At 39.5% G+C, this 66060-nt stretch overlaps 1 protein-coding gene and 1 long non-coding RNA gene across 4 annotated transcripts; both read right to left on the bottom strand.

Annotated features, from left to right (window-relative positions):
• Nucleotides 1-10187: 10187 nt before the first annotated feature.
• Nucleotides 10188-28307, bottom strand: MED6 (mediator complex subunit 6). Of its 3 annotated transcripts, none has more exons than XM_021679539.1 (8): nucleotides 28140-28307; nucleotides 23149-23308; nucleotides 21991-22082; nucleotides 20177-20259; nucleotides 19752-19860; nucleotides 17859-17974; nucleotides 11211-11238; nucleotides 10188-10603 (listed from the first exon to the last, which is right to left on the bottom strand). In XM_021679539.1, exons 1-8 carry the CDS (start codon nucleotides 28159-28161, stop codon nucleotides 10473-10475), a joined length of 741 nt encoding a protein of 246 aa, XP_021535214.1. In that variant the 5' UTR covers nucleotides 28162-28307; the 3' UTR covers nucleotides 10188-10472. The 3 variants fall into 3 exon arrangements, with proteins under 3 accessions (XP_021535214.1, XP_044773740.1, XP_021535215.1); XM_044917805.1 differs by having other exon boundaries at nucleotides 19752-19881; nucleotides 28140-28293; XM_021679540.2 differs by lacking the exon at nucleotides 17859-17974 and having other exon boundaries at nucleotides 10469-10603; nucleotides 28140-28293.
• A 30777-nt stretch (nucleotides 28308-59084) lies between these two features.
• LOC110571619 lies at nucleotides 59085-65904 on the bottom strand. Its single transcript, XR_002479798.2, has 3 exons — nucleotides 65856-65904; nucleotides 60237-60348; nucleotides 59085-59239 (listed from the first exon to the last, which is right to left on the bottom strand). It is a non-coding gene; the product is annotated as an uncharacterized LOC110571619 (long non-coding RNA).
• Between the last annotated feature and the right edge of the window lie 156 nt (nucleotides 65905-66060).

Here is a 66060-nt window from a genome sequence, read left to right as displayed (position 1 = left end):
GAAGGAAGGAAGGAAGGAAGGAAGGAAGGAAGGAAGGAAGGAAGGAAATTATGATGCTGCAGAAAGCAAGGGCAGAAAATGTTCCTAGGAAATTGAAGGCAAGGCAATCTGTGCTTCAGGTAACCTATGACTACCAAGAGAGATGGGGAAATTATCACACCCAGAAGACTTAGTACCTAAATTACATCCTGTCCCACCCCCAAATTACCAGAGAAAAAACCTCATTCACTGACACACACGTATTAAACAGAAGTTTAATCTGAGTAAATATATTTTTGATATAGATCTGCAATTACAAATATGAACAACAAAGATTCACTGAGTAAAAAAAAAAAACACAACAGAGAGATCAACAAAACCATGAAGTCATCTATAGTAGTCTTTAAAGTTTAGCAAATACCCTTAGCCCAAGTGATTAACTAAACTTTCGTTGTATATCTATAGATCATGCATCCTTTCCCAGAAAAAACAGAGCACTTCTGTACTCACAAAACAGAAACCAGACCCCCTTGCATGACCCCCCTGCACAATCTCCAAGCACCAAGATAACGTCTGTAGCTGGCACCATTGAATCTGCACGTGATCAAGAAATGTTACGGACCACTGCACTTCCCTTACTGATTAACTGCCCTAAACCCCTTTAATAATCCTTGGGCTAGGCAGAAACCCTGGAGCGGGCCTTTGGACAAGAGTCCACCTTCTCCACTGGTGGCCAGTCTCCTGAATAAAGCTCATATTCCTTTCCAATCAAAACTCATCTCTTGAGTATTGGACTTTCCAGCACCAGGCAGCCGAATTTGGGTTTTGGTAACAATGATTCTTTGAAAAGGTCAATAAAATGAATGGAATGTTAGCAACACTGTCAAGAAAAAGAGAAAAGATAAATGGTAACTATCAAGAATGGAAAAATGGGGACCTAACTACAGATCCTGCAGACATTAAAAAAATCACAGAATATGGGCAGTATAAAACTATAAACTCTAAAATTCACATGGAATCTCAAGAGATTCCAAATAACCAAAACAATCTTGGAAGAACAGTTTTGAGGCCTCATACTTCTGATTTTGAAATTGTGCCCCATAGGGTTAATGAGGTAAAAATTAGTAGAAAACTTGAAGCTTGTTTTTCAGAGAAATGCTTCTCCCTAATCAGCTAGCTACTCTTTCTTTTCAGACCCCACTAACAAATACACCAGCCTTTTCTGCAGTAGCCTGGACTCAAGGTCAAATGATATGGTTCCAGCTTATGAACAAGCAAGGCCTAAATTCCTTACCCTAAATGGTCTTAGACCACAGAAGAGACTGCCTACTAGCAGACCAAGAACTATGTAGCCTAAACCATCCTAAACCAGCTTAAGCTCGGCCATCAAGTCAATGCCTGCCCCCATGAGCCAAGAAGTGTTCCAGTGACCTCTGCTTCATTATGTTAAAAGTCTCCACCCTAAGAGGAACGCAAGCTTCATCAACATAACATATGATGTGTGTACAGGCATGTTTTCTAAGTAAGTCTACGCAACCTTACACCTGCCTTTACATGGCATTACAAAGTTCCCCTTTCTGAATATTCATCCTAAGCCCTAAATTAAAAAAAAAAAACCTGCTTACCCCCTGCTTGGGGAGTCACAGCTTTGGAAATTATTCCCCATGATCTCATTTGCTGCAAATAAAGATTACTTTATGTGACAACTCCACCTGGTGTAGTATCTATCTGTAACTCACCAAGGAGCGAACTCTTGTTAGTCCCGTTACAAATTCAAAACTTACTACAAAGCTACAGTAATCAAGTGTGTGACTGGCATAAAAATAAACATATAGATCAATGGAATAGGGAGCCCAGACCTTCACGTAAGCCTTCATATATGTAGTTACGTGATTTTCAACAAAAGTGCCACGACTATTCAATGGGGAAATGAGTCTTTTCAACAAATGGTATTGGGAAAACTGTATATCCACATGCAAATGAAGTTGTACACCCTTATCTAACATCAAAAATAAAAATTAACTCAAAATGGATCACAGACCTAAATTTAAGAACTTAAACTATGAAATACTTAGAAGAAAATGCAGGGGAAAATACTTAATGAAACTGGATTTGACAATGATTTCTTCGAAATGACATCAAAATTAGAACGGTGCCCTATAGGGTTAATGAGGTTAAAACTTGTCACCAGCAAGACCCCTACTGACACCCCTTTTTCTTCACAGGAATGTTAACCTTATCTTTTAGAGGCAAACAACTGGAAGAGCTCCACAGGCCTAACCAGTTTGAGACTGACCACACCAGAGCAGGTAGACCATAGAGTGTCTGACGGTTACCTCTACCTCATTATATCATTAAAGTCTCCACCCAAGGAGGAGAACAAGCTTCATTAACATAACACAGGATACATGTATAAGCATGTCTTTGAAGCAGCCTATACAACCTATGTCCACCTCTCCATGCAATAACAAAGCTCCGCTTCCTATTCATTCTAACCCTAAATAAAAGAAACCCACTCACCCCATGCGAAGTTATTCCCTGTGATCTCATTTGTTGCAAATAAAGTTTCCTTTATGTGACAACTCCACCCAGTGTAATCTTTATTTGTAACTCACCAAAGACCAAACTCAGAGTTTACAAAATCACAGGTAATGAAAAATAAATTAGACCATCAAAATTAAAAACTTTTGTACATCAAAGAATACTATCAACAGAGTGAAAAGCAACCCACAGAATAGAAAATATTTACAAATCATGTATCTGTCAAAGGATTAATATCCAGAATATATAAAGAACTCCTAAAACTCAACAAAAAAACCCAATTAAAAAATGTACAAATAATGTGAGACATTTCCTGGAAAATATACAGTTTCCCTATCATTTTGTGAGATTATTTTTAATAAAATACTTCAATTAAAAAAAAAAATACACAAATGGTACATGAAAAGAAGCTCAACATCCCTAATCATTAGATAGGCAGGATATTGTGATTCTTAATAAGAAATATATATTTGAGGGCGTCTGGGTGGCTCCATTGGTTGAGCGACTGCCTTAGGCTCAGGTCATGATCCTGGAGTCCCTAGATTGAGTCCCGCATCGGGCTCCCTGGTCAGCAGGGAGTCTGCTTCATCCTCTGACCCTATCCCCTCTCATGTGTTCTCTCTCATTCTCTCTCTCTCAAATAAATAAATAAAATCTTTAAAAAAAAAAAAAAGAAATATATATTTGATTTTCATCCCCTTCCTGGCACAGGGCTCCTAAAAACCTTGGGATTTCCTAAGTGAGGAGAGCCATAAAGGTGACTTTTGTGTTATGAGGTGAGTTCTGGAATGCCCTGAGGTCACCTGAGGATGGGGGCTGGTCACCTGAAGAACCAACCATGTGACTAGAGGGTTGGGATTTTCAGTCCCACCCCAAGCACAAAAGGGATGGAGATGAAGTTTAATCACTAATGGCCAATGACTTAACCAATCATCTCTATATAATGAAGCCTTCATAAAAGCCCAAAAGGACAGGGTTCAAGGAGCTTCTGAGTTGGTGAACATGGGATGATTTGGGAAGAGTAGCACACCCAGGCAGGTCACAGAAGCTCTGTACCCCTTCCTACATACCTTGCCCTACACATCTCTTCCAACTGGCTGTTCCTGAATTATATTATCACCTTTCATAACAAACTGGTAATCTAGTAAGTAAATTGTTTCTCTGAGTTCTGTGAGCCACTCTAGCAAATTAATCTAACTGGAAGAGGAGGTCGTGGGCACCTCTTATAGCCAAGCAGAGGCCCAGGAGACAACCTGGACTTGTAACTGGCATCTGAAGTGGGTAGTCCTGTAGACTGAACCTTTAACCTGTGGGATCTGATGCTGTTTCCAGGTAGACGGTGTCAGAATTGAGTTGAATTGTAGGACACCCAGCTGGGGTCTCAAGAGAATTGCTTGGTGGTGTGGAAAAAATACACACACTGGAATTGATGTCAGAACTGTATGAGGTAAATGCAAACCAAACCCACAATGAGATACCACTTCACATCTATTAGCATGGCTAATTTCAAAACAAAAACAAAAACAACAAATCAAAACAATAACCAACAAGTGTTGGTGAGGATGTGGAGAAAACGGAACCCTTGTACATGGTTGGCTGGAATGTAAAATGATGCAGCTGCCATGGAAAACAGTATGGCAGTTCCTCAAAAAACCACAATTGTCATTTTTGGGTGCACATCCCAAAGAACTGAAAGCAGGGACTCAAACCTATCTGTACATAAATGTTTATAGCAGCATTATTCACAATAGTCAAAATGTGGAAACTCAAAGGTCCACTGACTGAATGAATAAACAGAATGTGTGTGAATACACACACACATACATACAATGGAGTATTATTTAGCCTTAAAAAGAAAATTGACACTTACTCGAACACAGATGAACCCTGAACACCTTATGTTAACTAAAATAAACCAGACACAAATAGATAAATATTGTGTGATTCCATTTATATGAGGTACCTAGAGTAGCCAAATTCATAGTGACATACAGTATTCTGGTTACCAGGGTCTGGGGGAAGGGGAAAAGAGGAGTTACTGTTTAATGAGTATGGAGTTTCAGTTTGGGATGATGAAAAAGTTCCGGAAATGGATGGCATTGGTTGCATAACATGAATGTACTTAATGCCATTCAACTATTTACTTAAAAATGGTTAAAATGAGAAATTTTATGTTATTTATATTTTACCACAATTTTTAAAAAAGGTGTTAGACTGAAAAGAAATAAAACTTTTTTTATTCCCAGGTGACATCATGGATGTCGAAAATCCTAAGCAATGTACAAAAAAACCCACCAGAACTAATAACTGAATTTAGCAAAGTAACAGGCTACAAGATCAAACATACAAAAAAACACTACTATATGTCTATATACTAAGACAGACAAAATGTAAATTAAAACTTTAAAACATCTTTTATAATAGTATCAAAAAAACATGTCTCGGAATAAATTTTTTTTATTTTTTTTTAAAGATTTTCTTTGTCAGAGAGAGAGCATGCGCACAAGCAGGGGAAGCAGCAGGCTTCCCCAGGGAGCCCGATGCGGGACTCAATCCCAGGACCCTGGGATCATGACCTAAGCCGAAGGCAGATGCTTAACCAACTGAGCCACCCAGGCATCCCTTGGAATAAATTTAACAAAACATGTACAAGACCTGTATTCTCAAAACTCTGCTGAGAGAAATTAAAGAAAACCTAAATAAATGAAGAAATATGGCATGTCTGTGGTTCTGAAGATGTGATATTGCTAAAATGTCAGTTCTCCCCAAATTGTTCGGTCAATCCCCACCAAATGGACCACATTCCTGAATGTGAAACGTATAATAATAGAGCTTCTAAATAGACATAGGAGGAGCACATCTCCATAAACTCAATGAAGAGAAAAACCTCAAATAAGACACAAAAAGGAAAAGATTGATAAACTGAGCTACATTAAAATTAAGAACTTCTATTCATTTTTAGGTTACCATCAATAGAGTAAAAAGGCAAGCCAGAATAGAAAAGATACATTAAAAGACAGTACATATAAGAGACAAAAGCCTCTTCTCCAAAACATACCAAGAACTGTAATTACGACTCTATACGACAAAGGAAAAAAACAAAAACAAAAGAACACCCAGAAAAATGTGCAAAAGACACACTTCACAAAAATATTCAAATCGCCAATAATCATGAAAGGATGCTTAATGTCACCAATACCAGGAAATATAAATTTCAGCCTCAATAAGGTATCACTGTACACCCATTAGAATAACCAAATTGGGCGCCTGGGTGGCTCAGTTGGTTAAGCGACTGCCTTCGGCTCAGGTCATGATCCTGGAGTCCCAGGATCGAGTCCCGCATTGGGCTCCTTGCTCAGCAGGGAGTCTGCTTCTCCCTCTGACCCTCCCCCCTCTCATGTGCTCTCTCTCTCTCTCATTCTCTCTCTCAAATAAATAAATAAAATCTTTAAAAAAAAAAAAAAAAAAAGAATAACCAAATTTTTCTTTGACAGTATCAAAGGTCAACAAAGATGGTGAACAAGAGGAATTTTCATAAACAGATGAGAATATAAACTGATACAGCAACTCTGAAAAATAGTTTAGCACTGTCAATGGAAGTAGTATAAAGTCATACTTGTGACCCAGCAATTTGAATAAAATAATAACACGAACACATGTACATTGTTAGTTTCCTAGTGCTCCCAAAACAAAGTACCACAAACTGGTGGTTTAAAGCAAAGGAAATTTATTGTCTCAAAGTTCTGAAGGTTAGAAGTCCAAAATCAAGGTGTCAGCAGGGCCATGCTCCTCCTGAAACCTACAGGGGAATTTTTCCTAGCTTCTGGTGATTTGCTGGTAATCTCTGGAATTCCCAGGCTTATAGATGGATCACTCCAGTCTTTCATCTTCGCATGGTGTTCTGCTGTCTCTTCACAAGGCCTTCTTTTTTATAAGGACATCAGTCATACTGGATTAGGGGCCCAGCCTAATTAAGATTAGCATGACCTCATCTTGACTAATTACATATGCAATGACCCTATTCCCCAATAAGGTCACATTCCGAAGTACTGGGGGATGGACATAGAATTCAGCCTATGATACACAAAAGTACAAGAATATTCATAAAAGCAGTTTTTCATAATAGCCAAAAACTGTAACAATCCAAATGTCCACCACCATTAAAACACATTTTTTTAAAAAAGATTTTATTTATTTATTTGACAGAGAGAAAGAGACCGCAAGAGAGGGAACACAAGCAGGGGGAGTTGGAGAGGGAGAAGCAGGCTTCCCACTGAGCAGGGAGCCCGATGTGGGTCTCGATCCTGGGACTCCAGGATCATAACCTGAGCCGAAGGCAGACGCTTAATGACTGAGCCACCCAGGCGCCCCTAAAACACATTTTAAAAGCTGTAATATATTTATGTAAAGGAATGCTACACAGAAATGAAAATATAAAAACCACAACATGAAACAACTTTGATGAACCTCATAAACATATTAAACAAAAGAAGACATACATGAAACACTAAATCCATTTATATCAAAAATAAACAGGCAATCAAAACTATACACTTATTTAGAGGTGCATGGTTACATAGTAAAAATTTAAAGAAAACAAGTGATTAACCATAAAACTAGGATAACGGTGATCTATGATCAGAAGGGCAAGTGTTGTGATTAGGAGAGGACATAATGGAGATTCTGGGGTATTGGCAATGTTCAACTTCTTTACCTGCATGGTGATTTACATAGGTATAATCAGTTATACTCTTATTATTTTGTTTACTTTTCTATAAGTGATATTTATTTTATAATGTAGTTGAAAGCAAATGAGCTTTGCTGAAAAAAATTGGAAAAATACTTGAAGCAAATATGACAAAAAGTATCTTTATGTCTCAAGTTCATGCTTAAATAAATGGAAAATAAGCAAAGTGCAAAATTTTATAAAATATGTTGCCCTTTGTATAAGAGGAGAAATGAGAAAATATCTATTCCTTTGTAGAAAAGAAATCTAGTAAAGGTAAACTAGAAAGTAACTGGTTATTTTGGGGGAGTAGGAATGAGGTGGAAAAGACAGAAGAAATGAATGGGGGTGAGGAGGAAGGGGTGTGGTACTGAGAATCTTTTTTGGACAGCTCTGACATTTAGAGCCACGTTAGTATTTCACACACCTCAAAACAATATTACAACAAAGCAGAAAGAGTCAGTAAGATGAAGTGGAAAACTAAACTGGAATTAAAAACAGAACCAAATGTCATGAACCATTTAGTAAGTGAGTAGTATAACCACAATGAAGAGGAAAAAAAATTAATCCAAATAATTTTTAAACATAGTATATGAATTATATATATATAATCCTTGAGCTAAAGACAAAAAGAACCCTAAGCAAACAGGTTTCTTTTTTGCAGTAGTATAGGTTAGTAATTCTAAAACTTTATTATTCTAGGATTAAGCAAATAAATAACATTACAGAGAACAGAAACCAGAATTCTCATCAATGTGGAAGAGTGTTACAAATATGGAAGAGAACCCAGTGGTCATGGACTACAATTGACAGTATCAATGTGAATTGATGGCTTTTTATACGCACAATAGACAGATACTGATGTGTGTGGATGTACTGCATATTCATTCACCCACATATGTATGTATCTATTTCTTAATTGTCAAGTGAGAAGGCCTAGAAGCAGTGACACCCCAGTAGCAAATGAGCACATATAGCACACACCCCTTGGATTTCCAAATGCATTTTCCACCAAAAGGTACCAGGGATCCTTACAGAAATGGCTGACTCCAAGGTTTGGATAAGTCTGAAATATGTTATTGTGCTAACACGTAAAGAAAATGCTCAATAAATGAGGGGGTCATTTCAAAAGGACCCAGGAATCAGCTTGAAGGGACCCCCATTGGCCCAATCTGAGACAATGTGAGCATCAACGTAAATAATGATAGTAAAGAAATATAATTTGCTGAATACATTAAGAATCCAGGAGTCCACAAGGCCACAATGATATAAATAAGCAGGGAAGAAAGGAAAGCTATTCTTTATAACAACAACAACAATAAAACAATAAATATAGACGAACTGATGGAATTAGAAAATGGACACTGGGCAACCATCATAGGAATAAATGATTCAGAGAAAAATGATCTATGGATGCTAACCACTGGGTAAAAGGTTGAGGAATAATAGGATATTTACAGAGCCTTACACTATTTCCCCCACAAGATACTTATAAATTACAAAAGGAAAAACAGTAACTTTACAGTGGAGTAACCTAACAAACACTACTTACCCAAGTGATCAAAGTTAACATCACCAGAAATGGGGCAAACTGACAGCATGTGCCTCCATAAGCACCTTTTCGTGGTATTCCTGACAAAAGTGCGTGAAGTGAATTTAATCATGAAAATATATCATACAAACCCAAATTGAAAGACAGTCAACAAAATAACTGGCCTAAACCCTTTAAATATCAAGTCATGAAAAATAAGGAAGATTAAAGAATTGTTCCAGACCAAAGCAGACTAAACACACAGGGCAACTAAATCCAATGCATAATTCAAGATATTCTTTTGCTGTGAATTTATTATTTTGCTGTAATCTCTTCGCACCACTGGCAAGATCTAAATAAGATCTACAGATTAGATAGTAGTATCACGCCAGCTTAATTTTGATAATTGTACTGTGGCTATGTAAGTGAGTGTCCTTGATTTTAGGATATGCAACACATTCTCAATCTGAAATTAAAGGTATAAGTATGTGTATTATATATATATATATACACAGAGAAAGAGAGAGAAAGCAATTGACAGTAAGTGTTAGAAGTAAGACACTAAAGAACAAGTATGGAAAAATGTTAATATCTGAGGAATTTGGGCAAAAGGTATACATGTAGGAATTTTTTATACTATTCCTGCAAATTTTCTATAAGCTTGAAATCATGTCAAAATAAAAAGCTAAAAATCTTACCATACAAAAAACAGACATTTCATAAAAGCAAAATCAAAGATGAGAAATTATTCAACCCCTTAAAACATTTTTTTTTTTGCTACTTAACTGGCACTAAAACCAAAAATGACAGTGGTATCCAGATTCTGGAGAAGTTGGTACTTTCATATTTACTGTTTGAATAACTGGATCCAAACCTTTTGAGAAAAACAACTTGACAATACGAACTTAGAGTTAAAAAAAAGAGAGAGACAGATTCCAGTGATTCTACTGGTGGGACTCTAGCCTAAAGAAAAAAACACGAAAGAAAAACCATTATACACAAATGTAATCACTACAGCCTTAAGTAGAATACAGGGAGAGTTTAAAGAAAACAGAATCACTCATGGGAATTATTCAGTCACTAAAACAGTCTATAAAAACTAAGTAAACATGGAGAAGTACTTACAAAAGACACAGTAATATGATAAAAGTAAAACTGCATGAAGAGAATAATTACAAGCTACAGTTTTAAAAATAACTATGCACAAAGAAACTTCACAGCACTGTTAACAGTATTTGTAGGAGATTTTTCCCTTTTCTTTATCTTTCAAATTATAACTTTATTATTTTAATACTGAGAAATACACAAAAGAAAATGAGCTTAGTTACTACTTTCACATTAATCCTTTATGTTTACAAGGTGCACCTGGAAACATTTCAGCGAGAGAAATAAGGGAAAAAAGTCATGAGAAAGTGATTTACACAAATACCTTTATTTTGTTTTTAGATGTATATAGCAGTATACATTTGAGTAAGGAGGTTGCTCAAGTCCAATAGGGGAAAGGTTACAAAACATACATAAAAAATATTCATATCAAAAGCATGAGGATCCATACAACCTTTTTTTAAAGAACAAGCACATTCATACAAATGGAAGGGTTGTGACAAAGAATTTTAAAGTTCAAGAGCCTGTCACAATAATGAGGTATCAATAATGGGCAAGAGGAGTCTTGCAAGCTTCTCTCCTATCCATTGCTCACTGAAGTCTCATTCGTTTTTCAGGGGGGCCTTTGGTGCTCACTATCTGTTGGACGTTCTTTGTGGTCTCCTTCTCCTCAGATTTTACAGTTTCTGGTATAGGTTCTGCCTCTTTCTTTGTCTGATCCACTAGACGTCAAAAGCAGGTATTTTTTTGGACGGAGAGGAAGGCAGAGGGATGAGATCAATTTAGACAACAGTAATGTGAATAGTTTAGGCTCAAGTTCATTTAAAACTGCCTATCTCAAGTTCTAAATTTAGCTGTTTTATCAGGCAGATATGTAAGAACCTATTTACAAACCTAAAAACCTGATAACCCAGGCAAATTTGTGATCATAGACAAAAACACATGTCATTTAAATAAGACGATATGCATAAACAAGATACATGATCTCTCCCAGGCTGAACAGATAGTTCAATACCTATTTTCAATGATGAAACAGAACACCTTTTTTCACACTGAGATCTGAACTAAAAACAAGCTCAAATCACCTTGGCTTCTCCACCCCTCCTCAATACTTACTCTTCCCACTCCAATTAATCTTTTAAATACTCATATCAACTACCACAAAAGCACCATCTTTTGGCAGTTCAGCAGATCTCAAAAATTAGGAGTAACAAACTACCATGAGAGTCTAGGACAAAAGGACCACAGCTCATCTTATGTGCTATACCTGTTACTGAGTTAACCAGACTGGTTTTATTTCAAGTTTAATAAGAATATCAGGAACCATACCTGGGACAGGCTTTTCTCCAGACTTTTGCTATAATTTAAAAAAAAGGGGGGGGGGCAGGTGGGGAGGAGAAAACAGGGCAGGTTAGCAAAGTTTTCTTCTTCCTGACTTCATAATTCTTATTAAAATTACACCTTCATTCAAATTATACTAAAAATGACTCCATAAAGAGGAACCACTATTCACGTACCATAAAAAGTAAATTTACCATTTTCTACTTCTTATCCCCTTGCTCCAGAAAAGACACAAAACTAAAACTAGAACAAAAGAGTCAAACATAAACAATCCCCCCTTGAATATCTACCTACATAGCCCTCTGCCTCTGCACCCAGGCTAAAATGCTTCACAAAAAGTAGCTAAGTAGAATCCAGTGGGAGAGAATAATGGAGTCTTTCAAGACTCCAGAGGCTTATTTGTTTCGGCGATATGAGCTTGAAGAAAGCAGAATAAAATACAGATGAACACTCCAACTTACAAAGATGGCAGGTATGGGAAGCAAAGAGGAAAAAGGTATTTTTCTATGAACATAAGTCTTCTGACAACAGTACTATTAATAATCAAATTACAGGGGTGCCTGGGTGGCTCGGTTGATTAAGCATCTGTCATGGCTCAGGTCATGCCACCTGCTCAGCGGGTAGTCTGCTTCTCCTCCTTCTGCCCAACCCACCAGCTCGTGCTCTCTCTCAAATAAATAAAATCTTAAAAAAAAAAAAATTTTTTTTTTTTAAATCAAACTACAGTAAAAAAAAAATGATGGGGACATCATGAGTCAGGAACAAGGTCGGATCCTCCATTCTGTATAGCAGTTCTTTTATTTGATTATGCTGTCATCTCCCTTTTCCTATTACCCACCTTAAATGCTTTAAAACAGTTTCCCCCTCCTCAAGGCTTACAACCCACCCTTCACTTGCAGCCAATAATTCTATATTCTACATTTTTAAAAAAAGGATGCCAACATCTGAAGTTCCCTCCCAGCTATCTCCTTCAAGCTTATTATTCCTTTTCCTATAAACACACACATACACACACACACGTAACTTTATAGACTTCCCCATCATCTCAAAAGAAAAATGTTCTCTTCATTTTTAAGGTTAATGTTTCCAGACATTTTCTGAATTTCTTTCTGAATTTACATGCCCTCCCTAAGCTTTCTCATCTATTCCTATGACTAAAGACTACAAAATTTCCTGATATCACATGTTCCAGATTCATGCTGACAACTGCCTACTAGCCCATTCCAACTGCAAGCTCTGGGAAGTTACACTTAATAAGGCCAAAACTGAGCTCCACATTATTATCCAATGTGCAGAAAATATTAACATAGCCAAAGGAATGTTGAAAAAGAAAACCAAAGCTGGTGGCATCACAATTCCAAACTTCAAGCTCTATTACAAAGCTGTAATCATCAAGACAGTATAGTGCTGACACAAAACAGACACATAGATAATGGAACTGAATACAGAACCCAGAAATGGACCCTCAGCTCTATGGTCAACTAATCTTTGACAAAGCAGGAAAGAATATCCAATGGCAAAGACAGTCTCTTAAACAAATGATGTTGGGAAACCTGGACAGCCACATGCAGAAGAATGAAACTGGACCACTTTCTTACACCATACACAAAAATAAACTCAAAATGGATGGAAGACTTAAATGTGAGACAGGAATCCATCAAAATCCTTGAGGAGAACACAGCAACCTCTTTGACCTAGGCTTCAATAAATGGTGTTGGGAAGACAGGGCAGCCACATGCAAAAGAATAAAACTAGACCACTATCTTACACCATACATAAAGATTAACTCAAAATGGATTGAAAACATGAACATGAGACCTGAAACCATAAAACTCTAGAAGAAAACATAGGCCATAAGCTCCTTGACATCAGTCTCGGAGATAATTTTTTGGATTTTACACCAAAAGCAAACACATCAAAACCAAAAATAAACAAGTGGAACTACATCAAACTAAAAAGCTTCTGCACAGCAAAGGAAACCATCAACAAAATGAAGAGGCAGCCTACAGAATGGGAGAAAATATTTGCAAATCCTGTATCTGATAAGGGGTTAACATCCAAAATAAAGAACTCATACAACTCAAAAGCAAAATAAAACAAAAACCCCAAACAACCGAATTTAAAAATGGGCAGAGGAGGGACACCTGGGTGGCTCAGTCCGTTAAGCATCTGCCTTCGGCTCAGGTCATGATCCCAGGGTCCTGGGATCGAGTCCCACATCAGGCTTCCTGCTCAGGGGAGTCTGCTTCTCCCTCTGCCTGCCGCTCCCCCTGCTTGTGCTCTCTCTCTGACAAATAAATAAATAAAATCTTTAAAAAAAAAAATGGGCAGAGGAACCAAGTACTTTCCCAAAGAAGACATACAATTGGCTAACAAGTACATTAAAAGGTGCTCAACATTCTAATCATCAGGGAAATGCAAATCAAAACCAGAATGAGATATCCCTTCACACCTATCAGCATGACTATCATCAAAAAGACAAGAGATTACAAGTGTTGGCGAGGATGTGAAGAGGGAACTCTGATACATTGTTGGTAGGAATGTAAACTGGTACAGACAGTATGGAAAACAATACAGAGGGTTCCCAAAAAATTAAAAATAGAAATACATAATCCAGCAAGCCCACTTATGAGTATATATCCAAAGGAAATGAAAACAGGATATTGGAGATAACTGCATTCCCATGTTTACTGCAACATTACTCACAATAGCTAAGATATAGAAACAACCTACAATCTGTCAAAAGATGAATGGATAAAGAAAATGTGGTATGAAACTGAATATTATTCAGCCATCAGAAAGCAGGAAATACTGCCATTTGCAGAAAAAAAGATGAACCTTGACAGCATTATGCGAAGTGAAATAAGCCAGAAAGAGAAGTTGAAATAGTCTATGTATCACTTATATGTGGAATCTAAAAAGACCAAATTGATAAAGAGAGTGAAGTGATGGTTATCAGTGGCTTGAGTGGTTGGCAGGGGAAACGGGAAGATTTTGGTCAAAGGGTACAAACTTCCACTGATAACATGAGTAAGTTCTGGGGATCCAATTACAGTATGGTGGTTATAGTTACTACTACTGTATTATACACTCAGAAGTTGCTAAGAGAGTGAATCTTAAATGATCTCACCACAAAAAAGAAATGGTAATTATGTGACATGATGGAGGTGTTAGCTAATGCTACAGTGGTCATTTTGCAATATACATAAGTGTATCAAGTCAATGCACTGTATACCTTAAATGTACATAATGCTATACATCAGTTATATCTCAATAAAGCTGAAAACAAACAAAAAGTTTATTACTAAGTATTCTTTAATGCTATTGTTAATGGAATTGTTTTCTTAATTTCCTTCTCAGATAGTTCGTTAGTGTATAGAAATGCAACTGATTTTTGAGTGATTTTGCATCCTGCAACTTTAATGAATTTGTTGATTAGTTCTAACAGCTTTTTGGTGCAATCTTTAGGGTTTAGTATGTGTAAGATCAAGTCAGGAATTATGTAAAGAGACAATTTTACTTCTTTTCCCATTTGAATGCCTTTTATTTCTTTTTCTTGCCTAAATTCTCTGGTAGAACTTCCAGTACTATGTTGAATAGAACTGTGCAAAGTGGGTATCCTTGTCTTGTTTCTGATCTTAAAGGAAAAACTCTGAGAATGTTAGCTGTGGGTTTATCACATATGGCCTTTACTATGTTGAGGCACATTCTTTTCTTACCGAGTTTGTTGAATGTTTTTATCATAAAACGGTGTTGAATTTTGTCACATGCTTATTCTGCATCTATTGAGATGACTGTATGATTTTTAACCTTTGTTCTGATAATGCAGTATACCATCAAGATTGATTTCAGTATATTGTACCATCCTTGCATTCCAGGGATAAATCCCACTTGATCATGGTGTATGATTCTCTTAACATGCCGTTTAATTTGGTCTGCCAGTATTTCGTCGAGGATTCTTACATCTGTGTTCATCATGGATACTGAACGTAGTTTTCTTGTAGTGTCTTGGTCATCTTTGGTATCAGATTAATGCTGCCCTCATACAATGAATTTGGAAATGTTCCCTTCCTCTTCAATTTTTGAAAGAGTTTGAGAAGGATTGGTGTTAATTCTCTTTAAATGTTTCGTAGAATTCACCTATGAAGTCCTCTGGTCCTAGACTTCTCTTTGTGGAGAGGTTTTGATTACTAATTTAATCTCTCTACTCATTGTTGGTCTGTTCAGATTTTCTATTTCTTCATGCCTCAGAGTTAGTAGGTTGTACGTTTCTTGGAAATTCTTATACATTTTCCAATTTTTTTAAGGTTTTCCAATTTGTTGGCATATAATTCTTTATATATAGTACCTCTTTTTTTAAGCTAAACTCATTTTTTTTTAAATTTTTTTATTAACATATAATGTATTATTTGTTTCAGGGGTACAGGTCTGTGATTCATTAGTCTTACACAATTCACAGCGCTCACCATAGCATATACCCTCCCCAATGTCCATCACCCAGCCACCCCATCCCTCCCATGCCCCTCCACTCCAGCAACCCTCAGTTTGTTTCCTGAGATTAAGAGTCTCTTATAAACGGTTTGTCTCCCTCTCTGGTTTCGTCTTGTTTCATTTTTCCCTCCCTCCCCCTATGATCCTGTCTTGTTTCTCAAATTCCTTATTATATATAGTCTCTTAATGATCCTTTGTTTCTGTCTCCTCTTTCATTTCTAATTTGATTTGAGTCTCCTCTGTTAGTCTAGTTAAAAGTTTGTCAATTTTATCTTTACAAAACACCAACTCTTAGTTTCATTTTTTTCTAGAGTTTTTCCTGTCTCTATTTCATTTGTTTTTGCTCTTATCTTTTTCACTTCTTTCCTTTTGCTAACTTATATGTGAAAATTAAACAACACACTCCTGAACAACCAGTGGTTCAAAGAAGAAATCAAAAAGGAAATCAGAAATTATCTGAAAAGAAATAAAAATGAAAACATACCAAAATTTATGGGGTGCAACAAAAGCAGTACTAAGAGTAAAGTTTATAGTAATAAATGCCTACATTAAAAAGGAAGAAAGTTCTCAAATAAGCAATTAAGCTTACCGCTCAAGGAATTAGAAAAAGAACAACAAACTAAAGATTTCTGGTTTCCAGTGCTCGCTTCAGCAGCACATATACTAAAGATTTCTGGTTTCCAAGAAATCTGTCCATTATTATCAGTATGTCCATTAATTAATATGAACATTAACATGTCCATTAATAGTCTTTCATATTTCTGGTTTTGTGTGTTCTGTTCCCATTTTCTACATCAGAACTGTCCAAAAGAAATATGTGAGCCACAAATGCAAGCTGGCAGTTACATCTTTTTACTCCGTACCCCACCCAAGTCTTTGAACCCAGTATGCATTTTATACTTACATCACAGCTCAGTTTACACGGGCTGTGTTTCAAATGTTCAACAGTCACATGTGCCTAATGGCTACTGTACTGTGCAGGTCTAGGTGTTCTTCCCCCACCCTCCCTCATACATACTATGTACTCGCTGAATGGTCAACCACAGCTAACCTCCTCCACTATCATGGTTACCCATATCCCTACACACACTATAATTTACTTATTCAACAGACACTATTTTATCTTCAAATGGAATTCATGAGAGTTCTCTAAATTGACTTTCCTGTCCTACATTCCATTCTGTCCTCCGCTCCCTTCACCACTACATCACCATTCCAATAGCACATAACTCTCACACAGTGAAGTCAGGGAAAGGGGAAGGGGAGGCCTGTTCTAAAGTCATCTCAAAGTGTGAAAAATCTCACTTAATCTAAAACAAACCTGAAAATTTTATCTCCCCATCAAGAAAAACAGTATACATGACATTGTGTGTACAAAGCCCTGTAGGTGTCTCTGTGAACTGAGACTAACCAGGAGAATAACATATTCACATATTCCATCTCATACCTACTTCACTTCAAAAGTTCATTTAGTAGAATGGCAGGTGGATTTGTTATTGCTATTATGCTAAATAACATAAGAGAATTTATATAACTTAAGCATCAATATGATGTAACTCTATTTATTACTCCTCCATTTATTATGCCAAACCCTCTACTTCAACTGTTCTTTTTGTTACAAGTTTTTTGTTTCTTAAGTTTACTTATAATCTCTACACTCAACGTGGGGCTCAAACTCACTACACCGAGATCAAGAGTCACGTGCTCTACCAACTGAGCCAGCCAAGCGCCACTTGTTACAAGTTTTAACTAGTCTATCATTTAAGGACTTCGATATCTACTACATCAGGATGAAAGGCAGCATACAGAATAAAGACAGCATGAGTTTCAGATTCTAGTTTAGTTACCATCTATGACACTTTCAGCAACTTTGGAATGAGAATGTTATGTATAAGCAGTCCTTAGTTTGTGAAGATTTAAAGAGAAAATAAACTTAAGAGCACAGAACAGTGTTAATTCCATTCCCTTTACCCACTATCTCTATTAAGTCTTTAAAAACCTTTCCTTTGATTCAGAGGCCCCTTTTTTTCCACCGGAGACCATTTTTAACTAATGAGGAAAGTCACTACTAAAACAGTTCTCAATTAAAAATAAATAATCCAGGAAAAAGCATCAAATCAAATTAACCACATGTGTTCTAATTACCTGCACAAATTTGGGTGGAAATTTCTGTCTAAGGTCTAGGAGTAAAGCATCCACACGTTGTCTCTGAAAAATAGAGCTTGGTTCTTCTTTCCTTTTGGCTTTAGGTTTGACTTTATCTATTAAAATATGAAGTCCAAATCAAAACACTGCCTAATTAGTTTGGTGTCTTACATTTTACAAATCTTTGTCCACCACGAATATACTCAAACATCATTATTTTTAATGGCTACTATTCCAAAGATTATCCCCCCCAAATAAATTAAACACAACATATAGAAACAAGTGTTCTTAACACTTCCCTCTTAAATGAAGTTAACATTTTAACATTTAAAAAGCTGATTAAGTCTTTTAAAGATATTTCAGTTTTAGTATGTAAGCATAGATAGACATTAAGAATTTTAAGGCTAACATTTTCCATAATTACCTAAATCACAATCCAGATTATGGATTTGAAATTATCTTGTGTATATTTTAAGTGTATTAAATGGTCTTCCCACGAACCTAACAGGTACAAATGGAAATGCAAAGTTCACAAGCTCAAGTTATCATACTTGATTATGATTCACTGAAAAGAACAGACAAACCAAACAACAGCAGATCATAAAGACAAGAAAGAAAAGAACTTGCAAGAGAAATTCTGAAATTAATCACGTACGGAACTTTCCCCAGGAGGGAGCTGTATTGGGGGACTATCTATAAATGAAGAGTTCCAGGTAAGTTTTATTCCAAACATTTCATTAGGATGGGGGGGCAAATAGCTCTTGAGAGAATTGTATTCAACAGATGCAAACTTTCCTATGTCAAATGTTGCTGCCTGCACCTACTATTTTTTTTTTTTTTTTAAGATTTTGTTTATTTATTTATTTGACAGAGAGAGAGAAACAGCATGAGAGGGGATAGGGTCAGAGGGAGAAGCAGGCTCCCCGCTGAGCCAGGAGCCCGATGTGGGACTCGATCCCAAGACTCCGGGATCATGACCTGAGCCGAAGGCAGTCGCTTAACCAACTGAGCCACCCAGGTGCCCGACCTGCACCTACTATTAAGAATAAATATAACTAGGGGCACCTGGGTGGCTCAGTTGTTAAGCATCTGCCTTTGGCTCAGGTCATGATCCCAGGGTCCTGGGATCGAGCCCCGCATGGGGTTCCCTGCTCACTGGGAAGCCTGCTTCTCCCTCTCCCACTCACCCTGCTTGTGTTCCCTCTCTCGCTATGTCTCTGTCAAATAAATAAATAAAATCTTTAAAAAATAAATAAATAACTATATCTGAAAGACCATTCATTCCACAGGTCTGAATTCTATTTAAAGGCTACTTTCCCTCAGTAATTTATTCTGAGTTGCTATTTCCCAGAGAAGGAAATTCAGAATATAGGTATATTGCCATAGACACATTTCCAGAGCACTTTTATTGTAAAATATGGTGCAGAACCATTAGGAGACTAGCAGCTATGGAAACTAAGGGGTCTCGCATCATAACAGGTAATAACATGGAAAGATCAGAAAACAGACTGGTCATCTGGAGACAAGGCTATAAAAGCATCTCCCCTACTCTGAACATGGGAGATTCAGGTTCCAGATTTCAAGATGACTCAACAGTTAGGTAAGCAGGATACATCATCATGACCCATTCCTCATCACCGATACCCTCTATATGTTCCAAGTATTTTAAAACCTTGAATCAACTTACCAAAGATTACCAGTTACCTACAGATTAAAATTTCTATCTGTTCCTATGGGAAAGCTTGTATTACCACATCTAGTTACATGAATCGCAGCTATGAAAATGTCATCATCCTATGAAGTCTTTCTATCTAAAACACACCTTGAAATCAATAGCTGTTTTCTTATAGAAAACAGCTTTATTCTCAGAATACCAAAAAGTGTTCTACCCACCTTGCTCTTCATGATCTTTGAAGTGCCACCAATACCCTTTGGAAGGATGATATCTACAGTATGAGAGAGCTTCATCAAAAGCTGATTGAATGCCATGCACTGCAGTAAGCTTGTAAAAAGAAAACAAATTCTGAATTTCTCATTAGATCAACTAAAATCTCCAAAGTGAATACCCACAATATTACATATGCAAAGAAAGTAATTTTCTGTTTTGTTTTTTTCAGAACTTCAATCACTATAGAGCTGGGGCTGTAATATATACTTTTAACATGAACTTGGCCCATAGAAAGCCATGTTTAAGACATTCTAGTAGTCAACACTTTGTGCCAACATACACAAGGGAGAGAAACTTCTGTTTGATTCTTGGAAACAAGGTAGCTCGATTAAAAGTTTTCTTTAGTGTTTCAAGAATGTGAAATACTTACCACCCTAGAGTTTATAACTGACCCCAAGTCTGGCGCTTGATAGATCACTCCAGCAATGATATAGTAATCAGCCAGTGGGATAACTAAAGGAGTGAAAATAAAAACATTCATGAATATAGCTATGCACACAAACTGCTAAATAGATTTTCATAAAAAGAACAACTAAAATTTGATATTTTCTCATATTAAAGCTTAAGACAGGATTTGGCAATTCCTATTTTTGTAAATAAATTTATACTGGAAAACAACCATACTCATTTATTTACATTATTATCTAAGGCTGCTATGACACTATCTGAGTAGCTGTTACAGACACCCTGAGGCCCAGAAAGCCTAAAATATTTACTCTCTGAACCATCACAGAAACAGTTTGCCAACTGGAGCAATGCTTCTCAAATTGGAATGTGCATCTGAATCACCTAAATATCTTGTTAAAGTTAGATTCTTACTCAATAGGGACAGTGCATTTCTAACAAGTTCCCAAGTGATCCAGTGCTGCTATTAGTCACCTACACTTTGGGGAGTAAGACCTCAGAGCGAGAGATTTAGGGCCTAGGGTGAAGATATCAGATGCACTGAACTTGCCAATGTGTCCCATTCCTGTGTCCTAAGGAATAAAACAGCTGCTAGTGAAGCTGGTACCACCTCATGTCACTTCCATACCTTGAACCCTCTAATCATGGAAATCTTGTTCCTGGTCTTGCCTTTGTTCTAAGGTTCTTTTTTTCCACTGGGCAGGGACTCTAGATCATTAGATTTTGAAATTAAATGTGGATTCTTAACTCTGGAACCACAACTTCTTTAGCAAGTCATTGTCTGAAATCATTATCAGGGTGAAGGTTTTTCCTAAATGTCTTGATGAGGTTATCTAATGAGGAGATGTAGCTGGTCATCTCTGGAATAGTAACTAGCTCTTTGATTCAAAGTCAAATCTGAATTCTATACTCTTCAGTTTGATTTCTAAAGCAAGTTTATGTTTGGTAATATAAGCCAGATAAGTATTTTGGGTGAATGTGTCAATGAGGATTTTCAATTGATCCTCTATGAATTTGGTGTAACTGCATCTACCATGTATGTTTTTAAAATAATTAGACTCAGTGGACTGAGAGGAGTTGTTACTTAGGATGCTTGAGGTTCCCAACAACTATCCTCACAGAAGAGGTGGCTTCAATGTAGTGAGTTACTTTGTTAGTGCCTGGAGAGTTGTCCTTGAGCATGCTGGAAGACTTCTGGTGTCTAAGCATGTGACTAGTGGAACTTGGCTTTTGAAATATTTCCTAAGTGGTAAATTTATACCTGCTGAACTAGTGTGCCTAGACATTTCTAAAAATAATACTATTATAGTGGAAACCTCATTTCCTTCTGAGAGTTTGGAATTTTGGCAGGCAGAGGATGTCCACAGAAAAAAATTCTGGACTCTGAGTATCAAAAGGACTTCCCTAGGCAGACATACTACATATGTAGTGTGGGGGGGGCGCTGTTGGAGGAAGGATGTACTTGGTGCAGCCCCTTGTAGAAGGGAAAGCAAAGGAAGCTTACACATGGATTCTTACAGATCCCACTTGACATGGCTTTTTCCCTTACTGATCTGTCTGTGGATCCTTACTGTGCTGCCATAACAAATCTTAGGTATAACTAACATACCCATATGCTGAGTCTGCTGAGTCCTCTTAGCAAAGCACCGAACATGTATGCGGTCTTGGGGAATCCCAAAAACAGAACCCAATCCAAAAAAGTAAGAACATGGAGCTCAGAAAGTTAAGCAAATCATAGTATTTTAAGAAGAAAATTATGCCTGAAGTTTACATTTTTACCTTGGGTAGGGGACTGCCGCTGTTGCTTCCGAATGATAAAAAGAATGGGCTCTTGAGCGTGTAAAAGGATGTATTCCACTCCAACCATTTGACTGCAAACAGAACACAGACATCCAGAGATCTATGAATGCCCTACAAACAATTGTGTAGAACAGTCAGATTATTATATAAAAGTAGAGCAACTCTGTAAATCAAATTAAAACTGCTTATGTTTGATATTAAAAACTGGCTGTCCAATAAAACTGGCTATTTTCCCAGGTAGGTAGAATATAAAGTAAGATTTGATTTTTAAACAACTCTACAAAAATCCACAATAAACTTAAATCTGAGTATTTTGTCATGAAAGTACACTGAAGAGTGTACATTTCAAAAAAGACAACCAAAATACTGTAATACTTCCTGAGATGTATAAATATATGTAAAATCTAGAAATATATAGTACATGAAGACCACCCACGTCTTGACCATGTATTTCAACTATATATTCTACTCAACAAGAAAATGTCCAAAACCTTATCCTTGCCTCCAACAAATTTTGACCTGACAGATTGTTTAAAAGCAACAATAAGTTGTCTTAATAGTTGTAAATACTTGCCTCCTAAACCTATTTAAAATACCTCAGAAATTTAATTTCAAGAACCCCTCTCTGATGTTTAGCTGACAAATGAAAAACCGTATTACACAACTGTTTCAGAAACTTTTGTAATAGCAATAAGTTCTTAATTATTTAGCATCCGAAGTCTGAAGAACCTTACTTTGCAATTGTCAAGCTAAAATTCTGTCACACGAAGAAAAATCTCCTATAAACCAGACTACGGTTTAAGGTATTAAATTTAATGTTAAAGAGACAATTAAGTATGGTCACTTAGTGGAGAACAATTGCATTGCTAAGATCACTAATTGGATCTGCATCTAAGCCTCACAGCTATATTTTAACTGGATAGTAATATACGAAATTATACAGAAAAGCCTTCCTAGGTTTTAAGTGACTACTGGTAATTCCTTTGCATGTCAAATTTGTACAACTCCCCCCCCAACCCAAAAAAAATCCAGTTCTTCCAAAACTTCTACTCTGTACTTCACTATCCATAGCTTGAGAGAATCATTCATTTCAAAATCTCTAATTGGCAAAGATGTGACCTTCTTACAATAACTTACTTTAAGTGTTCTAATGTTAGTCTCTGCATTTTGACCACCTCATTATTACATGTTCTATCGTAAAAAGGATTACTTCTTTCTGAAAAGTAATCCAGGACACTTCCACTGTTCAAAATGGGGATCCAGGAACTGTCAACCCAAGAGATTCCCAGCAGATTATCTACAGGAAAGAAACAAAATGATAAAGGATGAGAAAAAAGAAAAAAAGCCAATCCAACATTTATTTTGCATCTAATGCAGGAGGCACTACAAATATAAGAATTGCATGGATCCTAACCTATACTCTCACAGAAGAGGTAAGTGTGCAAGAAAGCAATGACAAGATGACATGATAAATGTTATAACAAAGGTATGAATAAATGTGTTACCAGAGCACAGAGGAAGGAGAATACCTTACCTGAGGGAACAGGAATGATTTTTCACAGGGTGAGGAGGAGGTGGGAAATGCATCCCAAAGAAAACACATTCACATCCGCCAGTTTGAGACCTCCCAATTATGGACAGAAATAAGTTAGGAAGCTATTACATAGAGGAGATGATGATGCAGAAGTTATGAAGCAGGTGAGAAGTAGAATGCCCTTAATTACAGCCACACAATCTCACATTTTGGAATAGAATTAACTCTTTAATATTTCAAAATGCAAAAAGAAAAAAAAAGACATGGTAAATAGAACTAGATAGCTTTATTAATGAGCTTTTGTTGGTTACTGACAGCAGTAATGTTCCACAACACTGACAGTACTAAATCCCATTAGCTGTAAGTTATGAATGTCAAAATGCCTATTAATACTAGTTGAAAAAGGAAGAACTGAAAATTTCAACCTCTCCTAAACTGTAATTGCTTCTGGCACCTTTGAAGAAGTCAGACCTACTCCAAGGCAACAAGCAGTTTTAACGGAAATTAATCAAATGAGAAAAAGTAATTTTATAAAGGTAAAATGTGCTGTGTATGTTGTAAAATAAAGGAAAAAAACAGATGAAGTATGTGAATGATCAAATAATGAATACAGACCATTAAGATGATTCATCATAAATACATCATGCCATAACCAAATATCTAACATGTCAGGAAATTATGTTTTCAGAAAAAGACAAATTTTTTTTAATGAAAAGCAACTAAGGATAATCATTACTCTCAGCTTTAAACACTAGAGTCCAGTTATTAAAGTAGTTTTCTTCAAAGCAACTTTCCTACACATTTTTTTTATTTCCTTAGGAATAATTATATAAAAGCATTTGTGGGGTGCCTGGGTGTTTCAGTCGGTTAAGCGTCTGCCTTCGGCTCAGGTCATGATCCTGGGGTCCTGGGATCGAGTCCCGCATAGGGCTCCCTGCTCCACAAGGAGCCTGCTTCTCCCTCTGTCCTCTGCCACTCCCCCTGCTTGTGCTCGCTCTCTCTCTCTGTCAAATAAATGAATAAAAAAAGCATTTGACAATTATAGGTTTGTTTCTCACATAATGGTAACTATGTCTATATGGTGTCATAAATTACTGATAATAAACTATTACAATATTACAGATCATTTCAGCATAGGTAGAAGAATAATCTGCAGAAACAAATAAATATGTAATTATAGATTCTACCTACCAACAATTATGGAGAGTCAACAGTTGGTGGGGACCTGGTGGAAGGCAATGGCAATGCACAGGAAGATAAGGACGAAATTGACATTTTTAGGGAGAAAACAGACAATTTCCTGAATGATCAATTATAAAGTCAGAGAACTTAGGAACCAATAACTCATTTAGTAAAGAAATGATAATGATTTTGGCTTGGATATATTGAGTTTATTAATTTTTTTTTAACGATTTTTAAAAATTTATTTATTTGCCAGAGAGCAAGAGAGAATACAAGCCGGCGGGGGGTAGGGGGGGGAGCAGCAGGCAGAGGGAGAAGCAGGCTTCCTGCTGAGCAGGGAGCCGGATGCAGGACTCGATCCCACCTGGGATCATGACCTGAACCAAAGGCAGACGCTTAACGGACTGAGCCACCCAGGTGTCCCTGGATACACTGAGTTTAAATATGGAATCAGACTCTTCGGAATTTAGAAGGAATCGTAAATGTCTTCTGCTCCAAGTGACTGTTTGGCGCATTTTCCCTATAATTTTCTTCACCAAGCTGTATTCTGATCAGCAGTCATGTCATATTTTCCCCATTTTCTAAACTAATCAAAGATGAAAAATCAAGCAAGTATGGCCTATGAGACTAATACAAACACAAAAAATATTATTCACCACTTCTGAACACTGTGCCAGGCACTATTTTAACCACTTTACCACACAATACCTCAAGAAGGTTGGTACTATATAGATACTATATAGTATCTATGTGCTAGATTGTATACGTGAAACGCTTTTAGCACATTGGAATAACCCAGGAAATGTTAATGATGAAGATGTTGGTGGCAGTGCCAGTAATCAATTTATTTTAAAATTACAATGACCAACTTTATTTCTGGCTTAATCAAGGCTGTTCTAGTTTCTTCTCCCCCACCTCCAGTTTATGCCTTTTTAAAAAAATAGAGATCTCTTTCATTCTCAAAAAGGTGTGAGTTCAGCAGATAATTTAGTTATGCTAAGTTGAACTCCTTTCAAATGTCAGTATCTCTACAAAGCCTTTCTCTACTTTGCAAGACAAATAATGGCTTTCTCTATGGTCTCACAGCATTTTTTATACTTTTATTAATACTCATCATATTTTAACCCAGAAATACAAATGTGTTCCCATTAAATTTGACTTTTTAGACAACTGGGGCTGTGTCTTACTCATTAGGAACTTGCACAGGACCAGATTTAAAATAGTCACCAAATGTATATTAATTTATGATTGAGGGCCAAGGACAAGTTACTCTACCGGACACAGATTTACACATACTCCAGAATCCAAGGATGTTCAGTTACAAAATGGTTAACTGAGATTACGAGGGTAGTATATAGCTGAGAAATAAATTATTATTTGTCCCATTTGGGGACTACCTGATCACGGCCCCATTAAGAAAATATACTACTAAGTCAAGCAGAATCCAACCACTTCTTACCAACTCCACCGTTACCACCCTAGTCCCAGCTACCTCCAAATTTCCTTGCATTACAGGAATGACCTCTAATTGGTCTCCCTAATCCCACCCTTACCCTCCGACACTGTTCTTAGCAGCCAAGTGATCCTTAAAAACAGTAAGTCAGATTATGTTCATCCCCTTTGGTCAAAACCCTCCAGTGGCTCTCCATTTACTCAGTGGAAAAGCCAAAGACCTTACACCATGGCTTTGCAATCCCTATATGATCAAGTCACCAATTATCTCTCTGACCTCATCTCCTTCCCAACTCCTCTCTCACTCTGCTTCAGCAACACTGACCTTTTCTTCTAACGCACCAGACGCAGCCCCACCTTAAAGCCTTTGCAATGACTGTAACAAATATAAGTAAAACATTGTGAAAGGTAAATATCTGAAAACACTCAGATGGACTAAATATTTTTTTATTCAGTAGCAAGGGAACATGTTGACATAGCCTAAGTACAGCTTTCTACCAGCAAGTAATGAAATTAGGCACTTGAAACTCTCACACTGAAAAACAAACATATAAAAACACTGTACAGAAATGCTGAAGATCACTGGACATTCTGAGTAAATATAAATGAGAACATGTTTCTATTAAGTGCGCAAGACTCCTAGTTAGTTAATACAGAAAAAGGCATCTCAGGGGCGCCTGGGTGGCTCAGTCGTTAAGAGTCTGCCTTCAGCTCAGGTCATGATCCCAGGGTCCTGGGATAGAGCCCCTCATCGGGCTCCCTGCTCAGCGGGGCGTCTGCGTCTCCCTCTGCCCCTCCTTCCACTCATTCTCTCAATCTCTCTCTCAGATAAATAAATAAAATCTTAAAAAAAAAAAGGGCATCTCAAAACCCTTCCCTTTAATAATCAGGTATAAACAAACAAAAATAACCCTAGGTAAAAACAATTAGGAACTATTATAGTTAGACATCTTTTGAGGAAAGCCCTTTTTCTTTAAACTGCTGGGGGTGAGAGGTCTTGCATCTAGGTACAAAAATTCACACTTCCTTTAAGGAAAAGTATACAAAGTTTCAAATGGAAATACATACCGGTTGAGAGTTTCGTACAAGTGCAAGAAGTTTTGTGGGAGCCATCACCACAACAGTAAAAAATATATTCATGGGCGTTCTCTCAGTCTCATAAATTTTTCTCACTCTCATAAATGGTTACTTCCAACCTGGAGGAACCTGGACAGTTTGGAACTAAGTTCTCACGCTTCAAGCTGTATTTTAACCGCCCTTCGTTCACCCTTTGGCATCCCAGAGCACAATTCCTTGGCTTTTTTTTTTTTTTTTCAATTTCACTGAAAAAGATGTGTGTACGTGTGCTGAAAAGAGAATGTATGGCCTAACTGGTACTGAGATCAAGTAGCTAAAAACTGTGCCACTGATTGAACAAATACCTGAGTACCTTTACAGTTCAGCTGTGAAAAAGGACCGATCCCTGCCCTCAGTAATTGTTGGGTGTTCGATGGAAGGTATCAGACTCAAAAATAAAACTTACAGAAGAAAATCTTAGGGATTCATGCCCAAGGACGCGCGGGGCGCAGGGTCAGGAATAAGGCAGCTCCCACGCGCAGTCCCATGAGAAGAACCAAATCACGTCATCCCACCCCCTCTCTGCCCAAAGGTCGTCCCTTCACCCGGATAGAACAGCCCCAGTCTTGCTGTAGAGATGCGTGTGTCTGCAACAATACTGGAGGTCTGAGGGCTCGAAGCCCAGAGCTTCTTCCAAACTCTTCGTTTTGAAGCTTGTAAGAGACCCCTAAGGAGCCGGGGAAAACGATTTTTCGCCGGATTAGGGAGCCTTGGGGTGTTCACAGAAACCATTCATAAGCGCTTGGGAGTCATCACAAAAGAACCTGAATCTTGCCTCGGCGAGCTATAAACCCCAAACCAGGCCCCAGCCAATCTGGAAACAAAGGGTAATAGCGCAAATTACCTCGGATATCGACCGCCGCCATACTTCCAAAAGCGCTCACAGGTTCTCCTTCCGGCGTGCCGTAAACGTAACAACTCCGACGACGGAAGTGGCCTGCTGCGGACCGCAGGGCCGGTCAGGAACGTAAGGAGGGGAGGAGACTGCGCAGCCTGGGGAGAGGCCTGGGAAGAGGAGGTGGGGAGGAGCGGGGCGTGGAGGAGGGGGCGGGGCCGGGTGGAGGAGGGAGCGGAGAGAAGCGGGGCGGGGCGGGGAGGCGGGGCTGGGAAAGAGAGGGGCGGGGCGGGGCGGGGCGGGGCGGGGCGGGGCGGGGCTGGAAGGTGAACGGGAAGCAAAGAGGTGAGGGCAGAGGCTGCGAGGTGGGAGAGGGGCAGGGCGGGAAGGAGGGAGCTGGGCGGGGAGGTGGAGGGAAAGAGGCAGGGAGTAAGCACTACGGGTAAAAGAAAATTTGGAGACTTTGAGGAAAAAGAGACTGAGCGGAGTCCTGTCCCCCTCCCATCACTGAGAGATTCGAAAATTGGACCTTGATCTTTTGCGATCGTTAAAAAAAAAAAAAAAGCATTCTGATTACGCAGAGTTGCGGGGGAGCATCTTCAATTTTAAAAGCTCCCTCAGGTGTATCCAAAGGGCTGTTAGATTTAGGAGCTACTCTGTTCTGTTTTTCATCCTGCCTCAAGTATGGGACGCTACAGAACTAAGCAGAAACAATTTGAGAGCCATTAGCTTTTAAGTGACTAAACCCATTAAAAATCTAAACCCATTAAAGAAAGTGTTAGATGCCTCTGAGACAAAAATTTCACAAGACAGGAAATGTTTCTGAAGTAAGATATTAATAAGATTAAAAGAAAGGGAATACCTCTGGGTCCCTGATTAAAGATTTAGTGTCTGCATTCCAGGTAATCTGGGGTAGGAAGCAAGCCCGCAGAGGGAGTAATTCTGTGGTATGGGGAAGCCATAGAAAGCCTCAGAAAGATTCTCAAGCTCCAGTGTGGCCCCATAAAAGCAAAATGATGAGGGTATCTACCAAGCAAGATACTGATACCGAGAAGAGAACCTCCAAATCTGAAGGAGCCCTGTGTACAAGGATGAGGTGTGGGTGCCTACATCTTCTACAAAACTTAGATATTATGAGGGTTCCCCCAGAATTTAACCACAACCCAGGAGCAAAGGGGGAGGACCATGAATTTACTGTGATTTTTCACCTCATCTACTGGGAATTCAAGTTTTAAAAATCTAAGTGGAATAAAAATATACTGTGTTGCTTTGTCACATTTCAAATTTTTTAAAGATTTTATTTATTTGATAGAGAGAGACACAGCAAGAAAGGGAACACAAGCAGGGTGAGTGGGAGAGGGAGAAGCAGGCCTCCCGCCGAGCAGGGTGCCCGATGGGGGGCTAGATGCCAGGACCCTGGGATCATGACCTGAGCTGAAGGCAGACACTTAACGACTGAGCCACCCAGGCGCCCCACATTTCAATTTTTAACTGGGATTTTATACCTGAGGTGGTATGTGTCCCAACAGAAGTATGCACATGCACAGAGCTGAGTTCTAAAAGGACTGATCTTTTTTCCAGAAGGCAATTTTCAAGAGGGACGGGTGGGGGGCTTGGTGGAGAGGGCATTCCAAAAAGGGGGGACATCATGTCCAACAAACAGAAGTGTGAAACATTAAGCTTTTTGTTTTGTTGGTTTTGTTTTCTTGAATTTTAATTAGGAGAGGAGATTGGGAAAAAGAACACCAGAACATGGATCTGCAGATAATAAAACACATGATAATCATGGTAAGCCAGACCTGAGAGCTCAGCCTTTATCTTGTAGACAGTGGGAGAAATGCAAATGGGTTTCCATTTTAGAATACTCAAGGAGTATGAGTTGGAGGCATTTATAAGACTCAAAGCAGAGAGTCCATTTAGGAGATAGTTGCAAACTAAATGATGTCTACACTCACACAAAGGCAGTGGTAGCTGAGGGAAGAGAAAGGATTACAGATATTTAGGAGATAGAGTGGGAAGGGAGTTAGTGACTAACAGATGAGCATGATGAGGGAGAGAGGGAGAAGAGAAAAATGATTTCCAAGATAATGATTTATAAGACTAGATGCCATTAATCAGATTAGGAATGACAAGTAACAAGTGAGTAGGTGAAAAAAGGGATAATGATTTATTTTTTAACATGCCCATATCAATGTTGTACATGAAGTCTCTGCAAGACATTCTGTACACTAGGGTTTCTCAGCCTTTGCACTGTTGACATTTTGGGCCAGATAATTCTTTGCTGGATGTATGGAGAGCTGTCCTGTGCCTTGTAGGATGTTTAGCAACATCCCTATCTTCCAGTTTTTTCCTGGCTCCTCGGGAGTCTCTTAGAAGCTTAAAGGGGAGGGAAGAAGCTCTGCGCTGCAGTATTGTTCTACATACATATCTACAACAATGTTGGGGCTGTTCCATCCGGGTGAAGGGACAGCCTTTGGACAGAGAGGGGGTAGGATGACATGATTTGGTTCATCTCTTGGGACCGGGCATGGTAGCTGCCTTACTCCTGATATTGTGCCCCACAAGTTCCTGGGCATTGTGAAATGGAATTGGATTTAGGAGAAGTGACAAGAAAACTCCTTAAAATCTCTCTCGATCTTAGAACAATGTAGACCAACTACTTCATTTATGCTAATGTTCTGGAAATCCACAGAATAAAAAGATAAACACATGATAATATTTTGTATGGTATCTTACCAGAAAAGCGTTCTAGCAAGTAATAAATGTGAGAGGTTTTTTTTTTTTCTCTCTCTCTTATTTAGTGGGGGAAAAGCCAGCTACTTCATAATATAGACCAGGACAGAAAATTATCTCAGAATTCCTTAGGGGGTATTGAAAAGTTACCCTGGAACCTCTGAGAGTGGCCCTGATGGTCTAGGGAGAGATATGGTACCAAATATTTTGTAGTTAAAGGGTTGTAAGAAAATCTACACCACCCTTCATGGCAAAGACCAAAACTTGACCTGGGTTAGTATCTCTGAAGGCAGCAGTTCAAAAAAATCTGATTACTAAGAATTCAATCCTAGAATCCCAAACATAGAGCACAGATAAGCTTAACACAGAAGAAATAGAATCCTTGGGATGCCTGGGTGGCTCAGTTTTTTAAGGGACTGCCTTTGGCTCAGGTCATTCCCAGACTCCTGGGGTAGAGTCCCTGCTTTGGGCTCCTTGCTCAGTGGGGAGCCTGCTTCTCCCTCTGCCTAACACTCCCCACTGTGTGTTCTCTTTCTCTCTGACAAATAAAATCTTTTAAAAAAAGAAAGAAACAGAATCCTTCCAAGAACCTCTCCTTGGATTTGTATTCTCATTTCGGGACAGTGGCCATGTATCCATGAGATTGTGTAGCACTAAACCTCGTAACACTCTATGAGGCATCAAAAAGCAATAGCAAAGGTAGACTAAATTGATCATATTCCAGTATGGCATTCAAAGACAGCTAACAGTCTGCACACCCTTCGGGTTGAGTATGCCCCTGAGATGTCTGGCTAATTCTGGAATGAAGCAAAGGAAATATCCCAAGGAAGATCCTTGACTGATGACTGATATGACAAGGAGGGCCCCAACAGTGATGCTGAAAGTCAAATTGCTAAATCTCAAGTGACAATCCCAGCAAATTTTGGGAGGGGGTGGTTGTGGCAATAGCTTGGAAATCTGCTGGTAGATCTTGCTTTATTCTTAGGATCCTTCAAATAGAGGATTAGATGGCTTCCTAAACAATATTACAGGGAAGAAGAAAATAGTAATTCCTAGATCTTATTAGTAATGAAATTGTTCATAGTGTTCTCATATTGTCTTTTTAATCTGGGCTATTCCAGCACATATGTCCCCATTTCTAGCCAGTTATTTTTTTTCTTTTTTCATGATTAATGTCACAAAGGTTTATCTAATTTATATTTTTTTAAAGAAAAACTCTTAGTTTTATTGAGTCGCTCTATGGTGTCTTTTTGTACTTCACTTATTTCTGCTTATATTTTTATTCTTTCCTTTTATTTGGTTTTATTCTGTCAATCTTTTCCTAATTTATTGAGATAAACATTTAGCTCATTAATTTTCAGCCTCTATCCATTTCTTAAATAAGCATGCAAGGCTATAAATTTTCCTTGGAGAAACATTTTCATTGTATACCTCAAGATTTGATGTATAATGTTTCATTATCATTTGCTCTAAGCTTTCATTAAGTCCTAATTCAGTTTCTTCTTTGACATATCAGTTTACTTTTAAGTGTGTTTTTAACTTCCAAATATTTAGAATTTTTAACCTATCTTCTTGTTATTAACTTCTAACTTAATTGCATTGTTCTCAGAGAACGTGTTCTACATAACACCTATTCTTTAATATTTGTTTAGATTTGCTTTATGCCTTATATGAATCATGTCTGCTTAAGAAGGATATGTATCTGGGACACCTGGGTGGTTCAGTCCGTTAAGCGTCTGCCTTCATCTTAGGTCATGATCCCAGGTTCCTGGGATCGTGTCCCGCATCAGGCTCCCTGCTTAGTGGGGAGCCTACTTCTCCCTCTGCCTGCTGTTCCCCCTGCGTGTGCTCTCTCTCGCTCGCTCTCTCTGACAAATAAATAAATAAAGTCCAAAAAAAACAAAAAAAAGAAGGATATGTATCCTTTAAGTGTTGGATACAGAATCTGAACGCATGAGATACCCCAGCTTCTCAAAATTGTCTTTCCTGGTCTCCATGGCACTACCTGCTTCTAGTATCTTGCTGCTTCTCAGACCATTCCTTTTCTATCTCTTACATTGGCTTCTCTTCCTTTGTTCTACCCACAAATTCTCTAATCCTTAGTTCCATGCCTCATCTTTTCTATCTTTTTGTTTTTTACTCTCCTCTCTAGACGATCCAATTCATACTGTGTCTTCAGATTCTATCTGTGTCATCATGGATGACAAGTAGCCTAATCCAGACCTAATCCGGACCTCTCTCCTGAGTTCCAGAAACATATTTGCAACCACCAACTGGACAGCTCCAACTGGCTGTTTTATGTCCCGGATTGCAAGATTTTCACTCTTGCCTGTATTCTTGCTCTTAGCTAGGAAGACTTGCCACCCCTCTTCCTTACTGCCTGCATCCAGTGTAGCATCAAGCCCTGTCCATTCTCCTCAGGCTCCTGTCCTGTATGAGGCTCCTCCTTGGCATTGCCACTGCTGCTTTTCTAATCCCAACACCCAATCTGTCTTGTCTGAACATTGTTGCTAGGGGAACTTTACTTTTAAAAGTGCTTTCTTGTTCTAAAATCTCTACTGACTCCCTCTTTTCTGCCCACAGGACATAAGTGCACCCCAGCTTGCTTTTCAGCTTTATCTCTCAACTCCAAACCACCACCCCATACACAGAACCCCTACAACACTGAGCTTCTCATAGATTCTGGAACTACACAGGATGTTTATGTCTTTGAGTCCTTGGAAGTGGTTCCACCTAGAAGTTTTGAATGCTATTTTCTCTCTTCCCTCACACCCTAAGCTCAATATTCAGGAGAGCAAATGTGTATGCATACACATGCACACACACACACCTGGAAAGACCTACACATATGTAAGCAAGATTAGAATGAAGGAGAAAGTATTTTTAAGTTTATTGCTCTGCAGATTTTGACAATTAGGGACTAATGTGATTTTAGTTGGAGGAGAGCAGGTGAGTAGGGAGAAGGCAGGGAATGGTTAATAATACCTATATTGGCAAATAGTCCCCTTCTCTTCATTTTCTCTCTGCTGCCTTGTTAGGAAATTTTCTTAAGTCCCCATGAAATGGTAACACATTCATTTCCACTTCTCCTCAAACACCTAATTGCCCAGGCATTTAGATGATTGGATGATGTTATCTCCCAATCCACTTTCATGTTACTTTCTCTTGGAATTGGTTGCCTGGTAACTCTGATACCAGGCTTGCCTTCCCAATAATTATGCTCTTTGTATTCTCCAATAATTATCTCCTGCTGAGTTTTCCTGCAGTTTACATTTTATTTCTAGATCTAAAATGTGTGGACATAAAAAAGTAATTTTATTTTCTTAGGACCACGTATGGAGTATATTTATGTAATAACCCTTACCAAACACTCATTGGTAGGAAGGAAATTTCTGGGCTCATTTTCCATTTCCTGCCAGATAAAGTGACCCTTTCCTTCACAGATCTATGTCCTTGTGAGTATGGATTTAGGTAACCCGACATATAATGTGAGATAATTCTTTACTGTCCTGGGTGCTCAAGTGTAAGATTCCATGTCATTTCACACACCCAGATTAAAAGATTTTAAAAATTGGCTTTAAAAACAGAAAAAATGTTTGAAATGACAGACTTTGTAATACAGTGTCTTATCTTGTGTCACCAATTCATGACATGAGTTATTCCTAAATTACATGCACTTGAAGAGTATCAGTGCATATACCATTTGGACATACAGTATACCCATGTAAAATGTAAAACCATATTGTACATGTGCTAACCTTCAGGGCTTTGTATTTTATTTTATTTTGTTATTTTTTAATGATTAATATAAGATTTATTTAGACAGTGATACATATAGTCATCATTACCAGGCTTAATATGAGGTGTTAGATATGTGATCCAATTTTCTTTCCTGAATAAGTTTTTCTTTCCTACCTCTGTCAGTTTTGAAAACAAAATACTAGAAGAGGGGCAAAATTCCAAACTGAACTCCTAAGAATGAGGTCTTGGGAGTGGGTCTGAAATTGGGGTAGATACTTGCTGATTTTGTGTGGGTCTAACGAATCAAGGCAGGATCTTCAATGAGCCCGTGGTGGCTGAGCTCGTTGTACCAGAGCAGCTACTCCTGTTTAAGTTGGGATCTTAGGCCAGCCATGGCCTTGCGCCTTCCATAGTTTCCCGAGATTCGTCATATTCAGCTAGGTGGAGGATATGGGGCAGGTGGCCAGGTGCAACGGTTTGTCAGGACTTTGCATTTTATTTATTTATTTATTTATTTTAAAGATTTTATTTATTTATTTATTTGACAGAGAGACACAGCGAGAGAGGGAACACAAGCAGGGGGAGCGGGAGAGGGAGAAGCAGGCTTCCCGCTGAGCAGGGAGCCCGATGCGGGGCTCGATCCCAGGACCCTGGGATCATGACCTGAGCCGAAGGCAGACGCTTAACGACTGAGCCACCCAGGCACCCCAGGACTTTGCATTTTAATATGCCATACACTAACCTGAGAATATCTGTCTGATTCGTGGACAGATCACTCAAAGAAATGATTTGTCTTTCAGTATTCATTCATCTATTCATTTTTACTTATTCATTCACTTGTCAGTTGTGGATGGGCACAGAATGGCCCTGTGAACCAATATTGTAATACAAAGTGAAAAGTGAAGTAATACAAGTTATTATAGGTTTGTAGAAGAAAAGTCAACTGCAAAGCTCTTGTGGAGCTGTGAAATAATGGGGGAGGGTTTCTATTCTTAACATGTTTAAATTTGTGATTTTAGATGAATAAGACATAGTTGTACACATGTATACACTCAAAGATGAAACAAGTCACTCACAATTAATTTTTACTGCATATTCTATGCCCCCTCTTGCCAGAAAACTGTATTTACATATAAGAGTTGGTCAGATCTCAAAAGCTAGATTAGAAATCACAATGAGATCTGTGGCATTTTGATATAAAGTGGAAATAAGTTTGACATTGATGTGTAGCTAAAATTGAAATAAGTCAAATTTGAAATTAGAATGAATAAGTCCAAAATGGTATTAAAAATCACACTTGTGTGTATAAATAAAAATACCTTTCTTTATACAAGTATAGGGAACATAGGTAGAAAGATCTTACGAAGGTAGGGTCTTTAAATTATTTGATTATGTTAATGTTGCTTATTATCAATGCAAAGTATTAAAAACACCTGAATGGACTCTAAGAATCCCCAAAATACAAAAACTTGATCCTGGCTTAATAGTTCTTGATAGAATTAAATTTGCAATATCACTATCACATGACAGTTCCATACAATTTGTTCAACCATACTCCATAAGATACAGCTATGATAAATGTTAAGAAATAAACTAGAATTGGTAATGACTATTACCTTGGTCATTCAATTCACCCAAACTAATATAATTCTAGGCATAAAAGCTAGTTAAACTGAAACATAACAAAGTTAAAATACAATTGAATTGGAGAAAATGTCAGCAAAAATAGAAATAATAGTTAACATTTACATATGAAGTACTTATAATACGTCAGGCACAATGCTAAGCACTTTCAAAAGGTTGCTGCAATTGGGCTCTCCCAACAACCTCATGCATAGTAACTATTAAATCTCCAACTCACAGAACCAGAGGGTAGAATGGTGGCCTCCAGGAGCTGAGGGAAATGGGGAGATGTTGGTCAAAGGGTATAAACTTTCAGTTGTAAGATGAATAAGTTCTGGGGATCTAATGCATAGCATGATGGTTTATAGTTAATAATATTGTATTGTATACTTGGAATTTGCTGAGAGAGTAGATCTTAAATGTCTTCACTACACAAACACACACACACACACACAAAGGTAACTGAGGCAATAGGTGTGTTAACTTGATTGTGTAAACATTTCACAATGTATATATGTGTTAAATCATTACATTTTACAATATAAATATATATTGTTTTTATTTGTCAATCATACTTCAGTAAAACTGGGAGGAAAGGTTGCCAACTTACTTATGAGAGAACAGAATCTTTGGGAAAGCAAACAAGTCACTCTAACTCACAGTGATGAGTGGCGGAGCCCAAGCTCCAGGTGCTTTTACTCTCTCCCATTTTGCTCTTCTGCCTTTAATGTACTGAACATAACAACTAAAATTTGAACTATTATCAAAAGATGAGTATGATGGCTCCTAGAAGAGGAATGAGAATGGACACTTTGCTCTAGCCAGGGGAATCACTGGTGCAAAGACACAGAAGCGGAAGGGATTTTGTTCAAAGAGAGCGGGGCTATTATGCCTTGAGCATGCTGTGTGATGATGCTGGAAAATGAGACTGAAAGAGACACTTGGGCCCCCTTTGTTCCAGATCTTATTTGCTTAGGAGTTGGTTTTTTTGTTTTGTTTTTTGTTTTTTGTTTGCTTACGAGTTTTGATTTGAACCTGAAGGCATTGGCTGGTCAATGGAGGCTTGTATTTGATAATGGGAACTCAGATGTCAATGTGGAGGGTGAATTGGATGCATACTAAGCAATAGTTCCTAACAATCCAGACAAGAGGTGATGCTGGACTAATTTAAGGCAGGAACTATGAAAGTAATAAAGATATGGGCCTTGAAGGGGTAAGAGAAATTTGCTCTTCTCCTCCCCCAGGCCTAGTTGACTTCAATCAACTATTGGATATGTGCAAAAATGGGAATGGTCTGCAAAGGAATGCTATCTTGAGTTTTTCACACATCAGTAATGTTTCCCACTGTGGGTTCTTCTTTACCAATCCAGATGGGGAATCATCATTTGTGGACTTCAGAGGAAAAGGTAATTATAAAATTCATTAGGCTTCCTGAATAAAGAAGTGTAATGTCTTCCAAGAATAATTAAACTACCGTGGGCAAAGAGCCTTATCTGTGTAATTTAAAGCAATGTAGCAGGTCATTGTTTAGCGTCTCAAATCTAGTCTACATGTAGCTAATTCATAATCATGCTCCATCTGGCCAAAATTAGTCACATTATTCTATAGGCCAAGCAAAAATACTGGTTTTGTTTTAGAGGTTTCAGTATTCTATCTAATGTTGTCTAATGTGCATCTGAATTATCCATTCTCCTTTTCTCAATATATTTGAATCTTGCTAGAATGAAAAGAAAAAAAAAATAGAATCTATAGCATGTAGAATAAATACTCTTGTTTCAAGAGCCCAGAGCCCCTTAGTAGAAGGAGGTTGGGATGGAATGTTCTTATACTTATTTAGAAGACAGGGAGGGAACCCAAACAGATGTGGGCCAAGCAGCCAGGTGTTGAGGTGGTCAATTAGGATAACAGGCCAAAATGAAAATAACAAGCAAACCTTTTTATTTACTGCAACAGTGCGGGCAAGAGGGAAAAGAGAAAGGCACTAGCTCACTAGCGTTCCATTTCCCCCCATGGAATGGCACTAGGCAGGTATCAAATGGGAGCACAGATGGGGAGATCATCTCACTGCCAAGGAACCCTAAACAAAAAGTTTCTGCTTTTTTATGGACTTGTGGGACCACAGGAAGGAAGAGAGGAAAGGGCTTGGTGTGAAAAGGTACTGAGTCCAAGTGGAGAAAACTGCCTTGGCCAAGGTCTTGATGGAGGTGCTTGAAAAGTGTCTCAACAAAACCCTCCCCCAACCCCCGGAAAGAGGCCTCCAAATAGAGGTGCCTAGGCTGGGAATGCAGATATGCATATGAGTATGTCTGGCTCAAAAGGGGCCTGAGTCCTTGACTGCAACTCCCTCCAGATGGACTGGCTGTGCACCAAGTCTGGTGTGGGGAGGGCAGCTTCCCCCAGGAGGCCTGCCAGGCAAAGCCTTGTAATTGCCTGTGGTCAGACCTGACAGATCACACATAGAATTTCTGTCCTGGAGCCACAGTCCTCAAGGTGAAATCCAGGAGATGGCAGACCTGGTAGTAAATTGAAAGGGGCTCAGCTGTCCAGCACACCAATCTGCCAAAAACCATAAATTGTGAATAGAGGGCATAAAGGAAATTTTTTGGCCTAACGTCATACAACTACTAAAAGTAGTTGGCAGTCTTGATTTTACATATCTGGGAATCCTGAGACCAAAGATGAGACCTAGGGCTTAAAGGAAAAACTGGCATTTTCCTTCTTGGTTCCCAACTCCACTGGTTTCACACTCATCTATAAATCCAACTTTGAGAAGAGAAGGGAAGGGAAAAGGAGTGGTGCTCTGAAAATGTCTGCCCTTCCTCAGTCCTGAGCACTCATGGAGTCGGCCTTCATCACAGGAGAAGTAGACATCAGCACATATTGTGTAATTTCAGCACACTGGCAAGAGTCTCCCCATCTGGCCTGGATGCAACTTATATCTCAGATGTCTCTTAAATTTGTTCCTGAATTTCCATTCTCACTGCCTCTCACTTAGTCTATTGTAATAGACTTCTGATTATTGTCTCTGCTTTTGGTTTATTTTTCCCACTGGAATATCTAGGAAGCAATAAGGGACATAGAATTGAAGCCTCTTTGGAAGTTACTTATGTAGAGGTGATAATCGAAGTCCATGGGAATGAAAAAGCTCTCCTAGACAATAATGTAGGATTAAGAAACAACCACCAAACTCTTCCACTAATGAATTAAGGAAAAAGCACACGCCCGTATTTTTATTTACTCAGTAAATAATTATTAAGAATGTTTATTATTATGCTGTTGCTACATGCTGGGGATTAAGAAATTCTTCCCAGGAAATAATGAAGGCAATGGGGTGAAGATTTCAGCAAAGGCTGACAGGCAAGATGAACAGGTTTTTCCAAATGGGGCAGAAAAGGGAGAAAGTGGGGGAGAAGGTAGGAGAAAGGAAGGGAAATGGAAAAATGTAGACATGAAGAAGGATCCTGACATATTCAAAGCTTTGCAAACATTTCCCTATGTCTGGATATTGGGGCTTAAGTGGATAATGAGTAAGATGAATGAGTATAAGATACAGCAAGAAGCAAATTGCAGTGTAGTAACTGGAGGGCTTATATTCCACTGGAGAAATTTATTTTTTTATTTTTATTTATTTTTTTCAAGATTTTATTTATTTATTTGAGAGAGAGAGCGCGCACGAGCAGGGAAAGGGGCAGAGGGAGAGGGAGAAACAGACTCCTTGCTGAGCAGGGAGCCCCACACTCCGCCAGCTGATCCCAGGACCCCGAGATCATGACCTGAGCCAAAGTCAGATGCTTAACTGACTGAGCCACCCAGACACCCTGAGAATTTTTTTTAAAGATTTATTTATTTGAGACTCATGTGCGCATGAGTCAGGGAAGGGGCAGAGGGAGAGAGAGAGAAGCAGACTCCCAGCTGAGTGCAGAGGCCCCTGCAAAGCAGGACTCAATCTCACAACCCTGACTGAGGCCATGACCAGAACAGAAGTCAAGAGTCAGATGCTTAACTGACTGAGCCACCCAGGTGCCCCTGAAGAATTTTTTACTTAGAGTAATGAAAAAGTCAGATTTTGTCTTAGAAAGCCCATTCTGGCAGTTCTATGAAAGACAGATTGTAGAGTATAGTGACTGGAGACACTTCTGCCTATAGTCTAAGTGAAAAAGAACATAGGCCTGAATAGGGAAAATAGCAGTGGAATTAAGAGGATGGACATTGGGGAGGGTATGTGTTGTGGTGAGCGCTATGAATTGTGTAAGATTGATGAATCACAGACCTGTACCTCTGAAACAAATATTACATTATATGTTAATAATAAAAATTAATAAATAAAATTTTAAAAAATTAAAAAGAGGAAGAAATGAATGTGATGGGCATCCAGTAGAATTTAAAGGACTTAGTGACTGGTTTTGGGAGTGAGAAAGTCCAAGGTGACTCCCAGTTATTTGACTTGAGTGAATGGGTGGATGCCATTCATATCTCTTTTGGGCCATTAAAATAGCCTCCTAATTGATCTTCGGTCTTTACCCTTGCCAGTTTATCCTTCACATTCCCGTCAGAGTGATATTTCTAAAATACACTTTATATATATGTTATCACTTGAAACTTCTAGTTGCTACCTACAAGTCTGCAAAAGAAGATCTGTGCTGCTTACTTTGGGTTTCTTGGCAGAGAACAGTACAGCCTCACTGAAAACACCTATTTTTTATAGCATACCTCATAAGGACATAATACTATACGATTAATCCAAGAGTCCCATGGAAAGCTGTTCCCAAACCCACACATATTTTGATTACTTTCTGGAAAGACAATGGCAGACAGTCAAAATCCTGAACCCCCGTATTCTTGACAAGTTGTCTTCTACTGTTACTGTAAGGTCTCAGACATACCAAGAAAATAATTGCTTTTTCCTACTAGCTATGGATTTGGCCCGAAACCAACATAAACACCACCTAGAACAGGCAGCTCTCAAAACTCTAGATGAAACACAGATGAAGGGGCTTCTTTGGCTCCTTACTCCTAGACCTATTCTCTAGTCATTGCTTTCAAATATTTGTCATCTTAGAAACAAACAAACAAACAAAAAAACTAAAAGTGACCCAAGGAAACAGAAGCTTCTCCCTGCCCCTAAATTTCTAAAATATGAGCCAGAGATTTTACACTGGCAGCTGCTAGGCCAAATTCTACTTGCAGACATCTTTTGCTGGCCAACACAGTGATGTCCTGCAAAATGGTTTAAAAAAATAATAACAAAATCCTTATCCCTTCCCTACTGTCAAAACGTGAAAAATGAATTTGCAGTAGGGGTGGGGGTGCTCAGTACATTTTGGCATTCCCCAAATCAACTGGAGCTAGAACAGTATTCCTCTTTAGATGGAGTATTTGGCTTCCAATTCATCACATCTGGTCCAGTTCCCTCATGGGGGTTAGGCTTCTCGATCATTAATGTGCATGCAAATCACCTGGTAAATGTTGTTAAAATTCAGATTTTGATTCAGGAGTTCGGGGTGAGGCCCAAGATTTGTTCTCAGGTAATGCTAACACTGCTGGTCCAGGAGCCCTACTTTGGGGACAAGGAATTAGGTAAGTAGCATGGTACTCACATGCTCTCCTTTGGAGCCAACAGTCTGGTTTTGGATTGTAGTTCAACCATTTACTAGTTGAGCCACCCTGAGAGAAGTTCCTGCATTAAGTAGGCCTCAACTTCCTCATTTACAAAATGATGATAATAATAATCCTTAACTCAAAGGAGTTTAGAAAAGATTAAGTGAGTCATTGTACATGACAGGTCTCAAAAGAGTGCATGGCACACAATAAGAAATCAATCAATGTTAATTATTATGATTCATTTTTGAAGTTATCATGGGTCACTCACTTCCTTAAAATTATGGAATGGTTTTCCAATGACCTCAGCATGAATTCCAGACTCCTTGACGTGGATTACAATGCCCTTCATGACCTGGCCCCTATTTTCCTCTCCATCCTCATCTCTCTACCTTTTGTCCCTAGCAAGGCACTTTAATCTTTCTCATCTTGATCCCTCTGTCCTAGGATTTCTCTTTACCTAGAATACCTTTCTGTTTCTTTATCCAGCCAACTCCTAAAAGCCCTTCAACATTTAGTTGAAGCAACTCAAGTTAATTAAGTTGGAATTCTTCCCAGACCCTTCCCATCACCACTGTGAGTTATAACGGTAGCTCTCTTACAGGTCCGCATAGCATCGAGGGCCCAACACTTTCCACATTACATTGTAATAGTCAGATTGTCTGTCTCTTCTTTGGGGAAATTCCTGTGGTTGTAAGCTTTCAATAAATGTCCATTGTGGAATTAATAAATGAATAAATGACCAAATATATTCCTGGTGCTCTTGTAGATCTCTGTTGGCCCAAATGCTTTTATGAGGCCTCTTTGTTTATGGATCACAGATCTCTGAACTTTAAGGATCCAGACAGGCTACAGTCCCGTTTTCCCCCTTCCCAGGGATGCACACAGACTCACCACTGCCATGACCCCCACCAAGGAACTGGTAACATAACAGCCCCGTAGGTAATACTCAGACATTGCAGTAGTTCTTGCATTTTCAGATTCAAGAATACAGCCAATGGAGGTATGGATGTGGGGCTCAATCATCAGCTAAGCTACTAACCCAGAACAGTGATTTTTAAACCTACATTCAGCAGACTCAATTTAAAATGCTAGATGCTTTGCATAAACCATATTCACTTCACCTTCTTAACTCATCTTCTGGCCTCTGAGACCTCTTACAATCTAGCTCCAGTCTGCTTCTCCAACTAAGTCTCACTGTCCTCACCGTGCTCCAGCCACACCAGCCTGCTTTTGGCTCCTGAGATACACAGCTGCCGTCTGCAGGGTCTTCACAGCAGCTAGTTCCTTGACCTGAGATGCACACTCATTCCCCCACCCCCACCACTCCCATACACATAGACTCCATACTGTCTCTGCCTCCTTTTCACCTCCAGAACACAAGCTCCTTGAGGCCCAGACTTTGTTTTTTGTTTTTATTTTTGTTTTTTTCCCCCCACTGCTCTATTTCTAACACTAACAGTAGTGCCATAGGAAGAGCTCAATAGATATTTGTTGAATGTTGAGTGAGTTAACACTTCCTATCAGGTCACTACTTAACTGTGACCCCCATGCTCACCCATCTAAGGGCAGCCTCCCTCTCCCTTTAATTCTAGATGAGCTGCCTGCTGGGTTTGTTTGTTTTTATGACATCTATCACTGATTATAAATAATTTCATTTGCTCACCTTTTTCTTCCCCCTGTGTTATCTCCAACAGGCTCTAAGAGGGAAGAAAGGATATTAATTTTGTTCAGTGTCTGGCACCTAGTACTTAGTTGATAAATATTTTTTCTCTAGAGTTGTTCAGTGAAAATTAATTGGCCAAAGAAGAATAGTGGCACTATTATTTCATTTTATTTATCTGACATACAAAATCCTACAAAAGTTTCAAGGGCCCTTTTAGCTTTAAAATAGGAAGAAACCACTAGTATTAACTTAAGAAAGTCAGAATGGGAAAAAGCCTTAGATGTCATGAGGCCCATTTTCCTTGCTCTGCAGGTAAGTAAATTAGGGCACAGGAAAGGGAAGGACTTGCACAGCTAGTTAGGAGCATGATTGGAAATAAAACCCAGGATTGCTCACTGTACATGATTCATCCATCAGTGAGGAATAATTTAAGTCCTTACCCTGTGTACTTTGTGCTCAAAATGAAGCTAGGCTTTATGCAGGTTCTTAGCCCTGGTTGCACAGGCTGCAATCACCTGGAGAGCTTTAAAAAGTACTGATGGCTGAGACCCACCCCCAGAGATTTTCATGTAATTAGGTTAAAAGTCCTGATGCCAGGCTACAGTCCCAACCAATTAAATCAGAATCTCTGGGGATGGGGCCTGGGCATCACCATTTTTAAAGCTCCCCGGCTGATTCCAACAATCCAGCCAGGATTGAAAAGCACAGGTTAAGAGGAAGAAAGGAATGCACCTATTTTGATTCATTTGAAAACAGAACTCAGGACTCCTAGCTAGTATCAGTCTAATCTCTTGACCAGGTTTTCTTCCCTAATTGTCAGTCCTTGGAAAAAGTCATTTGTAAAGAGCCATCCCCAACTTATCAGAATAGAGCCAACTGTCCTGGTATGTCTGGATCAATTAATCTTGTACATAAGGACTGTGCTTGAGATGATTTTCATAGCCAAGTTCACAATAACCCAAGGTAGACAGGAGGCAGGGTTGATTTCTTCGTGATACTCTCTACCCAGAAGAAATTTCCAATGGTCAAGAGGAACAAAACATACAAACTTAGAGGAAGCAAACAGCTACTATGTAAAACAATTATCTTACAAAAGGGAGACCCACTGGTATTTTAACACTTATTCAAAGTGTTATTCAAAGGAATAGGAATATTTTCAAAACCTCAGATTACGTTTATTTCAAAGGGATTTAAAACACTTAATAGAATGCCGTCTTTTTCTTTCAAATTCATTATGTTATCGCAAGCTCTTTCCGGAGTCTGGGAGTTTTGACTGCCAGATCCCATCACTCTGGTGACATCTTCAGGTGCTCTGCTGTAAAAGCAGGCAGGACACCTGAAACTTCAGTAGGTCCATTCAAAGGCAGAGGGAGGTAAAAGACAAGTCCCAGGTTGCTACAATTTAGGATCAGATGTTTCCATTTATAAAGTAGTATTTGGGCTTAGTCAGGAAAACTGAATTCACTTCTATTAGGCTCATGAAGAGTTCACTTGTAGCCAGTTTCTGGAGGTGGTGGTAGTAATTAGCCCAATTACACGAAGACCTCATTTTGATAATCGTGTATTGTCAACAAATGACTCACAGTTTTGGTATCTGCAGCTGGTTAGGAAAATTCTGTGGAGACACTGTCACCTTGGCTCACGCCTTCTCAGTGTGGACAATGGAAACTGGTGGGGGTATAAAAAAGTCTTGCTCTCTTTAGATATAAAGCACAGATATACATGCAGTCCATAAACAAGCATATAGTATATCAGCCCTGTTAAAATTTCATAGAGCCCACATGTTCTATGATTTCTTTTATATGAAGTATCCAGAAAGGCAGATCTATAGAATTAGAAAGTACATTAGTGATTGTCTAGGACTGGGGGAAATGAGGGTGGAGGGCTGGGGGTATCAACTAATGGGCACAGGGTTTATGTTGGGGTTGATGAAATGCTCTAATATTGATTGAAGTGATGGTTACACAACTGAATATTCTAAAAGCCATTGATTTGTATACTTTAAATGGCTAATTGTACAGTATGTGAATCATATCCAATGAAGTTGTTAAAAAACACTTTCGTCCTTCAAAAAAAAAAAATCATGGGTTGGTGACTAGGGGAAAAAAAAAAAACATCTAGGGCGCCTGGGTGGCTCAGTTGGTTAAGCGACTGCCTTCGGCTCAGGTCATGATCCTGGAGTCCCGGGATCGAGTCCCGCATCGGGCTCCCTGCTAGGCGGGGAGTCTGCTTCTCCCTCTCCCACTCCCCGTTTGTGTTCCCTCTCTCGCTGTATCTTTCTCTGTCAAATAAAGAAATTAAAAAAATCTTAAAAAAAAAAAAACATCTAAAGAGGCTCCTTAAGGGGCAAATAAAGGAAAAAAAAGGGTGGGGGGAGGAGAAACTACCTTGGACCAAAAACACCAAGGAATTTCATTTTCAAGCTCTGTATTCCCAGCCCAAACATCAGCCACAACAGCTCATCTCATTAGCCTGAGAAATTCCTTAGTTGATCCTACCCAAGCCAGGGAGTAACCCACATCTCTACCAATGGGTGGAGTCTGGAACTAGTTCTGCTGGCCAGAGTCTCTAATACTAGCTGGGCTGAGGAAAGGGGTTGGGGGAGGTATGCCTTATGGGGGGATCAGGCATCATGGCTGCCTTGCAGGAGTCCTATTAGAAACGGTTTCCTAAGAACTGGGTTGCTTGAGACCACGGGAAGCTCCCTGAGCACTTAGCTGTTGAACTCATGTTGCCGGGTGAAGTCTTCAAGGATATAAACTCTGAGGTGCTTAGCAAACATGGCTTTTATTAGAGGATACTCTCGGAATCAGCTCCTGTGGAAAAGAAGGGAAGAAAACAAGAGTCAGTTGAGGGAAAAGTTGAGCTGTGATGCAGGTCCTGGAAATGGGCTCAGCCAGCCCCAGGAGAAGCTCTGGAACTGAGACAGCCCTACAGAGTTGTCCCGACAGCTGAGCACAAGCCCTTCATTCCTGAAGGGATATCTGGGTGATGCATTACGGCATTCATCGCACTCAACGTTTCCTAAGGGTCAGAAGAACACCCAGCAGCAGCTCCTGAGATATCCTGGTTGTTGTGACTAAGGCAGACTACAGAAAATGACCGCCAAGATGAATTCGTTCTTTCAGTCACAGAATTGTAGAGAATGCATTTGTATAGCATCATAATGAATATGCAATTAACATTAGCTAATATCACAAACTTATACTGATATTGACAAAATAGATGAACCAACTATCAAGGAAGCCACACCTATCGATGTGGATATTTAGTAAATGCTGCCGATGATGTGCATTTCAATACCATGCATCAATGTGTTGTATTGTCTGGCATGTAGTATCAGGTATGATACACTGTATCCTTGAGTCAGATTGCCACATGATAATATAGAAACTATATAAATATGTTTAGCTTTTTCATATATATATATTTATATTTAAGAATCTACTCATTAAGATTTCCCGTGTTCTGTCAGACATAGTTTTGGGAAACCCTGCTCTTATCAAAAGCTACTCCTATTCCTAAGCCTTCCATGCTGTACTCCTACTAGGTCTTTCTGGTGGCTATTGCACTCCCTCTAGAGAACCCTATATTTAGAAGGCATGAAGAACCCAGACTGTTTACAGAAGGGCTTTGGAGAGACTGTGAATTCCCTAAAATTGAAGAAGAAGTGTGTCATGGTCTATGTACATTTTTCCAGGATAGGAGTCCATAACTCCCATACGATTCTCAAAGGGGCCATTCCTTTGAGTTTATTAATCATTACATCTTCCATGATGCTCTTTCTACTGTTTTCTTATAGTCACTGTGTATATTTGTATTCCATCAAGTGTTATGAACCAGATGAATTCCCATATCTCTTTAGCGCTTTCACTAAGGCCTCTCTTTTAACACACTCTGAAGTTCCTCCTTAAAAAAAAAATCCCCAACTTGGTATGGGTCCTTTTTGAACAGATACCTCCTAACTGAAGACATACATTAATATTCAGGCCCTGATAATGAATCTATCCCAAGTAGGTCCATTTCTAACATATCCAAGAAGCTCCCTAGAGTGGTTGGTATGACTGTTCAAGATGAGAGCACATTCAGGGAGTTCCTTTTCTTGCCTCAATTTCCACATATATTCCCTGTCTTGCTCTGAGGAGAAATCCACTGGGCCTGGGAAATTATATAAGCAAGGAAAAAAAAAAAAGGCATTGAATTTTTGTGTTTTAGGTATAGCTACCATCATTAGCACTTAACCAAGTATCAGGTAGTGGGCTAAGTGCTATATAAATAATTTTGCTTAATTCACATGACAAGCCTATAACGTGGGTGTTATTGTTACTCTCATTTTACAGAGGAGGAAACTGAGGCTTAGCAAAGTTAGAGTGCTCAAAGCCACACAGATGATGAGTAGTGAAGGCACATTTGACTCCCAAGCTGATTAACTCCAAGGCTCACACTCTTTTTTTTTTTTAAAGATTTTATTTATTCATGAGAGACAGAGAGAGTGAGAGAGAGGAAGAGGGAGAAGCAGGCTCCCTGCGGAGCTGGGAGCCTAATGTGGGACTCAATCCCAGGGCCCCGGGATCATGACCTGAGCTGAAAGCAGATGCTTAACCAACTGAGCCACTCAGGCACCCCAAGGCTCACACTCTTAACCACTAATATTGACTGCCAGAACCATGTAAGGCTACCTTGTTTGTTGGAGGGGAGGAATAAAAAAATATATATATATATATATTTATATATGTGTGTGTGTATATATAAACAAGTTACAAAGCTTAATTAATAATTACAAAATGAATGCCATTTAACCACCACCTAGGTCAAGAGATAGAACATGGCTACTCTTGTGTCTCTTCTTACCCCAGCTTCCTCCCTCTGCACTGAAGGTAACCACAATCTTGACTTTTATGATAAAGTCTTCCTTGCTCTTCTTTATATTTTTGCCACCTAACGATGCATACCTAAACATAATTGATTGGTCTGCTTTTTGTTTTTGGTGGGGGGGAGGTTATATGAATGAGATCATACAATATCTCTTTTTATATCTTGAGTTTTCATTTGCTCAACACTGTTTTGGATTGATCTAAATGCTTATAGTTGTATTTTGCTCACTTTTATTCCTGAATAGTGTTCAGTTGTGTTAATGTGCCACAATTTATTCTTTCTGTTGTCAGTAAACATTTGGATTGTTTTCATTTTGAGGATATTTTGAATAATGCTACTATGAACATTTTGAACCTGAGTCCTGGTGTGTATGTGCATGCCTTCCTGTAGGATATAAACCTTCAGGTGGGATTCTGAGTCATGGGGTATACATAAATTCAACTTTAGAAGAAAATATCAAATTGTTATCAAAGTGACTTACTGCTCTACACTCCCACCTGCACACTATGAGATTTCCCGTTGCTTCCCATGATGAGGCTTGTTTAAAAGACAGACTGCAGCTTTATTCCTTGTCTTCTTTGGGGAAGAATCTCAAGTCTTTTCAGCTGCCTGCCATTCTCTCTTACACAGGTCCACCAGGGCTGCTTTGGTTATTGAACTTCCATTTTAGCCACATTTCCTTTTTCTACTTATATTCTGTCTCTTGGAAAAGAAAACACCTCTGAATTCTTATCAGAAACGAATTCAGTGGAACTCATAGGAGGAACAGGAGAAAAAGACCAATAATGGAAATTTCCTAGAAAGATATTCTCTATCAGTTTAGCTATGCTATACAAATGTCCCAGATACAGGAATAATTTTCCTTTTTCCAGGTTATAAGAAACCCAGTCCACACTCCAACCAAACACATAAGTTTAACCAAGTGTTTCCCACAGATGCTGCATTATGATTAGTAATGAAGGCTTAGCAGGTTTAGTTTGTCAGAGGATTAAGTAAGTCTCAAAAATGAAAGCTCCTGAAAGGATTTTTGTCTGATATTCAGAATGGAGTCCAGCACATAGTAGGTGTTCAGTGAATATTTGTTGGTTGTTCAGTATAAGCTTTGTGTGTCAAACGTCATTCCTAAATATCTCAATGAGAAGCCCAGTGATTTTATAGGTTCTTGAATCTGTAAGGGATGGAAACTTTTGACTGTTACTATAGTCAGCATTTCAACACTCCCAAATCAAGCACTTGGCTCACTCTCTCTTTTCTCTAGGCTACGTGCACTGGACTGAGCATGTGATGGGATGAAAAGTCCCAATGATGGACTTACCAAAGATGCAGATCAAGAGAGAACTTCAGGATCTTTCAATTTTCAGTTCCATGTTGATATCACCAAATATAGCTGGTTTTACCATAAGAGAGCTGCAGTATACAAAAATGATATTTTTGTGTTATTACTCATAATTCATTTAAAAATATTTAGAATGTAACGTCCTGTGCCAACCACTGTACGAGGTGACAGAGCAATGACACTGAATAAGATAGAGATGGTTTCAACATTTTGGTCTAGTGTGGCCCTGGTAATTAAATTACATTGGAATTAGAGCCATGATGGAGAAAACAAAGTTGTCTGAGAGCATGAAAAGAGTGTACAAAACACATGAGGGAAACAGGGGAAGGCTTCCTGGAGGAAGGGATATCTAAGCAGAGACAGGAAAGAGGAATAAGAGTTCACCAACTAAACAAGAGAGGTAAGAAAAGGCAAGGCAGAAAGAAGAGCATGAACCAAAGCCAAGAGGCAAGAGAGAACAAGAAAGTGAAAAATGTTCAGAATGACTGAAACACAGAATATATGAGAAGATTGGGAGAGATAAGGCTAGAGCAGAAATCGGGAGCAAGATTATTGAAAACTATATCAAGGGGTTGAGAGCAGTGGGATACTAAAGGAAGATTCTAAGGAAGCCAGTGACAAAGTCAGATTTGGATTTAGAAATTTGTTATCATAATCTAAGCCTGAAAAGATGATGACCTATGCTAAGCAAATGATAGTAAGAAATGAACTATATGTAGGAGGTGCAATTGATAGGAAATGGTGAAGAGCCCAGGGTGAGGGGAGGGAGAATTCAAGAAACATAGCTTGGCAGTTGGGTGAATGATTTACTGAGACAGGAAACATATGGAAGAGCAGTTTGGGGAACAGGGTAGAATAGCTGGGTTTTGTTTTAATTGTGTTTGAAGTGCTGGTGAATTTTACAAGTGAAGTGTACAGAGCAGATAAAACTAAGGAAAATCTGTGAGTCCCATAGGCAAACTTAGGCACTCTAGCAGCCACTGAGTATCTAGTCATCAAAATATCAAAAATATTAAAGGAAACTAGTTTGGTGGATATTTTTTATTGTCTCATCATGGGCTTACGTTGATTTAATCTTCTGTCCTGGCTTCTCAGCCATACTTGCTGAATAAGGACCTTAAAACCTGGTGTTTATCATGAAGCAGATTCCAACTGCTAAAATCCAGATCCTTTTCTTTCCAGGCAACTCCCTGGCTACATTTCGGAGAGGGGACTCGAAGATGTTGGTAATGGAGGTCACATTGTTTGTTGAAAACAACACAAACAATGACAACTAACTTTTTAAGTGTTTGGAAAAGGGTGATGCCTGACATCCTTTATAGCTGCCACAGACACAGAGTTGCACCAACTGCCTTCTTGAACTCTAACTCATCCCTGCAAAGACCTAGGCGTTCTCCCAGGGAGGGCCCAGCTTAGACTAGAAAGATGGTAATTCTTGTCGAAACATAGGTTAGGTTGACCTGTATGGCTTAAGAAACACATTAGACCTTTGAATTCAAACCTATTCAGCTTTTTGAAACCCCAACCTCTTCTACATCCCCCACTTCTTTTTAGATTACTGAAGTGGTTTTTTTTAGTTTGGCAACAAACCTCTCTGTATCTCAGTTTATATCTCAGTTGGTCAGATATTGAGCTAAGGAGAGACAACATTTTTGTTTTGTTTTGTTTTGCATGTAAACTTCACAGTAAGCCTATCGGAGGACACTGGGGATGAGAGACGTTAAATAGCTTTCCCAGGGTCACAGAGCCCACATTCTTTAGCAACAGTGCTATACTGGTTCCCATTTTCTACCTATTATCTTAACCTTGATGGTGACAATAATTACTGTAAAGGTAACTAGCATGTATTGAGCATTTATTATGCCCCCAAAATTCAATGAAAACACTTTACATAGATTTTGGCATTTCATCTCCACAATAGTTTTACAAAGTACTATTGTCTCCACTTTTAAGATGGGGATTCTGAAGCCCGGAGAAGTTACCACCTGCTGAATGCACACAGGTGACAAGTGAAAGAGCCAGGGCTTGAACACAAAAGCCTGACCTCGGAATCCTCACTGTAATCATTACACTTTGGTTGGGGTAACCTCTTAGGTCCCTCTCCCACCACCCAACCCCTGCTGCCACCTGTTCAAAGGTTCAGTGATTTGTTTCTATACCATGGAGACTTATCACATTATATTTCACATAAGTTACATCATTAAAAGTATGGTTTTGAATGGTTGTGTTGAGTTTATCTGGTTTAACAAGGTTTTGTCTAGCTTAAGCATTGGAAGTAGCTAAGGGAGAAGCAGGTAGAGCCGGTCACAGGTTGGCCCAGGACCAAGTTGAGGTAGTGAGCTTCTTTTTCAACCCTGAAGGTGCAGAGATAGGGCTGTCTTGGCGTCCCACTCCACAGCTTGGGAGAGCCTAGTGCCTCGTCACATGGTAGAAGCCACCTTTGCCAGCAGGGGTCTCTGCTTCACAAAACAATATCCTATTGACTCTTCTTTTGGATCCAGAAACAGGAGACTGGCTGGATTTTATTCTCAGTGCTCAGGAGGAACTCTAGAGTCCAGATTTCCCAGGACAAAAAAAAAAAAAACAGCAACCCACAAACAAACAAAATAAGACAACATTTTACCTTTCTCTAGTTTTTATGTGTTTTTTTTTTAAACTGAGAGAGGATTAGTAACAGGCAACTATAATACCAAAATTTTTTAAAAAATAGATCCTGAGCATGGTGCCTCCCAATGTCTTCAAGCTAATGCACTAGGCTTAGAAATGTACATTTGGCATGCTTTTTTTGTATTTGTACCCTAGCTATCTGATCATCCTCCATTCCCATAACACCTTTGTCCTACCCTTCCAGCCCCTCCCCCGTCCCAATTCAGGTCTATCTATTTTGATTCTGAACTCTTCTCCAGACCTTCCCTGTCTTCTGCCTCCTGCTAAGGTGGCTCTGTTAATGCTAGTACTTTGCCAATAATAGCCAGCTCAAAACAATGTATTACCTTGCCTTCTCAGCACAAAAATGTACTTGATGACTGTAGAACAAGTGTATCAACTATAGTGCAACTTAGTGGCTGGAAAATAGAAGTACAGGGAGATGGAAGGAGAGAAAAAGGAAAGTGGTGAAGAAAAAAGAGAAACTTCTAATAAACTCCTCTATATGGTGTGATATGTGCTTTCACATGTTTCTCTCCTAATATTAGACTTAAGAACCTTCCTTAATCCCCACAGTGAGCCTGAACTTTGACTTGCTGAGGAAGTTCAGAGAGCCCTGAATCTCTGGTCTTGATTAGCCAGATATTTTACATCCCCACTATAAGATTATCTGGGAAACAAGTGTAAATGAAGCTGTATGTTCATCCTCATTCTTTTTCTCCACCCTACCCACCCTATGTTCAAATACTTCCCTCCCAGGCTCTCACTTCAGCCCTGAATTTACTGACAAAGCCTCTGCAGCCTGTGAGTGGGAAGGCTGGGGCAGAATGTAAGGAAAGGAAATAATGGATGATGAGTTTGGCTGGTGACATACTGTTGCAACAGCAGCAAAATCTGCAGGAGTTTAGATGCAATTCTGCCGATCTAAAGAGATCTTCAGTACAAGAGAAAGGAAAGAAACTCTGGCTGTCTTCAGCAGCTCCATAATTTTGAGCCCACACTTCACAGTTATCATAAGGCAACCAGTGGGGTCCCACACATCCAAACATTTATGATGGTTGAAGGTGTGATCTGAAGTGCATGAAAACAGCTTTCTGCTCAAAAAAAGCTCTCACGTAGCCTGAAATACCCTATTCATTCACCAAAAATTGACAGTTCCTGGTTCTAACATCATGATGTCAGGGGAACAGTATTGTATGAGTCAGGTACTCAAATTCAACTGATTTAAGTAAAAAAGGGATTCATTAAAGGCTATCGGTGGAGAGAAATTCAACAGCAGGATGATGGACTAAGAAGCTACAGGCCATTCTTCTCCAGAGAGACACCCTGTTGACAATATACTGACAAGAATACCTCCGTGAGAACTCTAAAGACCAGTCAAGAAGTTACAGCACTCAAGGCATTGTAAAACCAAAAAAGGGTTCCAACAGAAAGGGTAGGAAAATTTGCAGTATTTGGCACACCCATCCCTGCCCTACCCTCATGCAGAATAGTGCTGAGCAACTGGGAGGAAATCCCTCAGACCATCACGATGGAAACAAAAAAGTGGACCATGTGCCTAACATTCTAGTTTGTCTGGGGGTTGCCTGAGTGACTAGTTTCTATCTTGCCTGACTTGGACCATTTAAGAAACTGGTACCGTTTGGGAAGCCACTGAAAACAGAGGAGAGCAGCGTGTCAGAACTGCAGAACCACAGGTAGACACCAGGGGGAGCAATAGATCAGAAAAGGTTTGAGATGTCCTAGAACTTGCAGTTGAGCTGATTGGTGAAGGTCTTCCCCTGGACAAAGCTAATAGGCAAAGACCAATACTGCTGGGAGAGGTGGTTGTTTTTTTTAAAATACCCAAATCCCAGCAAAAGATTATAAGGAAAACAAGAAACATGGAACAAAGAGGGAACAAAAATAAAACCCCAGAAACTGACTCCTAAACAAAGAAACAAACAAAAAACAGATCTATGAGCTGTCTGACAAAGAATTTAAAATAACTGTCATGAAGATGCTCAATGAGTTAAAAGAGAATACAGACAACTAAATGAAATCAGGAAAATGAATAAAATAAGAATATCAACAAAGAGATATAAAGTATAAAAAAATAACCAAACAGAAAAGATGGAGCTTAAAAATACAGTAATAGTACTGAAAAAAAATCATTGAGGGAGTTCAACAGCCGACTTCATAAAGCAGAAGAAAGAATCAGTGAGCTTGAAGACAAGTCATTTGAAGTCATTGAGTCAGAGGAGTAAAAAGAAAAAAAAGAAGGAAGAAAAGCAAAGAAAACATAAGGTATTTAAGGGACACTATCAAGAGAACTAATATATGTATTAGGGAATCCAGAAGAAGAGACAGAGAAAAGGGTTGAGATCTTACTTGAAGAAATAATGGCCCAAACTTCCCAAATATGAGGAAAAAGGACACACAGATTCAAGTAGTTTAACCGACTATGAGGGGCACCTGGGTGGTTCAGTCAGTTAAGTGTCTCTCTTTTTTTTTTTTTTAAGATTTTATTTATTTATTCATGAGAGACACAGAGAGAGAGGCAGAAGGAGAAGCAGGCTCCCCAAGGAGCAGGGAGCCCGATGTGGGACTCGATCCCAGGACCCCGGGATCATGATCTGAGCCAAAGGCTGACGCTTACCCATCTGAGCCACCCACGCGCCCAAGTGTCTGACTCTTGATTTCGGCTCAGGTCATGATCTCAGGGTTGTGAGATTAAGCTCCACATTGGGCTCCACACTGAGCATGGAGCCTCCTTGAGATTCTCTCTCTCCCTCTCTCTCTGCCCCTGCTCCCCAACTTGTGTGCACACCCGTTCTAAAAAAATAAATTAATTAAATAAATAAAATATTTTAAAAGTGGACTATGATAAATCCACAGAAAACCCCCTGAGACACATTATAGTCAAACTGTTTATTTTATTTTTATTTTTTTTATTTTTTAGTCAAACTGTTTAAAGTCAAAGACAAAGACAGAATCTTGAAAGCAGCAACAGAAAAGTAATTTGTAACATAAAAGGGAGTTTCCTTAAGATTTTCAGTGGATTTCTCTGCAGACACTTTACAGGCCAGAACGGAGTGGCATAATATATTCAGAATGCTGAAAGAAAAAAAAAAAAAACTGTCAGCCAAGAATACTGTATTCAGAAAAACTGTCCTTCAAAAATTAAGGAGAAATTAAAACTTTCTCTGATAAACAAAAGTTGAGGGGATTTATTTATTACTAGACCTGCTCTGCAAGAATTCTTAAAAGGAGTCTTTGAGTTGAAATCGAAGGAGAGTAGACTGCAACACAAAGACATACAGAAATTTAAGATTCTCTGGTAAAGGTAAATATATGGACAAATATAGAAACCTGTACTACTGTAATTTTGTTCACAGAATTTAAATGACAAAAACATTTAAAAGTAATTATAAATTTATGTGAACAGGTATACAATATATAAAAATAGAAGTTGTGACAAAATAAAGCGGAAGGGTGGTGTTCTAAAGGAGTAGAGTTTTTATATGCAATCGAAGTTATTATCAGTTTAAAATAGAATTCTGTAACTTTAAGATGTTTTATGTAATTGCCGTGGCCACAAAGAAAATATTCCGTGAGATAGCTAGTCAAACTCATAAAACTAAAAGTGGAAAGGTGGTTACCAGGGACTGGGAGGAGGGGGAGGTGAGTTTTTTAATGGGTATAGAATTTCAGATTTTCAAGATGAGCAAGTTCTGGAGATCTGTCTCACAGCAATGTGAATATACTTAACACAACTGAACATAGACTTGATTTTTTAAAAGATTTTATTTATATATTTTTGTGTGAGAGAGAATGTGTACAAGAAGGGGGAGCAGCAGAGGGAGAGGGAGAAGCAGACTCCATGGAGCAGGGAGTCCAATGTGGGACTCCATCCCAGGACCCTCCCAGATCATGACCTGAGCCAAAGGCAGACGCTTAACTGACTGAGCCAACCAGGTGCCCTGAAAAAAGACTTTAAAAAAATTAAAAAGGTATATTTTTTGGTTTTTTTTTTTTACCACAGTAAAAAAAAAAAAAAAAAGACTACTGGGGGTGAGGGGAGAGTTAGAGGTTATTGGGAACAGAGTTTCAGTTTTGCAAGATGAAAAGAGTTTGGGAGATGGATGGTGGTGATGGTTGTATAACAATGTGCATGTATTTAATGCCACTGGAATATATACATAAAAATAGTTAAGATGGTAAATTTTATGTTTTGTGTATTTTACCACAATTAAAAAAAAAAACTCACTAAGTCCAAAATAACCAATGAGTGTGACTATATCAACGAATTCACCTCAAACTAAATTGTGTCCCACTTTTCCTGGCATAGCACATTCACAATCCATTACATAATATTCCCAAAGATTTGCCAATAGAAATAAGCGAAATGCTGCCCAAAAACCTGGTATGGGGTAGGTTACAGAATCGCCAGGGCTAGATTCAGGGATACACAGGCAAGAACAATGCCGCCAACTCATGCCATGAAATAAATGCACAACGTGGGCAGCATGCTACCACCACAAGACACTGGACACTGCCACCTGACCCCTTCCACTAATTCTGTCACTGGCAACACTTGTCAAAGCAGTCCACAGCTTCTCCCCCCAGAAAACTAAGAACCAATGAACCATAAGGTAGCAATTGACAGAATAATTTTATGGAAACTTCGTATTAGCAGAGTAGCTTTAAAGCCGTATCTTAGGAACCAGTGATACTGTAACACCTTAAACATGCATTGATAATATTTTTCAATTTTACAATTAGGAAATTAAATTTACAGAAAAAAAAAGCAAAAAAATCTAAAGAGCTTTGAATTTGAAATTCCTTTCAATGCCCTGAATTTCATCTGACCTTTATAATAAAAAGGCATGCTTTTATACATATTGTGATCAATAGTTTAACTCATTTTTTTAACCTTATATAAATACCCTCTTGAGTTCTACCAGGTAGCTAGGTACAATAAAAAAACATAACACCTATTTCTCTCTTGAGGTAGCCAGCCTCCAAAATGTTCCTTTAACATTTACACCCCTGTGTAGTCCCTGCCACTTTGTACCAGGGTTAGTCTGTGTGACCAACAGAATATGGCAGACATGACGGTATGTCACTCTTGAGATTAGATTTTAAAAGACTATGGATCTCTTAGGGACACCTGGGTGACTCAGTCAGTTAAGCATCTGCCTTTGGCTCAGGTCATGATCCCAGAGTCCTGGGATTGAGCTCCACATCGGGCTCCTTGCTCAGCGGGGAGCCTGCTTCTCCCTCTGCCTGCCACTCCCCCTACTTGTTCTCTCTCTCCCTCTGTCAAATAAATAAATAAGATATTTAAAAAATAAAAAATAAAAGACTATGGATCTCTTAGATCTCTCACTCTGGGGGAAGCCAGGTACCATATCATGAGGATACTCAAGAATCCCTATCCTACCTGATAAGGAACAAAGATGTCCAGCCAACAGACAGCAAAGAATGGAGCCTGCCACCATGGGTGTGAGTAAGCTCGGAACTGGAAGCTCCTCGAGTACAGCCTTCAGATAAGAACTTCAGTGCCAGCCAACAGCTTGACTGCAACTTCCTGAAACACCTCGAGTCAGAGGTCCCCAACTAAGATGCTGCCACAGAAACTGTGGGATTGCTTAAAAATAATAAATGATATTTCAAGCTGCCGAGTTTTGGGATAATTTGTTATGCAGCTGTACATAACCAATACATCTCTCCAGCAGTTCTGTAAGGGAAATGCACGTGCACATGTGTGTATGTGTTTCAGAAAAAGCTGTTAAAATGTTAAATGCCTGCTGACATATATGTAAAACTATGAGAAATGGAACAATGCCCCCAAAATGCACATACTCAGGCTGCTGCCAAGTAGGTAGATTTTGAGAGTAAAAAGGTCCAAATTAGGGGGGCCTGGGTGGCTCAGTTGGTTAAGTGTCTGCCTTTGGCTCAGGTCATGATCCCAGGGTCCTGGGATCGAGTCCTGCATTGGGCTCCCTGCTCCACGGAGTCTGCTTCTCCATCTCCCTCTGCTGATCCCCCTGCTTGTGCTCTCTCTGTCTGTCAAATAAATAAATCTTTTTTTAAAAGGTCCAGATTACCTCCAAATAGCTTATCGTACTAACCTGAAATTTTACCAGTAGAGATAAATTTCACTGGGTCTTGTTGTAGATGGTCTTTGAGAGTCTCCTGAAAGGCATAACATCTTAAAATAGCATTTACAATAAGGTCATGACAGGAAACAAAAGCTAATTCTAATGATGTGTCTGAAGAAACTTTTAACATGGAGATTATTTACAAAAGTGTGGGCATGGTTATAGGAACTAAGAAAGAATGTTGAAGGTTCCAGAGATTAGCAAGCTATGGAAGATATTTGGGCAAAAGGCAGAAATTGTGTTAGGAGAGTCCACTGCCAGGTGGACCCCAGGAGTAGGGGGCGACCAGTCATAACTATCATAATGAGAGGACATAGCCACCCCCAGAACCATGGTGCCAAAGCAGGGAGGGAATGGAAAAGAAATGTATTAAATCTCTCTCTACCCCCATCCTCCAGGCTCATCATGTGGGTGCTTTCCTTTGGGTAAAGCTGAGCCGCAGAAAGAGGACAAAGGAACCCACTTGGTGCAGGGGTCAGTCCCCGGGGGGCACAAAGCCAGACAGAAAAGGGCAGAGAATAGATGGTGGGGTAGCACAGCATTAGAGCATTTTCAGATTCTTAACGAACCTTGAGAATTATCTAAAACAGTCCACTGGTGTGTAAATCCTCTTTATTTCATCCCTAGCAGAAATCCAAAAATGCCAAAGGCATGGCTTTTGGAGTCCAGCTGGCCTGCTCCGTGCTTCCAAGCCTTGTGACCTTGGGCAAATTACCCAACCTTTGAAAATCTCAGGTTTCTTTTCCTGTAAAGTGAGCGTCATAATAACCTAATAGAGTTATGGTAAAATTAAATAATATACACAGAGGTGAGGAGACTTATAATACTTATAATTTAATATAGTTAGGTAGGTAGGTAGATAGACAAACTCTGGAGTGATGCATGAGAAATAAGTAACAGTGAATGCCCATTGGGAAGAATTTTGGAGGAATGAGTCCAGGGTAGAAGGAAAATTTAATTTTTATTATATGCTCTTTTTATAGTGAGTACAGCTGGATTTTTTTTCCCTTGTATATGTCCTATCTTTTTAAAAAACTCCCTTGACACCAACAGCCTTTCTTGTCTTGTATTCTGCTGCTTATTCCATTTATTCCACAACTATTACTTACTAAAATGCTTACTACTGTACTAGGTGTTGGGGCGACAAAAAAATTAAGATACCATCCCTGCTTTCAAGTAGCCAAAGTCTAGTTGCAGGGACAAAAAAGCAAGCAGATAAGCATTATGCAATGTAGTTAAGTATGGCCCGTCTGATTTTTCTTATTTAAAATTTAAAGACACATACACACACACATAATCCCCCTTAAATGACCCCCTCTTTGGTTGCCCTTATCACATTCTAACATCCTATATAACTTATTTATTTATGGTGTTTATTTTCAGACTCCCTCCACTCCACAAAGATGAGAATTTTTGCCTGTTCTGTTCATTGGTAGATCTCTAATGCCTGAAATGGTGAAATTTTTCAGTAGATGTTTGTTGAATGAATAATTGCTATGTGATATAAAAGCATGAAAAAGGAACTGCCAGAACAAACCATAAGGAACACTGAATTTGTATATGGAGGTCAGTAAGGCTTCCCAGGAGAGGTGACACCTTGTGCTAAATCTTGAAGAAAATCTAGTGACTTTGGCTGAAAGACCTAATGTTTTAAGAGCACACAAATGAGAAATACAGAGAGATGAAACACACAGGAAACTCAAGTCCAAAGGCATAAAGGTGTAAGAGAGATTGGCACATACCGAAAACCCAACATATGGCAATAAATATTGGTTGCTGGTAATTGTTTATGCTGGCTGGGTGATGGGTTCTTGAAGATTTGTTATACTGTTCTTTCTCTATGTTTAAAATTTTCTGTAATACAAAGTTAAGAATAAATGAATAAACCATTTTAATGAGTATAAAAGAATTTTAAAAATGAATGGTTCTAGGCAGGGGGGCATGGTTACATTTACCAGCCACGTGTAAGAGCAGCCAAAGTGGGGTGGCAATAGGTGGGGGAGGGGGGAGAAGAGGTAAATACCTGACAAGGAATAGATAAATCAATAGTTTTCCAATTGTAAATGACAACTCAACTCAAACTAGCTCAAGTACAAAAGGGAATTCACTGATTCACATACTAGCGAGTACAGGGTGTACCTGGCATTAAAAACTACTGGATCTAAGAACTTAATTGACACCACCAGAGCTCTGTCTTTCCTCATATTCCTTTTGCCTCTGTTCAAATTCATTTCTCAGATACTCCTGCAGGTGGTGAGTGAGATGACCATTGATAGTCCCTACCTCAAAGCCTCCCATCTTAAAGAACATTTCTCTCCCAGTGACTCTGTAAATCTCATGGAAATCTCTGATTGGCTCTATTTGGGTTATGTGCCTCTCCCTGAACCAATCACTGTGGGACAGGGAGATGAAATAATATGATTGGCCAAGCCTGGAATAGATGGTAGCAAGTGGGGGAAGGGGGGACCGCACCTCAGACACCATGATTGACAGCTCCACCAGGACCACATGGAATAGGGGAAAGAAGGATCCCCTAAGGAAGGGATGCTAGCAGATCCAAACAGCTGACATCATGGCTCTCACAGAGTGCCATAGTTGATATTGGAGATGAAAAGGTTGTGGGGTGCAGAGTGGATTGAGTAGTAGGAAAGGGTAGGGATAGGCAGAGAGACCTTATTTTTCTAAATCAGGCTACACTGAACTGGGCACTGGAATTATAGAGAAATTTGTTGTTGGGTTGGGGGTGAGTGGACAGATGTGGGAAGAATGAAAATCTGAAGCTCACATTAGCCTCCTACGGCAAATGCTACATCTGGGCATGAAGTGGTTAAACATCTCCCACTTTTCCATAGAGGGATGATTGAAGACTGAATATGGATTAAAAACTGGTGATGGAAATGCTGTAATTTTCTCAGGTAAATTGTGAAGTTGAATGCAATTAGAAAAACATCCCCAAAATAGCTTTGGTTTGGTTGGCATGTGACCAAACCCTGAACAGCTTAGATTAGTATAAAAGAGATTCAAATATCTGTCTCTCACATATGCTTAGGAAACTGAGCTGAAGGAAGAGAAAAGCAGGCCATGCCATCTGTTTAGGAGGTATGCAAGCTCCCAAGTGAGTTGGGAAAGAAAAGGGGCTTTAGTCTTTTAAGACCAGTAAGCAGTGAGAAAGACACAGGCTCAGAGAAACAGAAACAAGGTCAGAAGCCAGGACAGATAGAGAGTCTGAGACCCGTAAAGCCAGCAGGAGCACCATGCCTTCTGCTGTGTACCACACCAAGTTCTTGCCATCAAAATAATTCCACATACATCTTCTCTAAAAAAAAAAAACCCTCCCTATGTATCTCAGCAGTAATGAGTTCTTCCATTAGTGGTAAGGTCATGCATAGGATTCACTGGCCTGCGCCCAGAGCTTGCCTGTTAGGAATGAAAGGAGAGGTTTTGATGACATTGAGCCAAAGGACCACGAGTGCTAGAAAGCTACTGTTGGTCAGTCATCATTCTCTCCTGTGAGGTTAACGAGCATGCAATACATTCAAGAGCCATCAACAGATGAGAAATCAAAATACTACTTTATTTTCACTTGAATAGATGCTCAGTTTCTTAGTGCAGAGCTCTCTTGTGAAAGCAAGGTCAGAGCAAGCAGCTGACAGAAAGGCCTCCCCAAGCCTCTCCTTCCCCACTACACACCAAAGTCTTGTCACCCTCTGTCCTGCCACATTGGACCAGAAATGGAAGCAATAAAAAGTATGCTCAGCTATGCATTTGAGGAAGAGAAAACAAGACGGTCAGATCCCAAGAGGAGGCCTTGGCTCAGCATATCTATTCCTGCTGCATGAAGTAGAAGAAAAAGCTGCATGGAGGTTCCTAACCCTGCCCTTGTTAAATGTGGCCCAATTAATTTCCTGGAATCTAACCGATCTAATGAACAAGTCCTCTCTGGCAGAAGGCAAAGGTCAGGAGAGAAGGGGAGATATGAAACTGCCCTTTTCTCTAAATACTTGCTCCTCAAAATGTGGGCCCTGGACCAGCAGTATGAGGTCAACTAGCAGCTTGTTAGAAATGCACAATCTTGGGCCCCACCCTAGATGAAGGGAACCTGGGAGTGGCATTTTAATAAGATCTCCAAGGGATTCATACACACATTAAAGTTTGAGAAGTACTGAGTTTCTGAATCCCAAATCCATGCCCAAATTGTCATTTCAATTTTTGCTTGCTTCCAAAACTAGTGCTCTGCATATGGTCAATAGTTAATGAAAGGATGTTTGAGAAATTCTTTGGGGCACCTATTTAATTCCATGTGAAGGGAGGAGATCATTTCTGAGAAACCAGCACCCATTCACCAATGAGTGGCTTAGAGACAGAAGCACACTGGAAGCAACCAAACAAAACAGTCCTAGACATACACGCATAGCTCTGCCGCATAGGACAGATGGACATAGTATATTTCCTCTCACTTCACCCCCTCCATAATATTCTCTCCTTTCCTCACTAATGCTCTCCTTCATCCAAGCTACTATGAAGCTTTTGTGTTGGGCTGTGCTTCACACACAGGCTATTGCCACATGCATTACGTGTCTCTTGCAGCCCTGTCCTCAGACCCAAAATCTAAGAAGGAGATACTGCTATCTGTAGGTTATCAAAAAGCAATTTGGCACATCAGTTTTCTCCCCTTTAAATAGTTGTGACTGTCATGACTCAATTCATATCTTTTTTTTTTAAAGATTTTATTTATTTATTTGACAGAGAGAGAGACAGCGAGAGAGGGAACACAAGCAGGGGGGAATGGAAGAGGGTGAAGCAGGCTTCCTGTCGAGCAGAGAGCCCGATGTGGGACTCGATCCCAGGACCCTGGGATCATGCCCTGAGCCGAAGGCAGACGCTTAACGACTGAGCCACCCAGGCGCCCCGACCCAATTCATATCTTATCTCTGACAGTAGCAAAGTCCCAGGCCTGGATCTTCATCCAATATTTGCCTGGGTAAGAAGTTAACGATAAAAACTCAGAGCACTCAACCCCCAATTTCTTCTCTTTGCTCTACCTGATATAATACCTTACAGTAAAAAGGGCCAGGGGCTGACAAATATTTATGGATTAACAAGAGTCTGCCATAATATCATTAGGGGATCCAATAATGACAGGATTTAATGAATAATGATTAAATTACCATCTGCTGAGCACTTATAATGTACTTGACAACAACCTTATGAAGTAAGTAGTATTCCCATGTAATAAGTGAGGTAATTTGAAGTTTTCAGAAATTGAATGACATCCAGGAAGCAGCCAAGATAGAAACCCAGCATACCTCTTAAGTACAAAGCCTCTGAACCACTACAGTAATATGATGTTTCACTTGTCAGAAAACACTGCAAACTCCCTGTGTGAGTAAAGAATCATTTTCCTTCTCTGGGGCTAATGTGAGGATTAAATGAGATTAAAGATGTTAACACACTTAGAAAAGTAAGATACTGTAACATATAAGGTATAATTTAGTACATTAAGATCATGTCCAAATAAAAGCCCTCGGTACTATACAAATGGCAACTATATATGTAAAAAATTTTCACACTTGTAATTAAAGATACCCCAGGTCATTCAATATACAGTTCTCATTCATCAAATTAGAAAATGCTTTTCAAAGTTTAACCTCAATGTTGGCAAGGATGTTGTGAAACTACTACATTGCTGGTGGGAGCCCAAGTTAGTACAACCTTTCTTAAAAAGCAAATAGATAATATGTTTCAAGACATTTTATAAAAAATCAACATAAGCTCTTGTAAGGAAAAATAAATTAGGACAAAAATTTAAGTACAAGTACAGTTGAGAGCGTAGATTCTGAAGCCAGATTGCTTGGATTTAAATCCCAGCTCCACCACCTTCAAGCAGTGTGTCCTTGGGAAAGTCTCTGTCACCTGGTATCCAAAATGGGGATAATAATAGTACCTATCTCACTGAGTTGTTATGAGAATTAAATGAATTATTATATGTAAAGTACCTAACCCAGTCCCTGGCACAAAGAAAGCATGATATATAAGTGGTATCTATTATTTTTATTATCTTAGCATTATTTATAGTAATAAACAATTGGAATCATTCCATCTGACGATAGAAAAATGGTTAAGTACACCCTGGTACAGACATAAAATGAATATTATGAAGCCATTAAAAATGAGGCTTTAAAAGACTATTTAACCACATATATTGTAAAGTAAAAAGAGCAGGAAACTCTATATATCACCCCCATACCACTCATGCTTGCTAAAAGGGCACATTGCACAAATAAGGATGTGTAGAAAACAAAGGGTGGGAATTACATCAAAATATCAGCAAAGAGTGTATCTGGGTGAAGGGATAGGGTTGGGGGTTTCTTCCCTTACGTTTCTGGACTTTACAAATCTAGGGCAGTGCTTCTCACACTCTAATATCTTTGTCCCTTAGCCCCAGCCAGTTACCAGCAGACAGCCAACCCTCAGCCTGCTTGGAAGAGTGAATGAAGGAATGGAACCTCCGGTGGAAGGGCACGGAACTGTCCTGTAAATGGAAACTGGAACGCATGCACGCCCAGACTGATGACCCACAGTAACAGGTGTTTTCCATCTCCGATCTCCGTGATTCATTCTGCACAGCTGCCCGCACACAGAGGTGTCGGCGGCTCCTAGAATACAACGCCCCACACGCAGAAGTGCACAGTGTTCCGGACGCCTGGGCGGCCACACACGGAGACACACCTCGGCGACAACCTGGATCCACAAAAAAGAAGCCCTGCCATCTTAAATATATTAATGCCTGACTGCAAAGAACAAGAAGCTATGCCTTGTGCCTACGCCCCTTGCTCCCAGCCGCACCTTTCTAGTTTTCAAGCAATCTATTGAGGGTGAGTCTGCATGCGTCTGGTCGCTGGCGGACCCCCTCCCTAAACACACACACACACACCTTCCCCCATTCGTCTCTTTCAGACTAGGACCCCCTCCCTAAACACACACACACACACACACTGGCGGCCCCCCTCTCTAAACACACACACACACACACACACACACCCCTTCCCCCATTCGTCTCTTTCAGACTAGGCGCTTCTCCGAGTGTTGGGTTGAATGGGAAAGAACGGGCCCGTCTTTGTCATTAATCCTCCCCTCCTTCGGGCGAGCCAAGCTTCTTCCGGGTCAGCGACAATACCGCCACCCCAATCGGGCCCGCCGTCCCCCATCCTGCTAGCCCTGCGCCCGCGAGGGCCAGGTCGCCACCGCCCGCAGGTTGCGGGAGGGGAGGAGGGCGAGAAGGGCGGGCGGCGCGGGAGAGGGGGAGGGAGGGAGGGAGGGGACAGCAATCCGAGGAGGAGGAGGAGGAGAGAGCAGCCTACCGCAGCTGGCGAGGAGAATGGGAGTGCGGGGCGCCAGACCGCCGCGGGGTGTCACGGCCGCGGCCAAGCTTGCCAAGCGCGGGGCAGGCGCCCGCCGCTTTTAAACCCGGGAGGGCGCGGCGGCCGCGGCGGCGGGCGGATCGCGGCGCGCGCGGGGCGCCGGGCGGCGGCCGGATGGAGAGGAAGGGCTCGGCGGCCGCGGCCA

Source organism: Neomonachus schauinslandi, chromosome 9 (genome assembly GCF_002201575.2).
Source record: "Neomonachus schauinslandi chromosome 9, ASM220157v2, whole genome shotgun sequence".
Lineage (NCBI taxonomy): Eukaryota > Metazoa > Chordata > Mammalia > Carnivora > Phocidae > Neomonachus > Neomonachus schauinslandi.
Note: the sequence above shows the minus strand (reverse complement) of the source record. Positions and strands in the feature narration are given on the sequence as shown.

Bases quoted from the DNA above. Each gene is read 5' to 3' on its own strand.
- MED6 (XM_044917805.1), bottom strand. From the start codon at position 28,161: ATGGCGGCGGTCGATATCCGAG. The intron at 17,975-19,751 runs GTGGGTAGAACA...ATATTTTAATAG, and splicing joins CAAAGATCATGAAGAGCAAG to ATAAAGTCAAACCTAAAGCC. The intron at 11,239-17,858 runs GTAATTAGAACA...TTTAAATTATAG, and splicing joins TTCCACCCAAATTTGTGCAG to CAAAAGTCTGGAGAAAAGCC.